This window comes from Oryzias latipes, chromosome 12 (assembly GCF_002234675.1).
Source record: "Oryzias latipes chromosome 12, ASM223467v1".
Taxonomy (NCBI): Eukaryota; Metazoa; Chordata; class Actinopteri; order Beloniformes; family Adrianichthyidae; genus Oryzias; species Oryzias latipes.
Genome location: NC_019870.2, coordinates 1,000,693 through 1,069,276, shown reverse-complemented (window position 1 = coordinate 1,069,276; position 68,584 = coordinate 1,000,693). Strand labels below are relative to the sequence as shown.

Sequence of the window (68,584 nt, the reverse complement as noted above, 5' to 3'; positions counted from 1 at the left end):
TGTCCTAGTTTCCCAGCGTGCATTGCGTTTGGGTGTACAGTCAAAGGACTAAAATGCCATCTACGGATCACGTTTGGCAGTTTAATTGTCTGTCATACTAACTACAGGCTACAGTCTTTCCCGCGCTCCTCACGGGGGGGCGCTGTTTTCGGCAGAACACCGGACCTTCTGTTTTGGCGGGCTTTCCCCCCCGCGTTATGACGTCACTGTGTGAGCTGTAAAGAGATTGGTCGTTCTCCCGAAAAGGCGGGTGGTCACGTGTTCATCCTACCTGCTGAGCGCTCATTAAGGTGATTGGGTCCAGGTGCCTCAGAGCGGGACGGAGTTCTGTGGTTCAGGTCAGTGGTTCTGTCCTTTTGGGCCAAAGGGGAAATTGTTCTGGAGCTGTTCTCCTGCTGGGAGAACCTTAGAGGTTCCTCCGAGGAGAACATGAGACACAAGCGATGGTTCGATTCCCAAAAAAGGCTTTTTCTGAGACGGAAAACATTTTTGTTTTATGTTTTCATGTCATTTTTATGTTGCGTTTTCTGAATAAATGTTTTTACAATGTAAAGCATTTTGTGTTACGTGAGTAGCAAAGTGCTTTAGTTTGATTTAGAAAATGAGGAAAAAATGTCTATTTGGCAAAAATAAAGTTGCTTAAGTTGAACCCAACTCCTCCAGACGTGGAAATGCAGCAGAGTTTCTGTCTGAAGGAGAGCGTAACTGTTCTGATCTCTTTCCCAGAATTCCTTGCTGGTAGAACAGCGACTGTCTATGAAGACAAGTGGAGGTCAGGTGCACACGGCCCAAAACAAAAAGGTAACTATTCCAACACCACGTTCAGTCAAACCACCTAAAGATGGCCGACCAGTTCTGGGTTTGAGGAAAGGTTTTTCTCCCAGAGGCCTCATGGTGGCGCCATAAGCACTTTGACCTTTAATTTTTCTTTAGTCTCAATCATCACATTTCTGTTTATTCAGACAATTCTGATTTTTTTTTTTTTTTTTTTTTTGATTTGTTTTCTCCTCAGATAGATCTTCAGCCCGTAAGTCCTCCGTTTCCGGGTTTGGCCGCCGCGCCGCTCTCTTCCTCCGTCTCTAAGCTTGCATTGAAGGTGACTTCACTTCCATTTGCATTCAGAGCAGAGGGAGTTTTTTGGTCACAATGAGGATGGAGCTTATAGTTTTGTATGTGTTGAAATGTATTTGGGAGCTGCAGGTCTTTATGTTGCTGAAACTTCTAGTTCCTCTGACCTCCTTTCATGAATAAAAATCGCGTTTCCCCGCCGTCATATAAAATAGAACCAGTTCTAGATCGTAGAACACGCCTCCAGGCTTTATTACAACAATCCGTAGGTTTGCATTTAAAAGTTCCAGAATTTTCTTCAGCGTGGACGTGGACCTGCCTCAGCGATTCACGCTCGCTTGCGCCATTTTGAATTTTCTGTGATTTTGGATTTTTCATTTTCAAGACTCTGGTTTTAATGCACACGCCCACATGTCATCACCTGGAGTCCTCTGAAGGTATGTCCATCACTCTGTCCTGCTGCTTCTCTCCTTCCAGGCCGCCGTGCCGCCGCTGTACCACCTTCTGGCGCCGTGCCGCCACTTTAGCTTTTCTTTCATGGCCGCCGTGCCCTTCTTTATTTTCTGTTTCATGGTTTTAATTTGTCATTGCGCTCGTGGCGATGATCACGAAGAGTATTTTTTTTGTAAATGATTGCTGTTTTATGATTTGTCTTTTTTTTTTTTTTTTTTTTTTTCTCTGGGTCCTGGTCCTCTAAGCTCCTCCTCATCTGTGGTGAAGTCACCTTCAATGCCGTTTCCTGTCAGGTTAAAGTCCAGGTTCAGCGTCAGGTTTTAGTTTTTGGAGTCCAGTCTGGTTGGGATCAGACTCAGGAAGGTTGTGTTCCTGCAGGTCTGTAGTTTGAACCTGCAGAGGTTGTGGTTGTTGGGCTGGAGCTGAATCGGTGAAGTTCTGGTCTGGAGGGCCGTCAGAGACTCTGTCCTTTCCTTCTTTGTCCTCTGTTGGATCAGTTGGTGCAGTGTTTTATTTTTCAGGTGGTGCTACGAAAGGTAAGACCCTTTTTTTATTTCTTCATTGCATTTGTGCGCCCGGCCTTCCCGCTGTGCTTTTTTGCTGTGCTGCTTCAGAACATCCAAAGTCTGTGATGGGGACTGATTGATGGTTCTGGTTTTTGGCGAGTGTTTAGACACTGACTTGTTCCAAATGCTGCTTTGAAGGTTTGGTTCTTGTGGTTCTGTTGGTGCGGTCGTGTCCGTGATTGTGAAAGCCCAGCCCACAACCAGGGAGCTGTAGATCAGGGAGGGCTGCATGCTCCGCCCGTCACGTCCACCTGTGTTGGTGCTGCATGGATGCAGGTCTGGGTTGTTCTGTCACAGAACCGTTAATCTGGATCGGTTCTCCTCTGGTTTGTCTTTCTGGGTCCACTTCTTCTGTTTACACCTAACCCCCTCTTTTTCTGTTTGTTCTTCCAGCTTTCATCCCTCCTTGGATGGGTCTGGTTCTTCTCTGGTGTTGGACTGGTCCAGGTGCTGTTCCTCGTTGTTCTGGGTTTTCTTTGGTTCCTCTGTTCTAAATTCTGTCCAGGAGTTCTTCTGCGTGGATCCTTTCTGTCCGTCTGGTTCCTCTGGTCTCCATGTCGTCTTTTCTCTTCTGGGTTTGTCCGTCTGGATCTTTCTAGAACCTGTTCTTGACGTTCTGCAGACATCTCTGGTTCTGGTTCACCTTTGTCCAGGTATCCAGCCTTCCTCGTTTTGGATCATTTTTCTCAGATGTTCCTCTAAATCGTTCCATCTTTTCTATTCTCTCCTTTTCTAGAATTCTCCTTTCTTTTCCTAAACCTCTTGGTCTAAAACAATAAAAGAAAAAACATAATCTTATGAATTAACTAGATGTAAATGAAGCTTGAGCTTAGTGTGGAGCTAAAACTCAAAACAGGACTTTAACAGTAAAAAATCTAAACCTGCAGAAATGATTAAGTTATAATAAAAATGTCATGCTCCAGCAGATTTCCTCTTCTCCATAAATGTTTAATTTTGACGCAGATTTATAAACTTTAGTGTTTAAAGTAACATTATGGGAAGACGCCTCCCTCTAACTTTAGTGTTTTAACGGTTGAACTTAGAGTAACTTTAGGACGATGGTCTGTAAACTAACACGTTTCCTTCCTGAGAACCTCAGATTTGTGGTCTGAAACTGAAACCAGGAAGAGCAGCTTCTGTGGTCTGCAGACTCACTGATCCTGGACGGATGAGCAGACTTTAATGGATGCTGTGAAGAGTTCTCTGGTTCCTCCAGAACGCTCAGACTTTAGAGAGAAAGAACTCAAAGCTGCTCTGAGGCAGACGGCTGGATGATGAACTGTGAGGAGACAAAAGCCAAGATTTCAGAACACTGAATGTAGAACACGCGGAACCAAACCTTCAAACAAAGAGGGAATCAATGTAAACCGAACATCTTTCAAAGCAGGAAATGTGGGCAGAAAGTCTTTGAAAGTCTTTGGAACTGAGACCCAGAAGGGAATTTGGTCACTATGTGGAACTGGATCAGTGGACTGTACCGTCAAGTCAATGGAACAGTTTGAACTAAAGCTTGAAACTTGATTAAAAGCTAACTGGTGAATAAACTGGACATCAGAGCATGAAAGTTCAACCACAGCTGCAGCAAGTGCCATTTCAAACTCCAGAGGTTTGGTCCAAGGAAAGGTTCAAATTCTGTTTCTGTTCTCAATATACTCAGTATCTAGAATTTGTGATGTTGAGCCCGTTTCTACCGGCAGAAGGATCTACACCACTAAACCGAAGCAGAACCGGGACGGTTTGGCCTAAAGCTCAACAGTGACCTTTGTGAAAGACTTCAATGGATGTCAAACTTAAAGTCTCAACGTTTCAGCAAACTGATGCACTGCACAGGTTATGACAAACGCTGGATTGAAAAATGGTAAGTACTGAACTGTAAACACTGTTTGGAGGTTGAAGAACAGTGGAGAGGGGACCACAGGTCTCTGTTCTCTATTATTATTATGGATGGGTTAAATCCAAACTGGGGAGTTTCAGAATGAACTGACACGCTTGTCTTGATGGGTCAGCACCACATGGTTTTCAGGTTCTGGGTAAATATTTTAGAACTTGTACTCGGACTACAGACCGTGCAGGTTTGATTTCAGGTGGCTTGTCCTGTCAAATCAAACAGGGCTAAACATTTTATTTTGAAATGGTTGAATGTACATGGGGTAGTAGGTGCTCATTATGGGATGTCTCTAAAATGGTACATGAAGGTCACTTAAGAGGTGGGTTTTGTTTTCAGGTTGAATGTAGTAATTCTTCAAAACAAAAGCCTTTAGATTCTGACCAAACTGCACCTTATGATGCATTCATGGTTCTCTGGACTCTATTGGATTCTGGATGGGTTAAATCCAAACTGAGGAAGTTCAGAATGAACTGACACGCTTGTCTTGATGGGTCAGCATTGCTTATTTTTTTGCCTGACTTTGTTTGATTTGTAATGAGTGATGATGTGTGTATTCTTCACTGACATAATTCCTATTGACGATTGCCTCCTGCCCTTGAAGCCGGCTGTAACCTGTGCTGTTGGTCTGAGTGTACATGAACAGCCTGCATGGTTTACACCTGGTGAATCCCTAAATCTGTTTCTTTTCAGAATATGGTACCTGTATTACTTTACCTAACATGACTTTGCAGGGAAACCCTGCGTTTGGTTGGTAACGTCCACCACCGTGTTTGCGTGTGTGCGGAGATTTCCTCATTTAACAAACTGCTCAGCCTCAATGGTTCATATGGGTCAGTTCTTTAAAACTGGACCTGGAGGGTCCAGCTGATCTGAAAGGACCGTATCCTTCTTGGACTGAAGTGGTTTGTTCACAGGAAAGCAAGGTTTTAAACTGACTTTGATGTCAAACCATTTTAGCCTAAAGCTCCACCATAATGAGATGTTCAGGTGGTGTTGGTACATCTCATTCCTGGGGTTTGATCACTTGCCTGTTTGCAAGTGTGTTCTGTCTTTACTAACCCTAACCCTCTCTATACAGTGATTGTGATAATGACACAAAACCCTTTATTTATTTTTCTTCTCCAAACTCCAGCGTGGATCTCATTTTCAGGTGGATCCTAAAGCATCTGATTGGTTCCATCAATCCCTCTGATGGTTGGTGGGTCATTGCTGTTCCTTATCCACTGGCTGTATTTTATTCAGATTGAGTGGATGGTGGGTCATGAGGATCATGTACCTGCTTCAACATGAAGGTTTCTAACAATACTCCACCCTCAAAAGCACCACTGATGTTCACACCCGTTTGCATAAGAAGGTTCCAGTGTTTGGGTTCTCCTGATGATCAGACATTTCTGCTCCTTGCTTCACAGCAAAAGGTCTCTTCTGTCTTTCTGGTGGCAGAATAAACCGCCTCTGATCTTTCTTAGGAATTCTCACCCACAACCTCGGTTTGGTCTACGTTTGGCACATTTGTCAGAACAGTTTTCAGGGGTTCCATCTAAACTGTAAAACGTCTACATCTCATCATTTGAACAGGAGGTTCTGTTTGTGTGAAGGGACATCCTGCTGTTGCAGAACCAAAACTCTGCAACGGTTGCAGCTGTTGCCTTAAAGGGTTTACTTTAACACTATATACTTTTATCATTCTTTATTGTTCTTCCAAAGTACTAAGCTTGTGTTTGGTAAGGAGCAGTCCAAAGTTAAATTCCTGCTGTCGCACACATGGTTTCTTTAAAACGACCCACTTGTCAGCAACGTGTTAAACTGTCCCATTGAGGCAGAACATCAATGTTTTGGTATTAAAGTTTTTCTTGTTTTTCTAGATTTCTCAGATGTGTTTCTATAAAATGAACATCTTGAATGAGATGAAGATGGTATCGGTGGGTTTTTATGGACTCTTCCTGGAAAAACATCTACCAGAAAGGATGTTTGAACTTTGATCTTCTTGAACTGTAGGGAAAACTTGGACATCAACATCTAAAGTGGACGTTCTTGACTGTTCAGCTCAAAGAAACTCTATTCTTCTGTCAGTGGGGACATTTGTACAAAGTCTACTGGCATGCATGGACGAACTGTTCCAACGGACAAATGGGAAAACTGAGGAAGCTGGAAAGCAAATTAGTGATGGACGGGATAGGAAGAGAAACAAATGGATGTTCCTAAATTGTCTTTCAGTTGGATTCGGGGTCAGGGCTGGAAAGTGGAACAAAGTAATGGATGAGGTGAACTTGGTCCGTTCTGCATCTGCATGAAGTTCTGACGTGTTTGCAGGAGTTTGAGCTGCAGCTTTGGAGCCATGGATTCAAAGTGAACTGGACCTGTAGGCTGCTTCTCTCCATCCGGAGAACTGAAGCTCATTTAAAAAGTACTATTGCGGCATAAAATCCTGAACGCACTTTGGAAAAATGAGGATTCTCCAGAGTTGGTCTTCTTGGAAACTCTGAGCAAAGATGGATCCTACCTGTGGCAGTGATCACAAACCACTGCTCATCCATGGAAACATTGACTGCAAATGTCTGTCGGTGCCAAACGGCATTTTCTTGTGAAGAGAAATTTTGAAGCATCACCAGGAGAACGTCTTCTCCAGAAAAACCTTAAAACAAGCAGAACTGTAGGAGGCGGTTCCCTAATGTGCTGGAAAGTAACCTACAGTTTAAAATGGCCAAAGGAATCACTGGAGTGAAGTAATTTACTAAATTTGACTACATTTATCAAACCAAGAAAATACATTTATTAAAAATAACCTAAAAGTTTACGTGTGATTAAAAATGACTCTTTAGTCTTTGACAGCAGAAAAACGTGCTTGTTAAAGAAAACGACTCCTTGAACTAAACTAGTTTTATAATTTTAATCAAAAGTCAAACGTTTAGTGTATGTAGTAATACTTCTAAATACTGCTAGAATAAAATGTAAATGTTTTAGGTGCCTTAAGCGCTAACCAACATGAGCCACTTTGCCTTAAATAGATGAATAATCAGAGACTTTAACAATGTAGGTTTGTTTAGGTAATGCAACCACAAGGGGGCGCTATTCAGTGCTTTCATGTGCCGGTCCCAAGTCCGGGCAAATGCAGAGGGTTGTCGGTTGAGTGTCCGATGTAAAACATGAACCGAATGAAACGTAGCCTTCAGAAATGGTAACTGACCGCAGCGGTCCCTGATAGCAGCTGCTGCAATGTCAGAACTTTTAACGGCATCCGAGGTTTAGAGGCTTAGAGAACACCAGCGTCTGTTTATTAAAAAAAAAAATGACTGTGTTTAAAAGCATCTTATTTTATTTCTTTATTTTGAATATGCTAATGTTGTAGTATGTTACGAGTTCTCTATATAGGGCGTTCACAGTGTTGTAGTGCTGTCCTATTCTACGATACCAAAATCATATCTAGAAATTTCCCAGAAGTCTCTGCAAAAAAAAACCCAGTGTGCATCGATGCTCACTAGATTGGCGAATATGGACCACAATGCATTGCGTTTGAACACATTTTTGGGGGGGGGGGTGTATTTAAATACATTTTTTTTTTTTAATAAAACGTTTTCATCTTCGTGAAATCGACATCATATTGAGTTAAAAAAGTAGTGAGCATGGTGACGGAATTGCTTTTCCAGGGCACTACATAGTCTTTATATAGTTCTCTTGTAGTTTGGGATTAGGGCGGGGTCTCGGCCACAGCACCACGCCCACTTTCTCCGTGGAGCTAGCGGTGATCGGATAAACGCTTTCCCTTAATATGAGCAATATGTACATTCATCTTTGCAGAAGTTCAGATGTTCGTTTTCTATGGACAAAACGCAGAGACCGGCTCTAGGATGATGTCATGAAATGGGCGGCACCCACAATGAGAAAGGCGGAGCCTCAGATCTGGTCGTCTTACTTTCTAGCAGGAAAATGAAGTGTGAAAATAACCAAATAAAAAATCCTTCTTTAGTCTTCCAACGATAATATATTATCATTTATATGGATACAGTTTAGTCTGAAAACATACAGACTTTTGAAATTGCAGTGCGTCTTTATAAGTGACCGAAGTTAAAAATAGACCTAATTTGACGCATGTCTTAAAATCCAATGCTCTCTATGATGCAGGAAATACAAAAACCATTTTTGACAGATGGACAGAAATGTAAAGACTGTGACCCTCAGGAGTTTGATTTCAACTGTCCTGTAGTGTGAATTAGTAGAAAAAGCTTTTATTTTGAACAGTAAGCGGGGTCACTTATTTTAACTTTTTTTTTTTTACTGAAGAAAATGGAAAACTCCTCAGATCTGTCATAATTCAATTCAATTCAATTTTATTTGTATAGCCCAAAATCACAACAACAGTCGTCTCGATGGGCTTCGAAGTAAAACAAGAAATCAAAAGGATCACGAATACAAAGAGTTCAATAGAAAAATACTAAAATGAACTAACAAACTGACTAAGCTATACTGGCATCCCTGCCCTTAGACCCCCCTTCGCGGTAAGGAAAAATTCCCAAAAAAACCGGATTCCGGAAAAAACGAAGAAACCTCAGGGGTGCCCACATGAAGGAGGGATCCTCCCCCAGGACGGACAGGCGATTTACCAGAAATCTTAGAGAAGAATTAACTTATCTAAATCTACAACTACATATATAAAAGTCCAGCAGACGAGCTTCATCCAGCCGTGGTTGGGGGGACAGTCAAAGGCGCGAGTCGAGCCGGAGACAGGAACCACAGCCAGGTGTAGGAGCAGGAGCAAAGGCGAGGTAAACGGTCAGGAACTGGAGCACGGATGAGCCAACTGGAGTCTGGAAGCACTCCCACTCCCCAGGAGGGGAGAGGAAAAGAGGGACAATACATGAATCACTGCACCAAACAGAGGCATGGAGAACTAAATGATAAATTATGATCAAGAATAGAGGAGAGGAAGGGTAGAAGTAAAAAAGGAAAGAGGACAGAACCCCAGTGCACCATAGTTACCCCAGCTTCAACTTCTAGCAGCTAGTCTGACAATAAGCCTGTCCAAAGAGGAATGTTTTCAGTCTAGCTTTGAATGTAGAAACTGAGTCGGCCTCTCTTACATGAGCTGGGAGTTTATTCCATAAGACAGGGGCTTGGTGGCTAAACGCTCTACCTCCAACCGTACTTTTACTAATTCTAGGAACCACAAGCAGTCCTGCATTTTGCGAGCGAAGTGTTCTGATTGGTTGGTAAGGGACTATGAGGTCCTTAATATAGGACGGGGCCATTCCATGTAAGGCCTTATAGGTTAACAGGAGGATCTTGAACTTGATTCTAGAATCAACTGGGATCCAGTGAAGTGAAACCAACACAGGAGTGATGTGATCTCTTCTGCTGGTTCCAGCTAACAATCTAGCAGCTGCGTTCTGAACAAGCTGGAGACTTCTTAAGGAACTCTTAGGACACGCTGCTAACAAGGAGTTACAGTAATCCAGCCTCGACGTAACAAATGCATGGATGAGTTTTTCAGCATCACTCTTAGAAAGTATATTTCTGATCTTAGCAATATTCCACAGGTGAAAAAAGGCAGTTCTACATGCCTGAGATATGTGAGCCTTAAATGATAAATCCTGGTCAAGTAAAACCCCAAGGTTTCTAACTGTGGAATTGGGGGCTATACTTATACCATCCAGGGAGACTATCTGAGCAGACAGAGTATCTCTGAGGTTTTTAGGACCTAGTATAATGACCTCAGTTTTTTCTGGGTTCAAGAGGAGGTAATTAATTGTCATCCAGGTCTTGATGTCACTGATGCAGGCGTTCAGTTTCTCTATCTGGTCATTCTGGTCAGGCTTCATGGATAAATACAACTGCGTATCGTCGGCATAACAATGAAAATTAATGCTGTGTTTCCTGATTATGTTTCCTAGGGGTAGCATATAAAGCGTAAACAGGATCGGTCCCAAGACTGAGCCCTGTGGGACTCCATAGTTGACTCGAGTGCACTGAGAGGAATGGCCATTTACATTAACGAACTGATACCTATCAGACAGATAGGATTTAAACCACTGGAGAGCAGATCCTCTGATCCCTATGTCCTGCTCTAATCTATGGAGTAAATTACCGTGGTCGATAGTGTCAAAGGCTGCACTGAGGTCCAACAGGACCAGAATAGAAAGTAGTCCCTTTTCTGAGGCCAATAACAAGTCATTAGAGACTCTAACTAGTGCAGTTTCCGTACTGTGGTGAGGTCTAAACCCCGACTGAAAGTCTTCAAAGTGGCTGTTGTCCTGTAGGTGGCAGTAAAGCTGCTTAACTACAACTCTTTCTAGGATTTTAGAAATAAAGGGCAGGTTTGATATCGGTCTATAGTTGGCCAAGATGCTAGGATCCAAACTGGGCTTTTTCAGAAGAGGTTTAACAACTGCATATTTAAAAGACTGTGGCACGTAACCCGTTTCCAGAGAGGCATTTATCATTGTTAATATGGGATCATTAATTAGGGGAAAAGTTTCTTTAAAAAGTCTAGTGGGAATTGGGTCTAACAGACACGTTGAGGATTTGGAGGACGTAATAATTGATGTTATATAATCCTAATCTGCTTTAAATATTTCTGGTTCTTCTTTGGAAAATAAATTCTGGATTAAAAGGTTGCTTAATATCAAAAAAAAGACTTAAAGACTAAAGAAGTTGTGGGAAAGTTCTGTGACTCTTTAGTGTTTTTTTCCATGTTAGTCTGGTGTGTGTGTGTGTGTGTGTGGGGGGGGGTGAATGAAAGCGTGACGGGTGGGAGATGCTATCAGCTCCTGCTGACCTCCAGGCACTGAAGGTTCAGCTTCCTGTGGCTCAGTGGTCCGCCATGGAAACGGGTCCCACGGTCCACTGAGAACAGATAAGACACACACTGCTTTCCACAGCCCCCCCCCCCCCCCCCCCCCCCCCAAAAAAAAAAAAAAGACGACACCGTACAGCTTTAAAGTCATGGAGGATTTCTCCAAAAACGGCCACAGACATTAAAAGAAAGCAGTTTTCAAAATAAAATGAAAACTGCTTTTACCCTGGAGACCAAACGGCTGTTATTTTAAAAAAGTCATTTTACTTTACTTTTTTTTTTTTTTACATTTTAAGTTTTAACCATTTGCTTTAAAAGCCAAGAAGAAATTTGTTCTCGAGTTGATTAAGAGGACATTAAGATTAAAAATGATGAGACAGATTAGAAGAAATAAGAAACGACGTAAAAACAGCTAACGTGTCATTTTCAGACACAGGCAGGAAGCCGCTCAGCTGAGGGTTTTTGAAAAATGGATCATGTTATTTTAATTGTAATCAACATTCAAAGACGACTTTAACACGTATTTATAACTTTCATGGTTTTCTAGAGCAGTGTTTTTCAACCAGAGATGGTCAGGTGAGCTGTGGAAAATTGCCCTCATTCACTGATCTAACATTTCCATCTCCAGCATCTCAGCTCTGTGTTCATCCAAACATGATAAAACACTGAGTAGTCAGGAATATGAAAGATTAAAATACTTTTTACTTTGTGTTTATTTGATTCTATTGAAGACATGTTGATCATAATGACGGTACCGCGATTTAGCCGTAGCGTCAGCTGTTTTCTGAAAAGTCCCGCCCCTTTAACTGTCTCCACCAATCATTCTTGGATTCTTAATCACATGTCATCAGTCTGACCAATCAGAAGTGGTTCAAGTCTTCACTTTCTTGTTCTGATTCTGCTCATAAAGTCTCTCAGTTCCAGCAGAAATACCAGCTAAAGCTCGTCTTTAGCGGTGTAGCTAACAATGAAGCTCAGAGAAGAGAGTCTGTCTGACATCACTACATCTCCCATGATGCATTGGGTTAAAGTGACAGCATCTCAGACAATGAGTCTTCCCTGTTAAACGTCTTAAACCACAACGAACACATCAATAAGTTTATAAATCTACTAACTTAACCTTTATTACATCTTTTAGAAAAACAGTGTGCCGTGCCTCAAAAAAGGTTGAAAAACAAAACAGTTCTAGAGAATATCAACAAGATTCTATTTCTTTAAAGATGAAAGTGCTGGTTTTAGTGTTAACGTGTTCTTGGGGTATTTTTTTCATGGAGGATAAATAAAATGAAGAATAAATTGCATTTCTGATTATTTCTTTATTAAAATCATTGTGAAGCAGACAATTTCCATATGCCATTTGAAAAAAGATATTTGTGACATAGAAAATACGGTGGGCGGGGCCATGAACTCCATGCTCCGCCCCTTTTTGATCATCCACCTGCAGACCAATAGATCCATGAAGGTCTTTGTTTTCCTGGTCTGAGCTGGAATCTGGATCAGAACTGGACGGATGGATGGATCTGATGCTGCTGCTGTTTGTTACACCGCTAATGTTAGGTGGGGGTGTGAGGGGCTGTAAGCTAGCAGGAGAGCATGTAAATAAAGGCATGATGGGAAATGAGTGACAGCTTACTTCCACGCCAACAGTTCTGCCCACAACTCAGAGGTGAATTTCTGATAGTTTCTGCAGAGCGGCAGGAGTTTATGTCCTAGAAGACGACACAGGTTTCTGGATTTTAGCTAAACGGCATCATCATGAAAAGACGACCGGGAACGCTTTGGAAACGGATCAAAAATGATCGGAGCGGGACTTTAAGTTGGGATGAAAACATTTGTATTTATGAAAACAAACATTTACCGTAAAGGCCAATGATGAGAGATCAACAATTTTATAAAAAGTCCAAAAAACAAACAAATTCTGAATGAAAGTTTTCAGTCAACACCTGAGCCTCAAACTTCCACCTGAACGTTTACCCAGCAGCCACTGCAGCAGTGGTCATATTTGCCTGCTTTAACTTTTTTTGTCCTAAAAATCTGTTCGTGTCCAGCGGGGGGGCAATTATTTTAAGTCGGGGCCACATTGGGTTTTAAAATTGGATAGAAGGGCCGGACCAGGAGCAGATGCATGGAGTGAGAATGATACAACATGGAGTGTAGATGAAAACATTTATATTGAAAATGATATTCCAAAACAGAATATTCTGGAGTTTTGAGTTTAAAACTTTTGTTCCCATTTGAGATCATTTTTTATTGTGAAGCCCTTTGGTTCCTTCAAGGAGTTATAAAGTGATATATGAATAAAGTTTCATTCATTCATGATCCTTTTAATGAAATAAATAACATTATTTATGAAATAAAACTATGATTATGATAACACTATGATTGACAAAAATTCAGGAAAATAAACTGATACATAAAAACCAATAAATAGTGGATCCTCTGCTGTCATAATTTTGCAGAGACTTTGAGCTCCTCACGTCTGTTTGTGCAGCTGTTCTGTGTTCTGCACGTCTGTTTCTCATCCACTGACACTGAAAAAGCTCATTTCTGTGTCTTCTGCTGCAGCTAATCATATTTCTGTTACCTTTTCACCAGAACAGAGTTCCTCGTCTATTGCAGGAGTTACGTTCTAAATATAATCAGTGAAATCCACAGAGAATGATTCCAGACGTTTATGGCAGGAAAACTCCTCACTGCATAAAAACACTTTTCTCACACAGACATGAACAGTTTCACACTTTCTGTTTAAATTCTCAAACCTTCATAGAAATTACATCCAGAATCTTAGAATGAAAACAAAGATCTGATCGATCTGTACAGGAGACACGGAGAAGATTGATTGACAGGGTCTGACAGCCAATCAGGACACAGAACAGGGAGCTGTTTAAAAAAGGCAGCATGATCGCTCAGAAATAATGATTTAAACCGGGAAAGATGAACTGCAGCGTAGAGAGGAAAGACTGTCTTCAGTTCTGTTTGACAGATTTTAGAGGCTTTCAGGTTGGAGCACAGACTGCGGGGGGGGGGGGGGGGGTGTAGTAAAATGTCGCGTTTTGATCGTGTGGCCAGATTAAAAATAAAACCATGGATCTGTGATATTGTTCAGTGGGCCGGACCAAACACTGGAGGCGGGCCGGATCCAGCCCGCGGGCCGCAGTTTGCCCACCCCTGGTGTGCAGGAATGCAGGCGCGTGCACTGCTGCCCTCAGGTGCCGCGCGGCGACCCCTCCTGACCTGACTGGTGAACGTGACTGGAATCTCAAACCGGACATTTCCGGATCCAAAAGGTGTGGACGCACGACGCTGGAGTTGGCTTCCTATTAGGGAAGCTCTGAGGAACATTCCACTGCCTTTTCCACAGTAAGACCACTTAGGACCAGGTCCTGTTCAAAAACCACAGGACCTGGTCTGATCAAACCTGGATTAAAGTAGGATTTAAACTGTAAAGTATACATCAAACACAGTTTCTGATTTGAGAAAATTACAAATAAAAGGATTTTATGTAGTTGACTCATTTAAAATGTCTTTTTTTTGTTGTGGGCTGAGCTATATTGTAGGCAGACGACACAAAGTCACAAAACAGGAGGCAACAGAATTCCAAAGACAAATATCTACTTTTAAACACAAAGCAGGAAAGCCACAAAGACTTTAAAATGATTCAACAAAAAGGAAAGAAGGTCTATCCATTCTAGTTTAAACTCTGTCCACTTTTCTCTCTGACATTTGAATTTTCATCTCTTCCTTTTTTAGTTTCACCTCTCTCTCAATCGGATCTCCTTCTCTCCCTTCCTCATTTTCAGAAATCAGATCAAGGTTTCTCCGATCAGAAACTGTTTGATGTATTCTTTACAGTTTAAATCCTACTTTAATCCAGGTTTGATCAGACCAGGTCCCGTGGTTTTTGAACAGGACCTGGTCTTAGGTGGTCTTACTGTGGAAAAGGCAGTGGAATGTTCCTCAGGAAGCGGCGTCGTGCGTGAGCGAAGGTCCACATTTGGAACATCAACTGTTGAGCTTCAGTTTAACATTTGGAGAATTAAATGAACTAAAGAGACTTTTATTTGGCTAAAACACTTGGATCCGTCCAGAACCGGAACCTCAGCTGGAGGCTTACTTTCTGTGGGTAAAATTCAAATCATGCAAAAAGCTCGGAAATTCCCGCCGGTTGACGCGTGGAAACGGCCCACGGGCCCGCGTGCGCTGATTGGTCCGTGCACAGGGGGGTTCTTATAAAAAGGGGCGTCGGGAGCTGCAGACTCCAAATCCTTGAACACCTCCCTCCTCCACCTGCTCCACCTCAGAGAGAAGATGCTGTGCGCCTCCCCCCTGCTGCTGCTCCTCGGCCTCTGCGCCGCCGCCGCCGCCTTCCAGCTGCCGCCGGAGGAGGCCGCCCCCCGCCGGGCGCGCTTCTCCGCCAACACCCCCGGTGAGTCCCTGCCTACGGGGTCCCATCAGGGTCAGTTTAAAAATGTCTTTTAAATGTGAAGAAACACAATTGGAGCCTCAAACCTGTTAATGTCTTTAGATCAGCTGCTGGTTTAGTATTTTCAGTCTTAGTTTTGTCCAGTTTTCAAATCTGTTTTTATCCTCTTTAAACTCATCCAACGATCTACAACATCCTGAGGTCTGCAGGAACCGGGACGGGACGAAAGTTCTGAATCCTGAAGAACAAACGGGTCAAATGGAACCAATACATTTGTTTTTCTCTTCTGTTTCTAGTTGTTCTCCTTTAAAGTTTATTTGTGTGTTGATCAGATTTTTTTGGTTAATTAATGCTTCCTAAAACAAAATCCAATAAAAAAATGTCAAAATAACTTTAAAAGCCCAGAAAATACGGTTTTGTGTTTCTGCAGGGTTAGAAATGACCCACATTTTCCTTCTGCAGGCTCTGATTTGCTGAACCAGAACTGGACAGAAGAAACTGAAATGAAATGGTTTCATCAGAATTCTGAGCTCAGAACTTTTATTAAACTAGTAGAATGAATAGTAATATTCCTACCACATCATGTAAACGTGTCAAACCTGCAGAAAAGCCGAGTTTTTTAACCTTCCACGGTGTCCATGAAGGCCTCACCTCCTCAGACGGGTCGCTCCACGGTGCTGGAAAGGTTTTTGTTCTGACCCGGAGACCCCCAGCAGACCTGAGGGCCTGAAGGCTCGCTGGGGGGGGGGCATCAGATAAACCAGTTTGAATGAAAGAATCTCTGATCCTGAAGCCTCAGATTTCTAAATTGTGTTTTCTCGTTCTGGTTGTCCAGCTGTAGGACATAAATATTGTTTTCAGGCAAAATGTAGGAAAAGTCTCAACATTTTTAAAGTTTCATGGAAGTACGTTTATTTAAACGCGTCTCTTGTTTTATGAGACTTTCTTCCACTTTTACCTGTAAAACTGCCAGCTTTTGCATCAGTAGTTTGTGGACCAAACCTGAGGGAAGGTGTCGGTCTGATGCAGAAACCCTCTCTCTCTCTCTCACCTGTGCAGGTGAGGTGACTCGATGCCTGAACAGCGCCGTGGCCGTGGGCTGCGGCTTCTTCTCCTGCCTGGAGAACTCCACCTGCGACACCGACGGCATGCACGAGATCTGCGAGCTCTTCCTGCAGTCCGCCGCCAGCTTCAACACGGAGGTGAGCGCTCCACCCGCCGCCGCTCCGCCTTCTGCGCCGGCCCCTCCCCCTGACCTCTGCCCCTGCCCCCCAGGGAAAGACCTTCGTGAAGAGGAGTCTGCAGTGCATCTCGCAGGGGATCTCCAACAAAGTCTTCCAGGCCATCCGGCGCTGCAACATCTTCCAGAGGATGATCGCTGAGGTTTGCTCTTTAAGCGTTCGCCCGTTTCCGTCCGGACCGTCACCATGGTTACCAGAACCTCAAAGGTTCTGCTGGAGGAAGCAGCGGTTCGGATTCATCCTGACCACCTTTGAGCGTTTTTCAGAGGCCACCTGAACGGCAGATCTAGACGGATGGATTCTGTGGGGGTCTGAGCTCTGGGGAGGGGTTGCTGAGGTTCAAATATGGGGGGGGGTCATGTTTAGCCGCACCCGACCACCAAACTCATCCAAAAATTTATATTATGATCAAAAATGTCTTCATGAGAGGAAATACGAATAAAATTGTACAACTATTATAAAAAAATCTCTTCTACTAGAATCAAAACATAAATTTAAGATTTAAAAAGTTGTAATTTTAAAGGTCATATTTTTTATTTTGGAAAACTGGAGTGGTACATTAACAAAACGATGACCCGTGTTCGATTCTTGAGGTGTGACGTCGATCCTGTTTGTTTCCTGAAAAGTTCAGGCGACTTTAAACATTTAAAGAAACTAGAAGGAGCTGAAAACATGCAGGCTTGATGCTACATTACTGATGGAAATGAAACTTAAAGGGAATAACAATAATAAAAAAGAAAGAAATGATCAAAGATGACCATGAATAAAGGGAGAACAGCACAATAACCAAAAAGATATTTTTCTGGTATCGAACCAGCGACCTCATGCACCAAGGATTCTCCATGTGTTTCAATGGAGGCAGAAATCCTGGAATATCTGGAAAAGTTCAAGGATTTGAAGGAGCAAAAGTCACAGCTGGAAAATACGGATAGAGCTGAACATTTGAAAAGTTAAACGGTTGAAATAGAAGAAACGTTGTAGGAGATAAGCGGCAAAAAAACAGGAAGATGCAAGAATAAAGACAGAGAAACAGGAAAACAATGATTGAATACTTTGGAGCATTTAACTTTTGAGGTTTTTGACTCAATTCTCCTAAGATTTCCACTTTTTATCTTGTAATATTTTCCTTCTCTTGCGGTGGCTCTGATACTCCGTCGTACTTTCAGTCAATATCCTTATTTAACATGTTTGGTGTTTAGTTATGAAGTTTTAGACACTTTACCGTTGATCATGGGTGTCCGTGGCTTTATTTAGAGGCAGCAGACTGACATTCTTAACCAGAACAGCTTCAGGATCCATTTGAAGATCCATTGATGTGCTTTTCTGTTGGTCTTTGTCTCCTGCGTTCCGGTCTGAGCCGCGGCGGCGGCGGCGTCTGCAGTGCGTTTGCTGGAGCTCTCTCTGGAACCTTCTGTTCCTCCAGTGTGAATCTAATTGTCTCTCAGGTTCAGGAGGAGTGCTACACCAGTCTGGACATCTGCACCGTGGCCCGCACCAACCCCAACGCCATTGTAGAGGTGGTGCAGGTCCCCTCTCACTTCCCCAACAGGTGAGTGCTGCACCTGCGCAGGCAGATCCCTGTCCGGCTGCAGGATGGCAGACTCTGCTGTGACTGCAGGTACTACAGCACGCTGCTGCAGACGCTGCAGGCCTGCGACGAGCAGACGGTGGAGGCGGTCCGGGCCGGGGTCATCGCCCGGGTGGGTCCCGACATGGAGACCTTCCTCCAGCTGGTCCAGAACAAGCCCTGCCCCCCCGGCTCCACGCGCCCCGCCTACAGCAACCCGTCCAGCTGGAGGAACATGCCGGTGTTCAACATCCAGCCCAGCTTCACCGACCGGGACCCCACCCACCTGTTCGCCAGGAGGTCCGTGGAGGACCAGGACAGGCAGGGGGCGGTCCATGCCGAAGACTAGACGTCTTCATCAGCACGCTGACACCCCCCACAGAAGAAAACTGTAGATTTAAGACGACGGTCTCTTAGTCCATCCACAGACTTTCTGAACACTTATTCTAATGGATATTTATTAACCTGACTTATGAGGGGGGGGGTTAGTTCAGGGGGAGGGCCGTGGGGGTCAGGAGCTCCACGCTGGACGTGAAGCTCTCTCCACTACTACGGCCCAAAAATGTGGAGAAGGAGATGAAAATGTGCCGTTTGTTTCAGAAATAAATCTTGTAATACGGTCAAAAACGTTGCTGTCAGGAATTATTGCTCATCAATAAACAGGAAAAACAGAAATTCTCTGAATTGTGAAGCTTATCTTTTTAAAAAAAAGTCTGTTTTCATGCTGGTCTGTTCCTGAAGACCATCAACAGGTTTTTACTCCACAAACATTTTTTTTGCTGCCAACAACTGTGGCGCTCATTGCAGTACCATCAGTCTCCACGCGGGGGAGCACGTTCCCCGTTACAGTCCTCCAGAATCCCGCTTCCCTCCTCCTGAGCTGCAGTCTGCAGCTTCCCTCTGAGATCAGGGAATTCATCATCAGGTTTCTGTTCTAGATCATGAGGTGGATCTGCTGCTGCCTCACGTTTGTCCTGAGTCACCTGCCTCCTACAAATGACGGAGCAAACTGGCATCAAACCATCAACCTTCTCTCATTGGTTCTAATGGAGTTAAGCAAACTGACAACCCCGGTTCCATTTTTAAAAAAACCTTTGGGACGACCATGAGAAGAGGCTGAGCTTCGATGTGAGGAGAGCATTTCCGGGCACTGCAGAAGGTGAAGCTCATGCACGGGGAGCACCTGTTACGGCAGGTGAAGCTCGTGCACGGGGAGCACCTACAGTCTGCAGTTCCTCAGAAGGCCACTAGAGGCTGGTGTGGGGAGGAGCAGCTTCTCGTTGACATTTACATTTTTGGGAAAAAAATGTTTTTTTTATTTGAAACAAAAAGCCCTCTGCTCCAAAAGTTGTTTGTAAAGTTTAATGTCATAAAAAGCGACCGAGCACACGGACATCAGGAGTCAAAAGAATCCAGCGTGACGCGGTCCCAAACGGTCAAGTCGTTTTAACATCCGTTAAATGAAACGCTCAGCTGGAAGCTGGTCGTGTTCTAAGCAGCAGAAGATGGGGGTTAATCAATGAATCAGTTAATAAGTGATGGATTATGATAAAGGATGGTTACATGTCTTTCATCTGATCCCTGTGCCGCGTGAGTTGATCTTCTGCCATATTTACAGTATTTACACACATTCACAGGAGTCCTGTCTCCCTCACTGAGGAGGTCCAGATGTTCTTCACATCCATGCGGCTCCTCCTCCAGGCTGTGGGGAACCCAGGAGGTGCAGCACGAGGAGCGAAGATCCACGGCGACTATGAAGACGTGCAGGAAGGATCCGAGGAGGCGCTGATAATCGGGGAGTACTGGACTGGAGGGTATTGGATCAGCGGGACGGACAGGTCCAGGTACTCCTGAGGAGGGGTGGGGGGCAGGAAGATGAATGTTTACAGCAGGGTCACTGACATGCAAGCCAGGTCCAGACCCGGTCCCAGACAGAACCAAACAAGCATCTCAAACGGTAACGTGCAGCCTTCAGGCTTTATGATGCTGCTTCAGACCAACTACACGCGTGTTCAGCAATCACACGACACGGCTGTGCCAATCAAACTCTACAGGCGGGAGAGACGGAGGAACGTTACGATCCACCTGCGATGAATCCCTGGAAACAAAAGCAGCTTCTGGAGAAAATTCAGGGAACAGACGAGGAAACGGAGAAAAAGACGGACGACGGAGGACGAGACGGATGAAGGACGAGAACCTTTTCAATTCTTTTGATCAAACCCTTTAGATTTTTCCTGAGGAAACTTCTTCGAATAATTCAAAGTTTTTGTAGAATCCTCCAGGTTTACTGAGGAAATGTGGGACTCCAGGTGATAAACGAAGGTCATGACCCCACACACCTTCATCCATAGAAGCTTCCCGTCAGGAACCGTCTGCTCTCTGTGTGATGATCTCACCTGGTTGGACATGAGCGAGAGCGTCCGGTCCAGATCTTCCACCAGCTGCTGGAACGTCGGCCTTCGGGACGGAACGGCGTGCCAGCAATCCCTCATCATCAGATACCTGAGCAGGCACAGCGTCACCTGAGGGCCGCACGCGTGCGCGCTGTGACGTTAAGCTGTGCACGTGTGGGGCCCGCACTCACAGCTCCTGCGTGCACGCTGAGGGCTTCTCCATGCGGTGACCCTCCTTCAGCAGCTTGAACAGCTCCTCCACCGGAACGCCGGGATACGGAGATCCGCCCAGGGTGAAGATCTCCCAGAGCAGGACGCCGAACGACCACCTGCAGAAACCAGGGGGAGGAGCTAAGAGCTGCTCTGAAGAAGGTCAAGCGCCCCAATGAAAACAGATCGTCTCATCAGAGGAGCTTTAGCGATCCAACAGAAACCCAAAACTATAATCACAGAACAGAAGAGAACAGGAGAGAAAACAACAGTTCCCCCTGAAAAAGTCTCTCCACATTGGACAGCAGCGCCCTCTACAGGCAGAGGGATGTAACAGTCTCAGAATTAAAATTAAGAAAGAAAAAATAAAGAATTTTCACGACAAATTATGAGGAAAAAATGAAACTGATCACTTAGAGAAGCGGAGAGTCGTCAGCGTAAAAATGTGAAAAGCCCATTTTCTGACACTGATGTCGCATAGAGGACTTTTAGGATCAACTCTGGACCAAGACTGGATCCCTGAGGGGCTCTATAAGGGGACGGGGCTTTTGGTTTTGGCCGCGTTCCGACCTTCATCTTCTGCTGTTGCTCCACAAACACTCCACCTTCAGAAGGAGCGGAGGACTCACACGTCGCTCTGGTGGGTGTAGATGCGGTCAAACAGAGCTTCAGGCGCCATCCACTTGACCGGCAGGCGGCCCTACGGACAGAGAGACGGTCAGCCTCTCCCCCACAGCAGCCCCACCCACCTCACTCTGCCCCCGTCTTACATTGGTGGTCTTCTTGTAGTAATCGATGTGGTGAATGTCTCTGGCCAGGCCAAAGTCGGCGATCTTCATCACGTCGTCTTCAGTGACCAGCACGTTCCTGGCTGCCAGGTCTCTGTGAATGCACTGGGGGGGGGTAAGAGAGACTAGATTTAGCAGAACTAAACAGAACCGGCCAGTGCTGGATCAGACCAGGACTAGACCTGGATCAGGTTTGGATCAGACCAGGACTAAATCTGGATCAGACCCGGGCCAAAGTGAACCGTCAAACAGTTGATGAAACATTTCCAAAGGAAAACTCCAAAAATGGCGTGAATGCTTCGTGACACGCTCACCTTCTTTGAGGCCAGGTACGACATCCCTCTCGCCACCTGGTAGGCTGCAGACACCAGCTCCCTGATCTCCACCCCCCCCAGCAGCGGCTGCCGCGCGCCGCTCCAGTACTCCCCCCCGACCGGCCGGCGCGCTCGCAGGTACTCCCTCAGATTCCCCTTGGAGGCGTACTCCACCACCACGTACAGAGGGCCTGCTCCGGGTCGGCGTGACCCGGCGGTGCAGAAACAGACGGGTTAACGAGGGCGGGGGTCTGTGGGCCGACGCTCCGCTGGAGCAGACACCCACCCTCCTGAGTGCAGGCGCCCAGCAGGTTGATGATGTTCTTGTGCTTCCCGATCATCTTCATCATCTCCATCTCAGAGATCAGGTCGGACAGGTCTTTCTCTGAGGCGTCGGCTAGCGGGAACAGCGGAGCGCAGCATTCAGACCGCCTGCAGGGGGAGCTCCACCTGAAGAGCGCGGCACTCACCTTTCAGCATCTTCACCGCCACCTTGGTGAGGCGCGCGGGCTTGCTCCTGTCCAGCCCCACAGCCTCGGCCAGCACCACCTGGCCGAAGCAGCCCTCCCCCAGAGGCTTCCCCAACGTCAACCTGAGGGAAAAGGTTTGAGTGAACGGGGGGCGGAGCCATCTGCCAAAGATTTCTGTTCCTGACGCACAAACGGCACCACCGTCAGCCTTCATCTGTCATCATTTTAGCTCACGAAGAGATTCAGAACGTTCAAACGTCTCAAGAACCAGGATCGGTTTCTGATCCACTTCGGGACGTCCTGACTGGATCCCCTGACCCAGAACTTGCAGGTGGACCGTTTGACCTCCTCAGAAATGGCGTGTCAGAGGTTAGCAGCGGGCTCACCGATCTCGTGGCAGCTCCCACGCCGGGTCGTAGGGCAGCTCGTACTCGGACACCCCCGCCAGGACGCTTGTGGCGGTGCTGGACAGACGGGACGGACGCATCGACCCTGACTGCGGGGAGGACGAGGACTCCACTGACACCTGCACAGACGGCGCCGCCTCAGGATCTTCACATCCACGGGGGGGTGCGGAGGCGGAGCCTCACCTGTTTCCGCAGAGTGATGCTCTTCTCTAACTTCTGGACCGCCAGCTGGCTGCTGAAGTCGCTCTTTTTGGGAGTGCAGTAGAGCCGGCAGATGACGGCGGCGATGGCGAGGACGATGATGACGGAAAACCCCAGGCAGTAGAAGAAAATGTCCAGGAAGGTCTGCGAGGGCACCGCGGACGGCGGCGGCTCTGGAGGCAAAAAGACGGCAAAAAGCTGAGGAAGCCTCTCCGGATGTCCCGGGTGGGCGGGGCCTCGGAAAGCGTACCGCTGAGCACGGTGAGCCACGCAGAGTGGTAGGACATCCCGATGGAGTTCTGCGCCAGGCAGGTGTAGACGCCGGCATCTTCCAGAGTGACGTTCCTCAGGGTCAAAACCTCCATCTCCTTATCGGTGGAGTTCAGACCTGCAGTCTGACAGGAAGGAGGAGGCGGGGCATCAAACCGGAGGTGGTTTCACTCCGTTCACGTCAAAATCTAACATCTGGAGAAAACCTGTGAGAGGATGACCACTCTGAAGAAACAAGCTCAGAGGAGGTTTTCCTCCCACAACCACACAAAGGTTCAGAGGTCCTTTCACAATAAGAGCCCCAGAAAGTGTCACAGACGGAAACTGAGTCGGCCTCTGATGAGACCGCAGAGGCGGCAGGAACGTCCGACCACAGCGCTGAGCTGCTTCTCGTCAGGCGTCCACCACCTGTCAGATGTGGCCTGACATGATGGAGTCCAGAGACTTTCTGCTTTCCGCCTGGTTTGGATCAGCTGGACCCAAACAGAACTGTGGACTGAGCGGAAGGCCTGCTGTGTGCCGTGCGGACCTTCAGAACCTGGACAAAGGAGTGTCCCTCCGGCCCCTCCCTGCTGCCGTTGACCACGATGTGTTTGAGCCACTGGATGTGAGGCTGTGGGTCGCTGAACACTCTGCAGACGAACTGGGCGTCGCCGCCGACCACGGCCGTCTGATTGGCCGGCAGGCCGGCCTGCAGGATGGGCCGGTGGGGAGAACGCTCTGCAGAGGAGCAGTTTGGGATGAGAGGAACGTGGTCCTCTGTCTGAGCGCGCTCAGAGAGGAGCATCTTACCCACGATGTCCAGCTGGTAGGTGTGTCTCAGGCTGCCGTGTTCGTTCTCCACCACGCAGGTGTAGTTACCTTCATCAGACGGAACCACCGACTCCATGATCAGACTCCAGGTGTGGTCTTTGATCTGAAACCCCAGAACCAGAACTTCAGACCTCCGGCTCTGCGCCGGCCCCCTCCCAGGGGTCACACGCCCACCTTGAAACCTCCGATGCGCTGATCTCGGCTGAACTCCTCCCCGTTCTTCAGCCAGTGCAGCGTGGGAACTGGGTTCCCCGTTGCCGGGCAACGAAACCGGACTGTCATGCTGGCGGGAACGGCGTGGAGCTGCTTCTCCATCTTCTCTGGCATCACCCACTGCGGCGCCATCGCTGCGGAGGAGGCGCAAAGATCAGAAAACGACAAAATGGGGCGTCGGCAAAGATGGTCTGAGAGACTGACGCTGCAGGTTCTCGCTGCTCGCCGACAGCTCATTGGACAGCTTGTTCTCCTCGGAGGAAGACTCGTCGTCTTCTTCATCCTCGGAGGATTTGACTGCATCTGGTCCAAAGGGAGGAGGAAACGCTCAGGTGGGAGGTCTGAGGGAGGGGGGACAGCAGCTGCAGAGCTGGTCTCAGGTCTTACCGGGGTCGGGGTCCTCCACCGTGGGTCTGGACTGAACCTGCAGGAGCTGAAGGAGCAGCAGGAGGAGCACGCAGCGGGGGGGGCCCATCCAGTCCAAACGCATGGACTCGCAGGGACCTGAAGAGATCGGAGGAGAACCGGTCACCCCCGCCAGAACCGAGACTGCTGCGGCGGGAGGATCCGCCTCACCTGGGCCTGGCCCCGCCCCCAAACACCCCAGCCTGGAAACGGCTCCACAGCATCCCATAACCCCCCTGAGCAGTTTCTCATCTTCCTGCTTCAGACCGTTTTCCAGGTTCCTCTAAGCTAAAGCCGTCCCGCTGCCGTCATCAGCTGTCCGGCTCGCCGCGGCCCAGACGGCTTCAGAACGGGAACTTCTTAGAAATGATCCAGAAAGAAACGTTTGTCTCCAGGATCCTGGTCTAGATCTGATCCACAACATGAAGTTCCACAGAAGCAGAATCTGCATTTCCTCCACTAAAGAGGCGATCCGGTTTCTGCGGGATCAGCATTTCTCCTCCTGTCCTCCAACGTCAGACCCAGCCAGCATGGAGGAGGAGCGCAAGGGGGAGGAGCCTCACAGAGAGGAGAGCCGGTTTGTTCAGCAGGAGGAGGTGGGAATCCGACACAGAGACGCGAGACGGACTCGTCAGGAGGGCTCGACATATTTCTGCCTCCAGGATGGCACCATCATCATCATCATCATCATGACCTCACAGCCTCCAGCGCCAGAGCTGCTGCTGGAAACCACCAGAACCGGGTTCCAGACCTGGGAACACCCACATAGTTACGGCTGAGAAAGGATTTCAAATCGAATCTGAGAGGGGAAACGTTTGGGGAAAAAAGTCAACGCTCAGAAGAAGATGAAGCTAAAGTTGGTGGAAGGTCACTTAGGTGTTCGCCGCCAGCGGGAAACGCCACCGTCTTATTATCTGGAAGAACTAAAGCCACCTTTAGGTTTCATCCGTCAGTTTGAGACTCGTGGATTTCTCAGGACTCCCTCCACGATCTCTGGGAACGCTACCATAAAAGATCTTCAGACTATCTGAGATCCAACATGACGGTCTTCAAGTCTGAGCGTAACCTGGAAACCGTCCTTTCGAAACCTCTAACCCGCTAAAATATGAGACTTCCTGGTCCGGTCACCCTGAGCTCAGAGCATAAATACATCAGAGTGTCATCTGCGTATTTGTGGTAGGATTTATGGTTGCTGCATATAAACCGGCCTAAAGAAAGCATCTAAAGATTTAACAGCAGAAGTCCCAGGATGAATCCCTGCGGGACACCAGAGCCAGGAACTATCACCGATCTCAAAAAAGTACTTCCTGTTTTGAAAATAAGACTTTGATAATTAAAGGTCCCAATAGATCAATGATGCGAGTTTTTTTAGGAGATTTCAGGACCACAAACGCAAAAGTCCCAAAGGTCCTGCAGGTTCTGCTTTTCAGACTCTACATCTTTGGGAGGACATTTAAACTGCAGACAAAACCACAAAACCCTGAAACCTGACAAGTCCAGACCGCCAAGACTCCAGTCTTCACAAACAGAAGGACTGGAGGCGGTTTGCCCCGGAGTTTAAGGGCATTTTCACACCAACGGAAAAGTCTAGACCAGAGTTCATTTGACGATCCAGAAGCTCATAAAGTCTCTAAATCTTCATTTCTGTCTGTTGTTGTTTTGTGAACAACCGATTATAAAAACTGAACCTAAAGTCAGAGTTTTTACTTGAATTCAACTCTTTGTGTCCTTAAAGATCATTTCAGAGGAACTTCTTCGATTTTACTGTGTGGCTTCAGAGCGCGCTCAGTGGGTACCTGCCTGTTATTCAGGAAGGCCCTGACACAGACATCCTTTCAGAATAAGAGCCCTGCAAAGCTTCGCTCGGACGTCCAGCCGTTTGTTTTTCCGTTTGGACTGAACCGGAGAAAAAGGCTTTTCAGTATTCAGCTCCAGACGCTCGCTGCCTCCCACGGACCCTCAAACGGGGGGGGGGGGGGGGGGGGGGGGGGGGGCTTGATGACAGAGGCCCCTGATTTGAACAGTTTGTTTGATTTAAATGTCTGTAAAAAAGGTGGTTTGGTGTTTATGGAATTGTTGACTCTATGAGCCTAAACACGTTTATAAAGATGATAATAGTGATGACATCCTCTGTGAGCCAGTGAGCCGACTCTAAAGTCAAGCTCCAAAGTTCCTCATGGATTCAGAAGCTTGAGATCCAAACACCAGAAAAACATTTCCAGCTGCAAACATGACTTCCTGTTTGAAGCTGAGAGAAAAGTAAGTTCATGGAGGAACCTGCAGGTGGCTCATGCCCCCCCACACACACACACATGATTTGATCCAATAACAACTCTGGGGGGAGGGAGGGGGGCCCTATCCGAATGTATGACATGACCACACTATATAGAACACATGTAAAGTCAGAAAGGTAGTTCTGAGCCCCCCCCCCCTTGTTTTTCTACTGGGGGGGGGGGGGTGCTGTCCCAGCAGCAAACCCAGTAAAGATGAATTCCACTCAAACACTTCAGAAAAGAACCCGGTGAGGAACCAGCAACCTGTGGAGATCCAATCTGGACCAGAACCAGAACAGAACCTTCAAGAGAGCAGCCGGACAGAACCTGCTCCTCTGTCGTCGCCCCCCCATCAGGATCTCTGTTCTTCTGCAGACTGACTGATGCTTCTCTGCAGAACAGCTCTGAATGGACCGGAACCGGACCGCAGACTTACCGACGAAACCCGAACTCCGCACGGACTCGGCTCTGCAGAGTCTGGGACTCGGAGCACAGAAGAAGCCGACGACAGCCGCTAACCTTCCCGAACCGGGCCGAACCCACTGAGCAGCGCTGACATAATCCTTCCGCAGCGACCGGCGATGGTTCGAATCCCGTCTCCGCCGCCGCTCTATCTAACGCGGGAGCCCGGCGGAAGGTTCCAGGTGGAGTGCGGCTCCGTCACGGAGCGCGTGTCCGCTCTCTAAGAAGACACGCCCACACTGAGGGAGGTGAGGGGAGGGGGGGTTAATACCAGAACCAAGGGTCTGCAGAACCGGGAGGTCCATCCAGCCGACGGGGACCCCCCCCCCTCCCCCATGCGCCGCTGATGTCACCTTTTAAGAAACACACGCAAACACACATTCTCACCTTACTTACTTCATGGGACCATCCGCACAAGTGTTGCCACGTGACTTTTGTGAAGATTTTTTTAATGCTTCCTCTGATTGGAGCAGGGATGACGGCACGTCTGATGGCTTCTGGTTCCCTCATTATCCACCAGAACATGGACCGTGACCCCCCCCCCCCCCCAGCTCATTATGAAGAACCAAAGAAACAAATTCAAACGTTCAAAGCTGCCCACACACAGAATGTGGGGTCAATTTGACCCAACCCCCCGCTTCTTCATCAAAAGCAGACACAAAGAACCCTGTAAAGGTAATCAAGGTTAAAAAAAACTATTTTTGACAAGTGAGGGAATTCACGGTTTGTGTCATAAAAACCCTCATTTAACCCTTTAACATGGGAGCTGTCGCCGGCGACGGCAAAAAACCAGGAACTCTTCAACCGCAGTTTGTCATTTCAAGAAAAAAGAAGCCGCTTTGAAGAATGGAAACACTAGAGCTGCAACTCCAGCGATAAAGATTCTAATAATCTCAAAGATAAAAGCAAAACTAAACATTCAGAAAACCTTTAAAACATTTGAAATATTCATCTTCAGGGGTCACGGTGCTGCTGGAGCCTATCCCAGCCACTTGTGGGCAAAGGCAGGGGACAACCTGGACAGGTCGCCCGTCTGTCACGGGGTCACACACCCACACACTCTCACCCTCACACTTAGGGACAGTTTAGAGTCACCAATGAACCCATGAAGCATGTTTTGGACGGTGGGAGGAAGCTGAAAACCCACGCATGCACGGGGAGAACATGCTAACTCCAATTCAATTCAATTCAATTCAATTTTATTTGTATAGCCCAAAATCACAACAACAGTCGTCTCGATGGGCTTCGAAGTAAAACATGAAATCAAAAGGATCACGAATACAAAGAGTTCAATAGAAAAATACTAAAATGAACTAACAAACTGACTAAGCTATACTGGCATCCCTGCCCTTAGACCCCCCTTCGCGGTAAGGAAAAACTCCCAAAAAAACCGGATTCCGGAAAAAACGAAGAAACCTCAGGGGTGCCCACATGAAGGAGGGATCCTCCCCCAGGACGGACAGGCGATTTACCAGAAATCTTAGAGAAGAATTAACTTATCTAAATCTACAACTACATATATAAAAGTCCAGCAGACGAGCTTCATCCAGCCGTGGTTGGGGGGACAGTCAAAGGCGCGAGTCGAGCCGGAGACAGGAACCACAGCCAGGTGTAGGAGCAGGAGCAGAGACGAGGTACTCGGTCAGGTACAGAGCAGAGACGAGCCAGAGATGAGCCAGAGGCAGGATCCACAGCCAGGTGTAGGAGCAGGAGCAAAGGCGAGGTAAACGGTCAGGAACTGGAGCACGGATGAGCCAACTGGAGTCTGGAAGCACTCCCACTCCCCAGGAGGGGAGAGGAAAAGAGGGACAATACATGAATCGCACTGCACCAAACAGAGGCATGGAGAACTAAATGATAAATTATGATCAAGAATAGAGGAGAGGAAGGGTAGAAGTAAAAAAGGAAAGAGGACAGAACCCCAGTGCACCATAGTTACCCCAGCTTCAACTTCTAGCAGCCTTTTAAAAGAAATAGTTATTATTAAGTTTAATTTAAACAAACTAACATTAAGTTAAATAATCTCTGAATACTAACTAGTCTGACAATAAGCCTGTCCAAAGAGGAATGTTTTCAGTCTAGCTTTGAATGTAGAAACTGAGTCGGCCTCTCTTATATGAGCTGGGAGTTTATTCCATAAGACAGGGGCTTGGTGGCTAAACGCTCTACCTCCAACCGTACTTTTACCAATTCTAGGAACCACAAGCAGTCCTGCATTTAGTGAGTGAAGTGTTCTGATTGGATGGTAAGGGACTATGAGGTCCTTAATATAGGACGGGGCCATTCCATGTAAGGCCTTATAGGTTAACAGGAGGATCTTGAACTTAATTCTAGAATCAACTGGGAGCCAATGGAGCGAAACTAACACAGGAGTGATGTGATCTCTTCTGCTAGTTCCAGCTAACAATCTAGCTGCTGCGTTCTGAACAAGCTGGAGACTTCTTAAGGAACTCTTAGGACACGCTGCTAACAAGGAGTTACAGTAATCCAGCCTCGACGTAACAAATGCATGGATGAGTTTTTCAGCATCACTCTTAGAAAGTATATTTCTGATCTTAGCAATATTCCGCAGGTGAAAAAAGGCAGTTCTGCACGCCTGAGATATGTGAGCCTTAAATGATAAATCCTGGTCAAATAAAACCCCAAGGTTTCTAACTGTGGAATTGGGGGCTATACTTATACCATCCAGGGAGACTATCTGAGCAGACAGAGCATCCCTGAGGTTTTTAGGACCAAGTATAATGACCTCAGTTTTTTCTGGGTTCAAGAGGAGGTAATTAATTGTCATCCAGGTCTTGATGTCACTGATGCAGGCGTTCAGTTTCTCTATCTGGTCATTCTGGTCAGGCTTCATGGATAAATACAACTGCGTATCGTCGGCATAACAATGAAAATTAATGCTGTGTTTCCTGATTATGTTTCCTAGGGGTAACATATAAAGCGTAAACAGGATCGGTCCCAAGACTGAGCCCTGTGGGACTCCATAGTTGACTCGAGTGCACTGAGAGGAATGTCCATTTACATTAACGAACTGATACCTATCAGACAGATAGGATTTAAACCACTGGAGAGCAGATCCTCTGATCCCTATGTCCTGCTCTAGTCTATGGAGTAAAATACTGTGTTCGATATTGTCAAAGGCTGCACTGAGGTCCAACAGGACCAGAATAGAAAGTAGTCCCTTTTCTGAGGCCAATAACAAGTCATTAGAGACTCTAACTAGTGCAGTTTCCGTACTGTGGTGAGGTCTAAACCCCGACTGAAAGTCTTCAAAGTGGCTGTTGTCCTGTAGGTGGCAGTAAAGCTGCTTAACTACAACTCTTTCTAGGATTTTAGAAATAAAGGGCAGGTTTGATATCGGTCTATAGTTGGCCAAGATGCTAGGATCCAAACTGGGCTTTTTCAGAAGAGGTTTAACAACTGCATATTTAAAAGACTGTGGCACGTAACCCGTTTCCAGAGAGGCATTTATCATTGTTAATATGGGATCATTAATTAGGGGAAAAGTTTCTTTAAAAAGTCTAGTGGGAATTGGGTCTAACAGACACGTTGAGGATTTGGAGGACGTAATAATTGATGTTATTCCCGCTTGATCCACAGCAGTGAAGCAGTCTAATGTTACAGAGGTTTCTATGGATGCCTCCATTTCTACCGCTTCAGCCTGTTCTGGGCTGATAGTAGGAATAACTTGATTTAACTTATGTCTAATATTTGAGATTTTACTATCGAAAAATGTAAGAAAATCATCAGAGCTGAGAGAAACAGGAACATGTGGTTCTACTGAGCTCTGACTGCGAGTTAATTTAGCTATAGTGCTAAAAAGAAATCTTGGATTGTTTCCATTCTCTGATATTAAGGTTGAATAGTACTGGCTTCTAGCTCTACGCAGAGCTTTTTTATAATTTAATAGGCTATGTTTCCAGATATCCAGAGACTGCTCTGAACCGGAGCGGCGCCATTCTCTTTCCAACTTACGGGTTTCTCGTTTAAGAGAACGAGTTTCAGCGTTAAACCACGGTGCTACTCGGTTTTGTCTGACGAACTTAGGTTTCAAGGGGGCAACAACATCGAGTGTACTCCTGAGGGCTTGTAAGGCATCATTAACAAAGTGGTCATTTATACTAGGACTGATACTATGGGAGCTGGTCTCAGAGTATTTTCTCAGAATATCACTAAGTACTGGCTGAACTGTGTGTTTAAACTCAGACACAGAACGGTCAGTTAAGATTCTTCTAAGCTGTTTCTTATTCACTGGGGCAGAAGGATGTTCCAGTGTAAGCTGGAAGGTAATCAGAAAGTGATCAGAAATGATGGGGTTAAGAGGAAGGACACTCAGCTGGCTGATCTCTATCCCATGGGTTAGAACAAGGTCCAGAGTGTGCTTATGACAGTGAGTGGGTTCATTCACACTTTGGGTGAAACCAACATCATCTAATAAAGCTGCAAAAGCCTTTCCTAGGCAGTCACTGGGGTCATCAACATGAATATTAAAATCCCCTAATATTATAGTTTGATCAGAATCTAAGACAATAGTCGATAGGAAGTCGGAAAACTCAGTTAAAAATTCTGAATATGGGCCGGGGGGGCGATAAATAATTATGAGTAAAACAGGTTTTCGAGTTTTCCTGTTTGGGTGACTTAAAGACAATATGATGCTTTCAAATGAATTATAAGCATTTTTAACTTTAGGGCTGAGAAGTAAGCTAGACTGTGATATTACTGCCAAACCACCTCCTTTCCCTGAAATCCTGGATTTCTGATAGTTAGCATAAGTGGGGGGGGGTTGCTTCATTCAATCTAACATAGTCATCCTGATGGAGCCAAGTTTCTGTTAAGGCTAAAAGACTAAGATTGTTATCAGTAATTAACTCGTTGACTAAGAGGGACTTGGAGGAAATGGATCGAATGTTTAATAAACCGCATTTAATGACATCATAATTCTGCTTGTGAGAACTGCTGTCTGTCACTGTAAGGTTTCTATGACGCGCTCCTTTCATTTGTCTTTCAGCACATAAGCTAAAGCTCGGACCTGCTTGACTTTCCCTGCATGGGTTTTGCACCGGCACTAACCCTAAGGGAGGCTCAGAGGAGCGTTTTACACTGCTGCTCTGCGCCCGGGTCTCGTCTCTGGATTGTCAGGTTAACAGACTAAGGCTAGCAGAAATGTTTCTAGAAAGAAGAGCGGCACCGTCCCGAGTGGGATGGACGCCGTCTCTCCGCATGAGACCGGGCTTCCCCCAAAACGCGCTCCAGTTATCCACAAAACCAACGCCGTTTTCTGGGCACCATCTAGAAAGCCAGCGGTTAAATGATGAAAAGCGGCTGTACATTTCATCATTGACTAAGTTCGGCAGGGGACCAGAGAAAATTACAGTGTCGGACATCGTCTTAGCCAGTTTACACACCGAAGTTACGTTTAACTTAACCACCTCTGACTGTCTCCGTCGGGCATCATTACCGCCTGCGTGAATCACGACTCGACGGAACCTGGACTTATTCTGAGCTAACATCCTAAGGTTCCCCTCGATGTCACCAACTCTGGCCCCCGGATAACACCTGACAGTAGCCGCTGGGAGCTCCACGTTTCTAACTTCAGAAGAGCCTATAACCAGAGTTGAGTGTTCAGCGGGTGTGTCGCTGAGGGGGGAGAACTTATTACTAACGTGGAGTCTCGGGTGCTCTAAGTTTTTGCGTTTAGCACTATGTTTCCTCCCAACCGGTACAAACCCCTGACTGTCTCCCGGCTGTTGGGAGGGCGCTGGGGTGCTAGCTAAGTTAGCCCTGGTAGCGCGGCCCGCGCTACGAGTAACGACCTGACTAGCCGGCTTAGCTTCCACTGTGCGGAGCCGCGCTTCTAACTGCTCCAGCCTGGCCTCCAAGTCTAACACAAGACTACACTTAACACACCTACCCCTATCTTCACTAAAGGAGGCAGGATCATCACTAAACATATGGCACATGGGGCAGGAGAGAGGAGGAGAGGCGGAAGGAGTGGTGGTGGCCATACTAGGTTCTAAGCTAAGGCTAGCGGTGTTTAAGTAAAGAGAAGTGGTTTATTTAGCAAAATGAGAAAAGTGAACAGCAAGCGGTTTAACAGTGGTGAATTCGCTAATAAAAGGTACTAGATGTGAATATTAACCCAGATAACCCTTAGAGTAAGCAATAGTAGTAAGGCTAATGCCAAACAAGAGGACAGCAGTCACACAGCTAGCACTGGGAATAGCTCACCCGGAAATGGAACACCAATGGGGAAAGGCCCCCCATTGGTGTTCTGGTTCAGGCCCCCCAGCTGGGACTTGAACTGGAGGCCTTCTTCCTTCTTAAATAAAACTGTTAGCATCTATAAAGGAAAACTGGACTCATCGGTGTCCCCTCATTTTGTCGCTGTTTTTCTCCTCTTTTTCTGCGTCCTGATTGGCTGTTGACTTATCAATCTCTTCCATGGCGAGTTTCCTACAGAATGGGAGTTTAAAGGAGAGAAAATGTTCACGTCTGTCAGAGAAAAGTGTAGAAAGTGTGTGGTAAAGACTTAAAACATCTAGAATAATACTTTGTGAATGTCACCAATCACTGGTTATTCATAGAACGTAACTCCTGCGATAAACGAGAGAACTCTGGATTACAGAAATGAATTATGAGATGAAAGTCACATTAAAATGTTGAATTAGTGTTAACATTGTGTTCTTAAATACACCTCAGGCCATCGTAAAGAAATGTTTCTGCGTACGGAGCTGCAGTTTTAGCTTAGCTAGCGTCAGGCGAGCATTAAAGCTAGAACACATTAACGACCCTCCTGTGTGAACTACAGCGCCCCCTGCTGGGTACGTGTTAATATGTTATCCCTTCAAAAAATCCAAAAGAAAGCTATAAAACTCATGATCTGTTTATCGGTTTATCTGATTAGTGCATCTGCTTCTTTTTATTTTATTTGAATAATTTTAGTTTATTGCTTCTTTTAGTTTGGTTTTGTGTGTCTATGTTTTATTTATTTTTATTACTTATTAGTCTATTTTATTATATAAAGTACATTGTTTTCATCTGCTGCTTGGATTTTGTTTTAGTTTTCTATTTGTGAAACGCTTTACTATCTTATGTTTTTGGATCTGAATGGAAAACGAGTCATTTTGAATTTTGTTAATAAAAAATCAAAACGTTAGCTTCTCCAGGGGAGCCGACCAAGATGGCGGCTTGAGCAGACGCCATTTTACAACCTGTTGCACTAAACTTTTTCTATATTGTGGAAACCTACTAATTAAATGCTACCTGCAAATGAAATAAAAAACAAAACACGTTACTGTCTTTTCACTGCATGGGGCCGTTCGATGCATCATCTTTAAATCATTTATTTTTTTAGTACATGATGTAAAAATGACCTTAAAGTTTTGGTTTGACTTGAAAAATTCTGACGTGTCTGAAATCCTGCTAGCTTCAGTCTTTGTGATCCTTTTAATGGAGCAGCGATGCGTCCAAACGGCGGCTAATCCTCAGAGGAATTCACCTCCAGCTGATGTGCGTGTGGAGAAGACGCTCCGCTTCACGCTCTGCTGCTCCCACCTGTTTCCCTCAACACTCGCCAACCCGCCACAGCACAGAAGAGGTGCATGTGTACTTGTTTATCTGTGCTTCTGAGGACCATTACATGGACAATTAAAGGTTAACATTATGTTCATTTAATAAGCTCCTCCCCTCATTCACAGACTTTGTCCACCGTCTGAAGACCATCCAGTGTTCTTCTGGTATCGGGTAACCATGGTGACCTGATGGCTCAGTAGGTAAACAGCAAGTGGATGAGACACCTAAACATGATGAACATGTGACCGTTACCCTGATATGAGAGAGAAACAGACTGTTTCCAGAAGACCTTTCAAACGTTGAAGCATGTAAGAAGAGAAATAGATTTGGACTTTACTCATCCTGGGAGAGGAACCGTATTTGTTTACAGAAATGAACAGAACAGAAAACATGGAATCAACAGGATTAAAAGAATTATAATGATATAATAGAATGAAAAAAGGAGCAATTTTTCATCTTTGCATTGGCTAAAGTGACAAATATTGCACAGAAAATGAATGTGGTCAACAGGATTCATTAACCAGACGAGCACAGGTGTGTCTTTTGGTTCCCTTGAGCTCGTAGGCCGCCTCAAGAGAAGTCATGAAAATGGAACGTACCACTGTCGAGCCGACACCCAAGAAAAGGATGGATGCTCACAGGTGGGTGTGCTGGGGGTTTCCGTCTAAAGTTAATTAGTTACAAATGGTTCATTTTAAAGACCACCTCTGATGAAACTGGTGTTTTTGGAGTTTTTAATATGTTCTTGTGGCATTGTTGTGGTGATGGGGGACATTTTGAAAGAAAATTAAGCTGAAACTGCATTTCTGAGTATTTCTTTGCTCAAGTTGACGTGAATCAGGAGCAGACCAGGGGCTGTAAGCTAGAGGGAGAGCGTATACATAAAGTGGGTTGTTCCACGCCGACAGTCCCGCCCACAACTCAGAGGTGAATTTCTGATGAACTCCTGGCGCTCTGCAGAGACTATGTCCTAGAAAACCAAACAGGGTTTTGACACTTTGGCTGAAAATGACATCATCGTGATTAAAAGACCACATTAAAAGAGAACGCTTTTAAAACCGAACAAAAGATGACTTTAGGGTCTTTAGATTCAATGTTTTTGGAGTTTCTGCTTCCAAAACCTTTTGTTCTTATGGTTACATCGTGTTCTGAAATGTTTATTATTTGTCATAGTGAAGATGTTTTAATAAATGTAGTTCATGTATCGGTACTTGACATGGGGGCGTGGCCTTTAGGTCCAATGGGTTCTGAATTGGTTCTTAGGGACGACTCGTTGGAAGGGAGGAGGGTCTTTTATTGGAGTATGCTGGCGAGCGCCTCGTGTCCGGTCTGCAGTCGGCTGGAGGTCTTTATGTGGTTTGATCCCACAAAGCAGAAAGCATTTTAGCAGACTCGACTGTTCCCATTGGCTGATCCAACCACTGAGGAATGAAGCAAAAACAGGTGGATTGACGTCCGTCTGTGTGGTAAAACTCTTCCAGCAGCACAGAAACAGACTTGGTCTTCATTTGGAAAGAATTCCAGGCTCACTAAAGGTTTTCCCCATAAATGACTTGGATCTCCATCAACAGGAGTTTCAGACTAACTGGGTTCATTAACGAGTTTTTGTTTCTAACTATAAGTTTCCATCTTGAAGCAGAAACCAGAAACAGAACAAAGTCTTGGATGGATCGTCTCCAGAATCACTTCTTCCTCGTGCGTTCACACATTTCCTGTTCTGCATCATTTGACACGACGGCGGAAATCAAGTTAATGTTTTACGACCCGTTCTGAGGGCCTTTGCTCCTTGTACCCATCAGGAGGCGGAGCCTCCGCGTGTGGGTAAACAGCTTTTTCCTCCTCGCTCGCAGGGAAACGTGCCGCAGATGGATCCCATTGTGGATTCATCAGCAGATCTGTGTGTTTGAGCGCGTCAGGCGGGAACAATGCCCGCCGCTGTGTCCTCCTGGGTGGTGGTTGGTGTTGGGCTCAGCACAAAGAAAATACTGTGGCCTTCATCCCACGACACAAACCAGAGCGAGACGTCTGCCGGCAGAAATTCACTCCGTCCAGCGCCTCCTTTCTGTCTTCTGGTGGAGGAGCAAAGACATCTTTGTGTTCCAACATCACAGCGAAGGTCCAGCAGTCCTGCTGTCCAAGATCATGTGATCCAGCAATCGCGTTTCAGTTCATCTTTAAAGTCTGTTTAGTTCAGTTTATTTAACATTTAAGTTTGATGTCAGTCTAGAAAACATTCTGTGATTTACATCCATGAAAAGTTCTGGATAGGAGAGCATCCCCTATGGCAGACCTGGTCCTAACCTCATCCAGATCTGGTCCTGATCCAATCCAAGTCTGATCTAGAGCTGGTTCTGATCTGATCCAGATCTAGTACTCCTCTGATCCAAGTCTGATCCAGATCTGGCCCTGCTCAGATTAAGTTAGGTCCTGGTCCTATCCAGGTCTGGTTCTGGTCTTGTTCCCTCTGGTGGTCCTCTTGGTTCTGCAGGTGTTGTGCAGCTCACCTGAACTGTGGCTCGGACCAAACAGGAGAAGTCTGAGTGTCTCTGCAGATGAACTGTGGTGCGATTCCGCTCAGTGTGAACACTTTCTGGAACGTTTCTGTTCTTTCATGGTCCAGTCTCCTCTCCTCAGGTTTGTTTCTCTGCTGCTTTCTTTCTTTCTTTTTGCTTCCCTTTATTTTGAAACTTTATTTCCTCCGGTGCCACCTGAAGGTCTTCAGCTCTTTCCTGGGCTCCTGACACAGATGGGCATCTCTGAGGTACAGAACCTTTCACAGCAGGTCAAACCATCAACCCAGAACTGACCCGGTCCTGCAGCTCGTCTGAGGTTCTGGATGAGAACGGGTTCCACCTTCAGAGCTGATCCTCCAAAGATCCTTCAGATGATCGACTCTAAAAGTTAAAAAAAACCTTTATGGAAAAAGAAAAGACCAGAGGAAAGACCTGAGAGGAGCAGCTGGAGGTCTGAGGTGAACCTGAGCGTCTGCAGGAGCGGCGAGGAACAGCAGAGGGCGTGGCTTCACTTCCGTCAACCTGTCCATGTGCAAGCACAGGGGGGGGGGGGGGGGTCCTCCAAAAGGCTTCATTTAAAAAATGTAATTTTTTTGTTTATGTTTTTAAAAAATTCTTTCAATGTTTTTTTTTTGTTCTCTTTCTGTCAATAATGTTACAATCAAAATCTGAAGAATTGCTGAGTCATCGTCTGTTTCTATTCACCTTTTTATGTTTTACTTTAAAACGAATTGGAAAACTGGAAGATTTAACCTTCAGTTAACACTTTGTAGAAATTCTTCTCTGGATGGTTTCTGTTTTTTCTCCACATCTTCACTTTCCTCAGGTGAGTTCTGCACCTGGCGGCGGCGGCGGCGGCCATGATGCACCCGAGCTTCGTTTTCTTCTCCTGAATCAAACTCCAGCATCTTCAGAGGGAGTGGTTCTCGCCCCCGTCTGACCCTCAAGGCGGTGACGAGGATGAAGCCATGAAATCTTCATCCCCGCTCCCCGCGGTTCGGCCGCCGTCCCTCCCCTGAGGCCTGCAGACCTGGAGGTCATTTCAGGGCGCGCTCTGAGGCAGACCTCTGCTTTCTTCATCACTTCTTTGGAGGAAAAACCCTTCAGCTGCAGTTTCCGCTCTCAGAGACAGCGGAGGATTCTGGTTCCTGTGGTCCTGGTTTTGGGAGGCTCTGATCCGGGTTGCCAGGACCCGGGTCGGGGAGGGGTCCAGGATCTGCATGAATCACTCCGGGAGGTGTGAATGCAACACGTGTGTGTGGATCTGCAGACTGAGAGCGGCGCTCAGGGTCTGACCAGTTTCTGGACCCGCCCAGACCTGGAACCTCAGCCAAACCCCAGAATCTGGACAGACCGGAGCAGAGCCAGAGGCGTCAAGGACAGCGTAAAAAAATGAAAAGCACATTCCTGGACACCAGAACGGACCTCCTTTAACCCCTGAGGCCAAAAGGCAGGCAGGCAGGAAGAGGTTTTTAGGAGGAACCTGCTGGAACCTTTGAGGAATCTGATGTCTGTCAGTCAAAGACGACCTTCTGCCCCTTTAAGGTACATCTGCAGTGGCTGCAGACTGTCAGGGGCAGTTCAGATCTGCCCCAACCAGCCATTAGACGGGCATTATGCAGACGCCTCACGTGTGGGACGCGTCCCGGCATGGAGACACGTGACGTCTGTCTTCTGTCGGCTGGAATTACTTTCATTTCAAACACAAAACCTCCGTAGATTTACTTTCTGGCCTGGTTTTGGCTGCCGGGCAGAAACAGGAAGCTGCTCCTTCAAAGTAAAGGTGAAATGACCCCACAGGTCAAACAGGACCTTCTGACCAGCCTGTACTCGGTGAGCAGCACCAGACGGTCCAGACCAGACCAGAACTGTGAGGTCATTAGAGGTCCAGCTGCCCCAAACATCCGAGTGGAAAACATGGAGGAGATGAAGGATGGCGGTTAGTCTGCAGACGTTTCTCCTGAGCCATGAGCCCCTTCCAGTAACTTAGGGTCACCAATAACAGGAACACGCCATGGATTTTCAGAATAAAACACCTGCAAAAGGTTCCATCAGTGTTCCTGCTGGAACAAAGAACCTGAGAAATCCTTTCAGTCGCCAGGCCTTCAGACATCTGGGTCCTGGACTGTGGGACCACTTTGGTCGGTTTTGATGTTCTGACAGTACTTTGGGGGGGGGGGGGGGGGGGGTTCTGGATGACCTGGGGTCTCGGGTGTCGGTTTGGGTCTTTGATGGCGCCTCTGCTGCGGCGAGCAGAAAGTGTGCAGAGCTTCATGTCGGATTTCTGTCGGGAACAGAAAGCACACGCGGCCCCTCCCTCCATAAAACGGAGACAGACGCACCGCAAACACAGGAATGTGGAGTTTACACGGGCAGCTTTATTTGGCCTGACGAAAATGTTCCCTCTCTGAGTTCACAAAGCCACATCCCACACACACACATGCACACACGCACACACACATATACACACACACACAGCCACACACACATACACATAGAGCAGAAAGACACAAACAAAGCTCCATCTGTTATTAACATTAATACTTAAGGAAAAACAACTCTAAGACTTTCAAAAGATGAAAAATAACCAGAGACTTTCAAAATAAAACTCCACTGAACTAAAAGACATTGAAGTGAAGTTTCAAAATAAGACTCATTTGCAGGAAGAAGAAAAAAACACCACAGAACATCTGGAAAAAAAGAACAGCAACAGTTTACAAGAGAAACAAGACAGACGGCAAAATGGTTATGATGACAACAGACACACTAAAGTGTTGCAAAGACTACACAACAAAAAAGAAGTGCAGCTTTGACAACATTAGGAATCAACACAAACAGAAGAATGAAAAAATGAACTTAAAGTGGAGTAAAGACACAAAAAAAGACTGAAAACAACTTTTAAAGCCCAAAGAAAGACGGAGAGCAGAGCTGATCAGAGACCATCTTCTACTGCAGAAAGTCATCTTCCAAATAACTGAGAACATGAGGTGGAGAGAACTAAAACACCTAAACCCAACCAGAACCAGAACCGTTTCTGCAGCAAAAGCTCGGTCTTCAGGAAACTCTCCAGAGGAACCTTGGTGTGAGATTCTGTCTGTGGATTCAGGACGGACGTCCAGCAGGAGGAAGTTGTTGTTGGACGTTTCCTTGGGTTGTGGTTCCGATGACAGAACCCCCCTCCCCCCACTAAAACACACTGCTCCAGTGTTCTGAGGGACCCGACCCGTCAGCAGGATCACCTCCGACCTGCATGTGGGCAAACAGCTGCACGCCTCCTCTCAGCATCCGCCCGCCGCTGCCTCAGCCAGCAGAACCGCAGCCGGGCCGTGTTTGGCACCGGACCGCCACTCAACCAACACCGGGTTCCACTGTATGGAGCAGAAAGACGTTCCTTCACACGCAAACACCAGGGTTCTGTCACCGGCTAAAGACCAGGTAAGCACCGCCTGAAGAACGCTACGACTCTCATACCACCATCCCAGCGTTAGCCACGGTGTTCCTCAGGGTTTCAGACTGGGAACCTTTGAGTTTAATCAACAAATATTTCCTCAGTCAGTTTCATCTGTAAAAGAAAACCTATGAGTCGGCCCCACCCCAAAGAAACTGGCACCCCGCCTGTCAGGTCCTGACCTGCAGAGGAACCGAGGAACGCCGACGTCCAACCGGGGTTTCAATTAACCAACAAACGAACGAACGAAGGGACGGAAGGAGTACGAAAGGAACAAATGGACCAAAGGAAGGAACAAAGAAATGAATGAATTCCAGATTCCAGTTGGCCCATTCTGTACCTGACCGTGGACCCCCCCCCCCCGGCTCGTCTGGCGCCCCCCAGCCGTCCCCCAACTCCGTCTGGATGACACTCGTCTGCTGGACTATTCAAACATGTAGTTGTAGTGTTAGATAAGCTAATTCTCTCTAGGAGTTCTGGTACATCTGTCCGTCCTGGGGGAGGACCCCTCCTTCATGTGGACCCCCCCTGAGGTTTCTGCTTTTTTCCAGAATCAGTTTTTTAAAGAGTTTTTCCTTACAGAGAAGGAGGGTCTGAGGGCAGAGATGTTAGTTTAGTTGTAATATTTATGTTCTTTATGATTCATGTTTATTACACAATTAGCGGTTTGAAGCTCATTGAGACGACTGTGGTTGTAAATATTAAACTATAGAAATAAAATAGAATGAACAGAAAACGATGGACAGAACAAACGTATGAGTCTAAAAAGACATTTCTGCAGCTCTGACTGTTTTGCTCCACGACTATGACTGATGTATGAAAACGTTACCTCCTGACCACAAACCACCAATCAGGGTCCTCCGCCCACAGCCTCATTTCCCAGCGTAAACAGGGCGCCGCAGAGCAACGCCGCGGCGGGAGAAGCTCATCATGTTCCTGTGAAGCTGCCCTTTCCTGCCCCCTATGGGGCCACGCTGGTTTGGACTGAGGCTGAAGGGATGACCGTGAACGCAGCACGGATGGGAACCGGATCGGCTGATGAAGCAGCAGGAAATGTGGACGTCAAACCACAGAAACAGAGACTTAACTGGAATCAAAACATTAGAATTCATGTGGAAACGTGCCGAAAAGAGCGACCAATGACAGATTTATGATACTTCAACCTTTCATTCTGATTGGTTCAGTGCAGACGTGTCTAAAGCTCAGCTGACGAGTTTACAAGGAAACACTTTTATTTTGAAATCCATGCAAACATCTATGCCATTGTTTATTTTTATTAAATTAAACCCCTACCAGTCTGGACCATCATCATCATCATGCAGACGAAGGTCCAGATCTTCATCAGATCCTTCAGCTGGGAGCTGAATCGTCTTCATCCTTCTGTCCTGTAACACCCGGCTGGTGTCGGACGTGCGTTCATCGGGGAGGGAAACGCGGCGGCGCCCTCCACAAACGCTCGCCGTCGGACTTTCGTCCCCATCTGGAAGACGCAGAAGCTTCCCGGCGTTCCGAGGGGAAACGAGGACTTCTGGTTTCTGCTCTGCAGTAATGATTCATGCAGACGTGATCTCTGAAAACGTTTTATTTCAAAATAAACTTCATGCAGGAAAAGGCCAGAATCACTATGGCAACCAGTGACTCAGCAGACAAGGATAAAACACCTAATAGTGTTTCTGACATTCAAAATAAAAGCATAAGTACGACAGCATTTCAAAATAAAACAACAATCCAAAACGGTTCCGTTTCAGAAAAATACGAGCTTCACGTCGAGGAATCGAAGCCGTGCATCACGGTTGGGCGTTGACCTCAAACGTCCTACGTTTCATCGCACGCTCTGTGACATGTGCAGCGGCGTCAGCATCTCCTCGAAGATGGCGCCCTTCACGTTGGAGCCTCTCAGGTTGGCTTCTTGAAGGTCGCAGCCGGACAGGTCGCAGTTCTGCAGGGAGAAATAAAACGGCCGTTTTCTACAGAACCCCAAATTCACAGGGAACGCTTTTTTCCCATCAGCCTCTGGGCCTGTGGGGGTTTGACCTTAACACAATCCTTACGACTAGACGCAAAAAGTTCCTGTTTCACTCTCTTCCTGTGCGTGTGTGTGTCTGTTTGCTTGTGTGGAAGGTTTTGTGTGTGTGTGTGTGTGTTTATCCCACAGGTGTATTCAGCAGGTGTTTCTCCACACATCCAAATGAGCTGCAGCTTTTATTTACAATTGACCTGAACTGTAACAACGGCAACGATACAGACCCACCAACAATGTGCACGTGTGCGTGCACGTGTGCACGTAGACGTTTACCTCCAGGTCGGTCCCGGCCAGCGTGGCTCCTCTCAGGTTGCAGTTCTTCAGTTTGGCGTTTTTCAGCGTGGCGACCCGCAGGTTGATTCCCGTCATCTGACTGCCCTCCATGTCCACGCCCTTCAGGTTGGCCCCTGATCACGCGCACACACACATGCACACACGCGCACGTGAGAAAAGAACCTCAGCAGCTTCTCCATGAAACCAGCTGAGAAGCGGCTCCACCTTCCAGGTTGGCTTTGACTCCTGCAGGATCCTCAAAGTTGCAGCCTCGCAGCGACGCGCCCTCTGCGTTGCTGCACAGCATCTTCACGCCCTGCAGGTTGGCTGACTGCAACGTGCACGCACACGCAGACACGCACATGCAGACACGCACACGCAGACAAACATACACGCAGACACGCAGAGTCAGAGTCCGCCACACTCAGACAGCTGGGAAAACCAGGAGGAGAACTGGGATCTCACGTCCAGGCAGGCCGCGGACAGGTCGGCCCGCTCCAGGTTGGCGCCGCTCAGGTTGGCGTGGGACAGGTTGGCTCCACTCAGGTTAGCCATCTTGAAGTTGATGTAGCGTAGATCCAGACGGGACAGATCTGCTCCGCTGAAGTTCAGCCCCTGGAACACAAAGCCGGTTGAGTGACGGCAGGATGAGTTGGAGCAGAGCTCCCCCTGCTGGACGGACGAGGCATCGCGTCTCCGTCTTGGACCTCCGTCTAGTACCTGACAGCGCAGCTCCGACTTGGTGGTCGTTGCCAACAGGAAGCGGATAAACTCCTTTCGGGTCAGGGGGGAGTGGTCGTCGGGGGGGCGGCAGGACTGGATGGGAAAGAAAGGCGGTGAGGTCAAACAGCCGGGCACACCTGAGCAAGGAGGGCAGCGTCTGACCTTTATGAGGGTCTCCAGCTGCTCAGCCAGCTGCTCGATGCCGAAGAAGCGAGCTTCTTCCAGCACGCCTGCAGAGGACAGAGGGGGTGAGAAAGTCGGCATGGGACTGAGCCCCCCCCCCCCCCCCCCCCCCCCCCCACCATCGGCTTTACCCAGAGGGTTGATGCCCTCGTTGATGATCAGCTGTCCGTGCCTCAGGTAATTCAGGATGGGCTCAAAGTACTCGGGACTGCGGTCGATCAGGTACGCCCCGTGAGAGTCCCGCTTGTTCGCCCAAACGTCTGAAGGAAAAACCAAAACCGTCACGTTTGCGCTCCACGCCGACGTGCGGCGGCTCACACGGACGTCACCTTTCCCTCCGAACATGTGCGCCAGCATGCTCTCCGGTTCCTTACTGACCAGCGTGCTCCTGAGCAAACGCAGAGAGGAGGAGGGGGGATGAGAACCAGACATGAGGAGACCCCCCCCCCCACACACACACACACACACCCCCTGCAGGCGCTTACCGGGTGGTGGTGAAGAGGCGGCCCCCCACGTTCAGCGTCAGCCAGTCGGTGTGGGTCTGACTCCGAGGGTCTGCACAGAACCAGCAGATGATGTCATCAGAGACACCCTTTCACAATAAGACTCAGTACAAAATAAGAACCCTTTCACAATAAGACTGCAAACACAGCTGGAGTTCATCAAAAATCCCAGCTGTTTGTCTCTGATTCACAGGACTAGAATCAATGATTAAGTGTTTTTAAATAAATGTTTAATATTTTAGTTTTCATGGATCAAATATTGCATTTTTGTAAAAAAAATTTCAAATGTAATCATTCAGTTTAAATCAGAATTTGGTTATGGATGGATGGATGATTGATGGATGATGTATGGATGATGGATGGATAGATGTATGGATGATGGATGGATGATGGAGGGATGATTGATGGATGATGTATGGATGATGGATGGATGATGGAGGGATGATTGATGGATGATTGATGGATGATGTATGGATGATGGATGGATGATGGAGGGATGATTGATGGATGATGTATGGATGATGGATGGATGATGGATGGATGATTGATGGATGATGGATGGATGATTGATGGATGATGTATGGATGATGGATGTATGGATGGAGGGATGATTGATGGATGATGTATGGATGATGGATGGATGATGGAGGGATGATTGATGGATGATGGATGGATGATTGATGGATGATGTATGGATGATGGATGGATGATGTATGGATGGAGGGATGATTGATGGATGATGTATGGATGGAGGGATGATTGATGGATGGATGGATGATGTATGGATGGAGGGATGATTGATGGATGGATGGATGATGTATGGATGATGGAGGGATGATTGATGGATGATGGATGGATGACGGATGGATAAGAGGCAGAATCCAAACATGGTCAAATAACTGTAGTGTTACCGGGAAACATGTTTCTTAAATACAATGAAGCCATTCAACACTAGGGCTGTAATAAGTATCTAAATACTCGGATACTTGTGAAATTCGAATACTCCAGTATGTATATATGATTCACGATATAAATATGGATGTTTGCAGTAAAAAACAAATGTAATTATTGACCTAGATTCAGAATAATGTCAGATTTTAAGATATAAACTACGGTAAATAAACCGAATGCGCCACTGTCACTGGAAGGAAATATATTTTCAAAATAAAAGTGTTTTTCGTGGATGAAAAAAAAAGACTGTTGTTCAGTTTACTGAACTGAACATTTTCCAGATTTGTTGCTAAATCATCCAAAACAACAGGGAGGTTTATGTTTTGTTTACTGCTGAAGTTAACCAGGAAGTTGTCAGAAAACCATTGTTTCAAGTGATAAATAGCATCTCTTTGGTTCTAAATCCTTATGTTTTTCTGATCTAAAACAAAAATAGTTATTAACTACATAAAAAAGAAACTTCCTGTTTGATACAGTATTTGTGAGTGCAGCAGTAAAACCCAATAATACTGTGTACACCTGTGACGTAAACAGGGAAATGATGCAAACAAACCAAAGAGTAACTAAGTAAAAGTACTGGATCATCAGCATAAATCTATTAGAGTAAAGGGAAAGTCTGATGCAGAAGAACTCTAGGAGTCCAATTTATACCAGAAATGAGGAAAATGGTTGCTTCTTAGCTCAAATCAAAGGCTCGTCTGAAGTCTCGCGGGTTTTGAAAAAGTCCCAAAGGTATAGAAACAAACACCTGAAGCAGGTAGAGGGTCTGCTTACCTTCACAGGAGTCCTCCTCTGAGATGAAGAGCACGTCATCATCTCTGCAGAAACACACAGGTTGACCTCAGCATCCATGCCCCGCCCCCCGCACGAGCCGACGCGTTTGGCTCACCTGATGAGCGACATGTCGTCGATGAGGCCCCCGTTTCCGTTGTAGACGCTGGAGGCCCGGACCCCCAGCTTGGAGCTGGCCGCGCTCAGCAGGTCCTCCATGGACCCGAACAGCGCCACCACCTGGAAGAGACCGGCCGACGCTTCCGCCTTCAGCCCTCACCGGACACGTTTCCCGCCTTAATTGTTCGTCGTCTCACCTTTCCGTTGGTGGAGGTCCCGCTGACGAAAACCGTGACTCTCCTCATGCCGACGGCCGCGCGGTGGAGCGTTCAGCCGCGAACCTGCTCTGATTCCCGGTCACAACAGCGCGTTTCCTGCCTCTCCACAGACTTCTCCGGCAGGTCTCACCGCCAGCCAATCAGCGGCTCGAACAGAAACTCTTCAGCCAATGAGGAAGCAGAGAAGGCGGGCTCTACACCCACTCATAATATAAATGGACGGTTGTTGGTCAGCTTTCAAAATTACGTTATAAAATATAAGTTGTTTATAATATATTAATAAAATGAATGAAAACAAATACTCGTTTCAAAACCTTTAAAATGTAAATGTTTATCTATAAGCATATTTATGCAAAAAATACCCTATTTAAAAATTAAATACATTTTTAATTTATGAATATAAAATGATTATAGAAAGATGACATGAGGAATTATATCTGTCTTTATTTTGTCAGCAACATCCCCTTAATTCAGCTTCCATCCAGGAGCTTCTCATTTCATAAAATTATCCTAATGTCAAATAAATTACACACTTCAATCCGCAAAACTCGTTCAATGAAAGAAAAAAATCGTCTGAGTGACGCCTCCTGATGGAGGAAGAAGAACTGAACTGTGACGTTCAGGAGGAAGCAGAGCAGCAACATAACGGCGTTTCTTAGTTCCTTAAAAAGTTAATTTACTCATTTAAGCCCTTTTCTAAGAATAGAAAACCTTTGCAAACTGATCAAAATACACACATCTGCTCGTGTTTCTACACAAGATTTCCTGAATAATCCCCCAAAATTCAGTGAAAAGACAGTAAGTCGTTTTCTTTGAATAAAAATAATCACATTTTTATGTAAAGAGTTTTTTTTTTTTTTTTCCGTTGTTTTAGAAGGTTTTCCTCCGTAGAAACCTCTATGGGACGGGGGCCCTTCGCTGATTGGCTCAGAGCGGCGCCGCAGCCTCCATCTTTGTCTGCGCTGCTTCTTCCCGCCTCTCAGGTTCATAGAAGACGCAGCATCAAGCTCAGACAGAAAACTCCCAGAAGGCACCTCTGATGGGGGGGGCAGCAAGGACGGTGCCTTAGGGGATCCAGGGGAGAAGAAGGCCTCTAAAATAAACTCCCCCCAGGTCCCCGGACTCGTTTGGCGTCACTCGTTCCCGCCGTCCTCTGTGTGGGCCCCGCCCTGAGCGGCCGGCTCGCCCGCCCGTCCGTCTGGATAGTTGAGGATTTGTCTGCTGGTCTGACCCACGTACTGCTGCTGTTTGTAATACACCTTCAACCCCCCCTTGATGAGCACGAAGGCGATGCCCCCCTGTAAAAAAAATAAAAACAAAGGACGGAAACTTTAGCAAGAAGCTGGAAAAAAAAAAAGAAAACACGAAGTCCTCACTGAGCGCGCTCAGCAGACTGCAAGTCCTCACTGAGCGCGCTCAGCAGACTCAAAGTCCTCACTGAGCGCGCTCAGCAGACTGCAAGTCCTCACTGAGCGCGCTCAGCAGACTTGCAGTCTCGGGTTTTCGTGAGCTGAACTTTGTCCCGATCGGGTCCACAGGAGTTCTCACCAGAATGGTTCTCTGCAGGTTGGAGGAAACGCGCCGGAACAGCAGCCGCCCCACCAGGCTGGCGACAGACGGGAAGATGAGCGCCCCGCACAGAATTCTGGACACAGACATGTGATCTTCTGGACCGGGTCTGTCGGCCCGAGGCGGGAGAACTCCGCAGCCTGAGGAGACCCTGGACAGTCAGACTCTACGGGCCTCAGCTTCTTCAGAACCAGGATCCAAACGGTTTCCTACCTGGATGGAGGTCCGATCTGCGGCAGAACCTCCGCCACAGCCTCACCACGCCGTCCTCCCAGCGGATCATCTTTCCCAGAACCAGCAGCACGGGGATCGTGGGCAGCCCCATGAGCAGAACCAGCGGTTCGGCTCGCTCCATCACATACAGACCCTTCTTATGTCCCACCACCTGTAGAGGGGGGGAGGGGGGCAGCAGGGGGGGTAAGGGACGAGTGACACCACAGCACAAGGCTCTCCTCCACCTCCACCGACCTGCATGACCGTCACAGCGCCGTATGTCACCGCGGACCAGTACGCCGTCCCGATGAGCACGCCCACGGCGGCGAAGGGGCTGATCCGGGACAGAGCTCTGTCCACCTGCTGCAGGAAGAAGACCAGCGGACCTGAGGGGCAGAGAAGAGGAAACACCTGAGCAGGAGCACCTGACCCCCCCCACATGAACCCCTCTTTAACTTTGACTGAAACCAAACCAGCAGCTTCACTAGAGAGGGACAGAACCGGGTTTACAAACCAGATCGGACTCTAATCTGGATTTTCTGCTGCAGATCAAATTCTGAACATCTCTAGACTGGGGGGTTAAAAGGTTAAAGGTCATCGTCTCCCTCTCAATGAAGATCAGGATTCTTCTGAACAGCTGATATTAAAGTGCTGCTGATGGCATCAGGAGAAAGTAAAGTAATCTATTACAGTAACAGAGTCTTTCTGCTGAAGGGAACAATCAAAGACTTTCAGTCTTTTCAGCCAAAATAAACAAAATTAATATAATAAAATTTTGAAATAAAACAATAAAATACAAACAAAACAATAAATGAAATTAAAATAAATGAAATTAAATAATTTAAAAAAATTAAGAAAATAAATAAAATAACAATACTCTCAGTCTTTTCAGTAAAAAAAAATTAGATAATTAAATACAAAATAAATACATTAAAATACAATTAAATTAGACTAAAGAATAAAAAGGATAGTTCAATGGAAAAATAATAAGTCTTATTCTTTAGTCTTCATTGTTTTGTTTTTTATTCCAGCCTGAAATAAATAAATGATTTACCAAAAAAGACCTTCGGCCTTTTTAGTTAAATAAATGAATGAAAAATAAATAACTATGATATAATAAAACACAACATATTATAAACTAAATAAATAAATACCCCAAACTTTCAGTAAGACTTTGCTCAGAAAATGTGCCGTCATGGCTGCATAAGATGCTTTCAGGCTCACGGGACTCGGACTCGGACTCGGGTCAAACCGCACTAGGAGCGGCTCTTCCTCACCCATCTTGGGGAAGATGATGTGGTACTGCGTGCCGCACTGCGGACAGCTGACGCCTCCTGCGGCGTTGCTCCTCTGCTTCTCGTCCAGCCAGCGCTGCAGACAGGTCTGGTGGATCCACTTGGTGCATCCTTTACACCTGCAGGGGCTCACCCACTCGGCGGTGACGTCGTCCCGCTCCGTGGCAAAACACACCCAGCAGCTTCTGCACAGAGAGAGGAAGGCTGCCATGTAAAAAACACAGCCGTCCCAGCCACACCATGACCAGCGTCCGGACAAAGGAGGTCCTCCCGCCCAAGGACACTTCAGCACACAAGAACAGGAGCCTGATCTGAGCGGACAACCGCTCTGCCTTTGGACCACGGTCTCCACCTGATCTGCAAGAGAACCTGGTTTCTTTTCACACCAGCAGAACCAGGAGGACCGTCAGAGGAAACCAGCTCTGGATCAGGCCAGGACTGAAACCTCGATCAAACTGGACCAGACCTGGATCCGACCAGGTCCAAATCTGGATCGGACGGGAGACACCAAAGGCTGTTTTCTTACTTCTCTGTGTTCTCAACAGGGGGCGCCATGCTGATCAGTCTGCTGTCAGAGACCCGGAACCATCCGACCCCAGGCGTGACCTGGAAACAGACTCAGATGAAGGTTTCTGATGCAGCCACGATGTTTATTTCTACGTTTGGAGCTAAATGCTCAAACCACAGTGAGAGAAGATGGGAATCCATCCTCAACATAATTCGGTTTGTAGAAAAACTATTATTTTTACAAATATTTTCAGTCAAACTCCTTTAAAGATCTATTTAATTCTTTTCTGATTCAGAGCCACATTAAACAAATACAAATCCTCTAGCTGTTTAAAAACACTAAGACAGAATCAGAGCAGGGAAACTCGGGTTTATGCTTTTAGTTTTGGTTTTGAAGCTGTGTCACCTGAAAACCGCTCCTAACAGAACATCCTGAGGGACGTCCCAACTGTAACCAGAAGAGAAAAGAGTCATGAAGGACAGCAGAACTCGCTGACGGAGCAGACGTTCCCCTGAACACGAGTCACAGAAAATCCCTGTTTTAAAGACAGAAGTACCTCCGTTTCCTGTGAATTTCTCTGCTCGTGTCTAAACTTGACTCTGGCTGTTTTGCCTGGAGGGTCTGAGAGGAGAAAAAAAAAGAAGTTGGGAAAGGAATCAAGACATTCTTATTTTAAAATAATGTGTTCCCAAAGAATCCTCCTCTGAGGGAAACACTAAGATCTGCTTCTGAACATCCAGACCACTAAACACAGAAACAACAACTAAATGTGAAACTTCTCCTGTTGGACATTAAAAAACAAACATTCTACACATATTCGTGTCTTTTACTGAGTTTTTATCTAGTTTGGTTAAACCTTATTAAAGTAATGGACAGCGAAACTCCCTCAGACTCCTGTCTGCCCTCAAATCTACAGCAGACATCCATGTAAACAAGCTTAGCTTAGCATCGCTAACACACACATTTAAACTCACGCGACACTTTAAAAACTAACAGTCACACTAAAACACACGCATTTAAATGTCATTTAAAATACAACAAATGGAATCAACAGATTAACTACTTACCGGCCGGTAAAACGTCCCAAAAGGTTTGTAAAACCCTTCACTCGATGATTGTTGTGTCTTCTGATCATACGGAAGTTTGGCGGAAGTACCACCTTCTTTGGTGGGTGAGTGGCTTTCCAATTGGTCGAAGGTAGTGACGTGTCATGTAGCATTCACTGTAACTGGGAAATGTGAACATTAAAATTACAGACGCACAAAAATCTGTGTAAAGTAAATGTTTTTGGGTTATTTCTATGGGAAATGTGCAAACATATATTAACTACGGAAGAGGATTAGGGCCATGGAGAAAGAAATAAAGGCAAAATTCTAACTTTAATCTCAGATTTATGAGATTATAATTCTTATAATTCTAAGAAAAAATTCAGAATTCTGATTTTAATCTTAAAATTTTGAGATAATCCTATCTGTCTGTCTGTCCATCCATAGCTGTTATTGTTTTGTCCATCCATCCATCTTCCTACGCTTATCCGAGACCGGGTCGCGGGGGCAGCAGACTGAGCAGAGATGCCCAGACTTCCCTCACCCCAGCCACTTCCTCCAGCTCCTCTGGGGGGACCCCGAGGCGTTCCCAGGCCAGCCGAGAGACGTAGTCTCTCCAGCGTGTCCTGGGTCTTCCCAGGGGCCTCCGCCCAGTGGGACGTGCCAGGGAGGCGTCCAGGGGGCATCCAAACTAGATGCCCGAGCCACCTCAGCTGGCTCCTTTCGATGTGGAGGAGAAGCGGTTCTACTCTGAGCTCCCCGCGGGTGACCGAGCTTCTCACCCTATCTCTAAGGGATTGCCCAGCCACCCTACGGAGGAAGCTCATTTCAGCCGCTTGTATTCGGGACCTCGTTCTTTCGGTCATGACCCATAGCTCATGACCATAGGTGAGTATTGGAACCAAGATCGACCGGTAAATTGAGAGCTTTGCTTTTCGGCTCAGCTCTCTCTTCACCACGACGGACTGATAGAGCGACCGCATAACTACGGACGCCGCTCCGATCCGCCTGTCAATCTCACGCTCCGATCTTCCCTCACTCGTGAACAAAACCCCAAGGTATTTAAACTCCTCCACCTGAGGCAAGGACACTCCACCCACCGAGAGATGGCAAACTACCTTACTCCGGTCAAGGACCATGGCCTCAGATTTAGCGGTGCTGACCCTCATCCCAGCCGCTTCACACTCGGCCGCAAAGCGCCCCAATGCACGCTGGAGGCTCCGGTTTGATGGAGCCAACAGGACAACATCATCTGCAAAAAGCAGAGAGGAAATCCTGTCGTCCCCAAACCAGATCCCTTCCGGCCCCTGGCTGCGCCTAGAAATTCTGTCCATAAAAACTATGAACAGAACCGGTGATAAAGGGCAGCCCTGCCGGAGTCCAACGTGGACCGGGAACAGGTCTGACTTACTGCCGGCTATGCGAACCAAGCTCCTACTCCGGTCATACAGAGACCGGACAGCCCTCAGTAAGGCTCCCCGGACCCCATACTGCCAGAGCACCCCCCACAGGATGCCACGGGGGACGCGGTCGAACGCCTTCTCAAAATCCACAAAACACATGTGGACTGGATGAGCGAACTCCCACAATCCCTCCAGCACCTTAGATAGGGTGTAGAGCTGGTCCACTGTTCCACGACCAGGACGGAAACCACACTGTTGTTCCTGAATCCGAGGTTCGACTATCGGATAGACTCTCCTCTCTAGTACCCTGGCATAGACTTTCCCAGGGAGGCTGAGGATCGTAATTCCCCTATGGTTGGAACACACCCTCCGGTCCCCCTTCTTAAAGAGGGGAACCACCACCCCTGTCTGCCAGTCCAGTGGTACGGTTCCCGACCGCCACGCGATGCTGCAGAGACGTGTCAGCCAAGACACTCCCACAGCATCCAGAGACTTGAGGTGCTCAGGGCGGACTTCATCCACCCCCGGGACCTTGCCACCGAGGAGCTCGTTGACTACCTCAGTGACTTCAGCCCGGGTAATAGACAGCCCCACCCCAAAGTCCTCACTCTCCGCTTCTTCAAAAGAAGGCGTGTCAGTGGGATTGAGGAGATCCTCGAAGTACTCCTTCCACCGCCCGACAATGTCCCCAGTCGAAGTCAACAGCTCCCCACCCGCATTGAAAACGGTGCCTGTGGAGAACTGCTTTCCCTTCCTGAGTCGCCGGATGGTTTGCCAGAATTTCTTCGAGGCCAACCAATTGTCCTTCTCCATGGCCTCACCGAACTCCTCCCAGGACCAAGTTTTCGCCTCCGCAACAGTCCGGGCCGCAGCTCGCTTAGACTGCCGGTATCTGTCAGCTGCCTCTGGAGTCCTGCAGGCCAGCCAGGCCTGGTAGGACTCCTTCTTCAGCTTGACGGCATCCCTTACTTCCGGTGTCCACCACCGGGTTCGGGGGTTACCGCCGCGACAGGCACCAGAGACCTTGCGACCACAGCTCCGAGCAGCAGCAGAGACAATGGAGGTGGAAAACATGGTCCACTCGGACTCAATGTCCCCAACCTCCCTCGGTACCTGTTTGAAGTTCTCCCGGATGTGGGAGTTAAAGACTTCCCTGACGGAGGGCTCAGCCAGACGTTCCTAGAAGACCCTCACAGTACGTTTGGGTCTTCCAAGTCTTTCCGGCCTCCTTCCCCGCCAGTGAATCCAACTCACCACCAGGTAGTGATAGGTGGACAGCTCCGCCCCTCTCTTCACCCGAGTGTCCAAAACACAGGGCCGAAGGTTGCCTGAAACAACTACAAAGTCGATCATTGACCTCCTGCCTAGGGTGTCCTGATGCCAGGTGTATTGATGGACACCCTTGTGCTCGAACATGGTGTTTGTTATGGACAAACTATGATGAGCACAGAAGTCCAATAACAAAACACCACTCGGGTTCAGATCAGGGGGGGCGTTCCTACCAATCACACCCCTCCAGGTGCCACTGTCATTGCCCACGTGGGCATTGAAGTCCCCCAGGAAGACAATGGAGTCCCCCGTTGGGGCACTTTCCAGTACCCCTTCGAGAGACACCAAGAAGGCCTGGTACTCCGAACTGCTGTTCGGCCCGTAAGCCGAAACCACAGTTAGAAACCTGTCCCCCACCCGGAGGCGGAGGGACATGACCCTCTCGTCCACCGGGGTGAACTCCAACACTTGGCGGCTGAGCTGGGGGCTCACGAGTAAGCCCACGCCAGCCCGCCGCCTCTCACTTTGGGCAACTCCAGAGTGGTAGCGAGCCAACCCCTCTCTAAGGACTGAGTTTCAGAGCCCAGGCTATGTGTGGAGGTGAGCCCGACTATATCTAGACGGTATCTCTCAACCTCTTGCACCAGTTCAGGCTCCTTCCCTCCCAGAGAGGTGACATTCCATGTCCCAAAAGCCAGATTCCATGATCGGGGTTTGGGCCGCCGAGGCACCCGCCCTCGACTGCCACCCAAACCACATTGCACCGGCCCCTTTTGAGGTCTCCAACGGGTGGTGGGCCCATGGGAGAGTGGTCCCACGTCGCTCCTTCGGGCTGTGCCCGACCGGGGCCCATGGGAAGAGCCCCGGCCACCAGGCGCTCGCCCGCGAGCCTCGACCCTGGGCCTGGCTCCAGAGCGGGGCCCCGGTGACGCCAATCCGGGCGACGTAATCGGGTCGTTGTTCTTTCTTATCATAAAGGGGTTATGAACCGCTCTTTGTCTGGCTCGTCACCCAGGACCTGTCTGCCATGGGAGACCCTACCAGGGGCTTAAGCCCCAGACAGCTTAGCTCCTGGGATCACCCGAGCTCTCAAACTCCCCCACCACGTTAAGGTGGCGGTTCATGCCACCTTACTTATTGTTTTGTGATTTTTGAAATAAAAACAATCTATTTATATATTTGTTTGTTTATTTCTTTATTTATTGAAAATTTGCAGAATACAATACAAAAATACATTTATAAAAATACTAGATATGAATGAAACATAGTTCTGAATGAGAAACAACCTTGTTTTGACTTTTTGAAAATCTTAACTATTAAGAACAAAATTATAATTAATATAATTTTTTTTAAACAAACTGGTGATCAATAATAACCAAATAAAGCAATCACAGAAGGAAATAAGTAACTAAATATAATCATGTCACTAATCCTAAAGATTTACAGATGTTAGTCGTTTTTTTAACCTTTGAATTTTTTGACGCAGAAATTACTTTTAAATATTGCTGCAGTTCAATTTTCAGTAGGAAGAATTCAGGTTTTTAATTAGCAAAAAACATATAATCGATGTATTAAAATGAAAAACAAAACCGGATCATCGCTACAACGGTTTCCTTGCCAGCGTCCGTATGACCATCAAACGACCCGATTGGCCACAATTTCTGTCAGTCCATAAATCCTGCGCTGTGATTGGTCCGTTCCATTCGACAGTCAAGCGGATGTGTGGTTGTTTTGGTTGGGGGGCGGGGCCACGCTGAGCGGCAGCGGCAGTAAGGAGCGGCGGCGTCGAGTCGGCGGACTGCACGGTGACACGGCGTTTCCCTCTTACATGATTAAAACACTAAAGCTCGAGCGACACGCGCGCGGATCTCTACAGACACAGCAGAAACGCCCAGTCCGTCATGGAGTCCTATGACATCTTGGCCAACCAGCCGGTTGTGATCGATAATGTGAGTATGATGATGTCATTCATCCACACCCAAACGCAGGCCGCTGCATGCTAGCCGCTAGCCCCTGGTAACCATTGTGTCCGCGCGCGCGCTGTAACGCGCCCACGCGCCATAGGTGTCTATGTCAGCCGAACACAGCGCACCTGAACGCTCGAACCCCCGCCCCCACGCAGAGTCTGCGGGATAACTGAAGGAGCCACGCACTCAGGCTGGACGGCAGCTCCCAGCTAGCTACCAGTGCTAACGGCTAGCCGAGGCAACTGTCTGGATGCTGTCCGTCTGCGGTGATTGGTGCAGGTGAAGCACGGCCGCGGGAGGCTCATGATGAGGATGGGGCGGAAAATGACAGCTTTGCTGCACCGAGCGCAGAAACAAACCAGACAGACGCAGACTACTCAGTCATGTGACCGAACCTGACGATGCTGCAGCGGTTATTAATCTGGATTGGGGGGGCCTCTGCACCCTAACTTTATCACTAACCCAGAGTGGATCCAAACATCAGTCCCCCCTGGACCGTCTGGGGGGTTCTGTGTTTGACTGCAGAGAACGCTACAATTCCAGAAAAATCTCTAAAAACGTCCACAAAGGTGGTCCAACTGTTGACCAGAACCACTGATGAGGAGAGCAAAGTTATCAGAACATGGGGGGGTGAGGAACCACGGTTCAGAACTTTAATCCTCCCCATCAGAACCAAGAGAACAGAGGCAGTGTCTGCTCGTGTCTTCAGGCAGGATCTCATGACCGTGTGCGTGTTTTTGTGTACTTGTGTGTGTTTTTCCAGTCAAATCAGAGATGTGAACATGTCCGTTAAACGCTGCAGGGACGGTTGTTCCTGACGTTACGGTTCTGTGGTTCTGTCCTTCTAAAGACGTTCCACAGGCGTCTGCCGCTCACGGTTCCATTATTCTCTACATGCATGACAAATGTTGTTTACAGGCATGTGTCGAAATCATTTTTACAGATGCAACATACTTTTGAGAGGGATATAACCACACACACACGTACACAAGTGTGTGTCTGCGTGTGTGTCTGCGTCAGTGTGTGTGTCTGCGTGTGTGTCTGCGTGTGTGTCTGTGCGTGTGTCTGTGCGTGTGTCTGCGTGTGTGTGTGCATGTCTGCGTGTGTCTGTGTGTGTGTGTGTTTGCGTGTGTGTGTGTCTGCGTGTGTCTGTGCGTGTGTGTCTGTGCGTGTGTGTCTGTGCGTGTGTGTCTGTGCGTGTGTGTCTGTGTGTGTCTGCGTGTGTGTGTGTGTGTGTGTGTGTGTGTGTCTGCGTGTGTGTGTCTGCGTGTGTGTGTCTGCGTGTGTCTGTGTGTGTCTGCGTGTGTGTGTCTGCGTGTGTGTGTCTGCGTGTGTCTGTGTGTCTGTGTGGGTGTGTCTGCGTGTGTGTGTCTGCGTGTGTCTGCGTGTGTCTGCGTGTGTGTGTCTGTGTGTGTCTGCGTGTGTGTGTATGTGTGTGTCTGCGTGTGTGTGTCTGCGTGTGTCTGCGTGTGTGTGTCTGCGTGTGTGTGTCTGCGTGTGTGTGTCTGTGTGTCTGTGTGGGTGTGTCTGCGTGTGTGTGTCTGCGTGTGTCTGTGTGTCTGCGTGTGTCTGCGTGTCTGTGTGTCAGTGTGTGTGTGTGTGTGTGTCTCTCACACAGTTCTCTGATCTTTGGTGTTTCTTTTCTCTTCAGGGTTCAGGAGTCATCAAGGCTGGTTTTGCTGGTGACCAGATCCCCAAATACTGTTTCCCTAACTAGTAAGTCCCGCCCCTTTCTGTGTTTTAAGTGTGGAACCATTGACTGTACACGGGAACTGGACTGAGCCCCCCCCCCCCCCCCCCCCCCCCCCCCCCGCCCACGTTCCAAACAGGAAGTACCTGTATAAACCTGTAGACTTCAATAGAGAAATGAACAGCTGTTACTCAGTCATTACTTTGGGCACGCTCACACCCACGTGCACGCACTGATGGGGCGGAAGACTTCCTCAGAAATGTGGTGTTGTTCCTAAATCTGTGGTTTGTCTGCAGTGTGGGACGTCCCAAGCATGTGCGCGTGATGGCGGGGGCCCTGGAGGGAGACCTCTTCATCGGCCCCAAGGCAGAGGTACCAGAAGTTTTTCAAAATAAGAGTTGCTGAATGTGAGGAGGTTTTGTTTTCTGCTGCTTGTTGCCTTCGTGGAGTAAAATGTTTTCTCAAAGAGCTTCCATGTTTGGTTGAGCAGACAGTTAAAGAAATGGTTTTATTCAAAAAGAGCTTTATTTAAAGGTTTTAACTTATAACAAAAGAACAAAAATGCAGAGATTTTCTTTGTTTTTGTGCGATTTCTGGCGTTAACCTCCAAGAAAACGCTGTAGATCAGCAGAAGAACGAAGAGCGGCTGCAGGAAAACTGGACAGACGCTTTTTTCAACATTGTTATCCACCTAACTATAGAAACCGTTATTAATCCATATTTAGTGTAAAACCGTTTAGTCCTAGTCTAATCAAAGCCGTGGTCTGCTCCTCTCTGCAGTTGTTCTCTTCTTGTGTTGTAATGTTGTGTGTTTTCCGTGGTGACGGCGGTACAGAGGTTTCTGAGAGACTGAATGAATGATGTCGTCTCCCTGCTGCTGGTTCTGACCCGTGGACTCCTTTCAGAACCACTGTTTCCACAGACGTCTCTGTCTCCTGCTTCTGCCCACACTCCTTCCACTAAGTTCTGATGTTTCTGTAAGCGTTTTCCGAGCCGCGGCCGTTGAAGGTGAAGCCGTGTCTGTTCTGCGCCTCAGGAGCACCGCGGCCTGCTGTCGGTCCGCTACCCCATGGAGCACGGCATCGTGAAGGACTGGAACGACATGGAGAGGATCTGGCAGTACGTCTACTCCAAGGAGCAGCTGCAGACGTTCTCCGAGGAGGTGAGCGCGGCTTCGGGACGCGCAGGCGGGACGCGGCGGGCGTGCTCAGTAACGGCCTGCGTCTTCTCCTGTGCAGCATCCTGTGCTGCTGACAGAGGCGCCGCTCAACCCCAGCAAGAACAGAGAGAAGGCCGCAGAGATCTTCTTCGAGACCTTCAACGTTCCTGCACTCTTCATCTCCATGCAGGCTGTGCTCAGCTTGTAAGAACCCCCCCCCCCCCTCCCCCCGTGTGCTGCCCTCTGCAGACAGCAGGGGGCAGCACAGCAGCACAAACGGAACTGAGATGTCAGGAAAACTTTGTTTTAAGCTGCAGAAGTCTGAACTAAGAACTTCAAATGGTAGAAACAAGAACCATAAATGAGACAGTTTTGATCTTAAAGCAGAAATGTGTTTTTCCTGGTTTTACGATGTTTTCTTCTCGTCTGGTTGAGATTTTGAAAGTTTCCGTCTCAGAAAAACACTCGTTCCATCCAATCGCTTCACGCCCCTCATGTGGATGCTCCGCCCCCTGCAGGTACGCCACAGGACGCACCACCGGCGTGGTGCTGGACTCTGGCGACGGCGTCACCCACGTGGTTCCCATCTACGAGGGCTTCGCCATCCCCCACTCCATCATGCGCGTGGACATCGCCGGCAGAGACGTGTCACGCTACCTCCGCCTGCTGCTGCGCAAAGAGGGTTACAACTTCAACACGTCCGCCGAGTTCGAGGTCGTCCGCACCGTCAAGGAGGTGAGGGGGGCGGGGCCGAGCAGCGACGAGGCTTCTGCTGCCGGAGATCTGACCTGAGCTTTCCGCAGAGGGCCTGCTACCTCTCCCTGAACCCCCAGAAGGATGAAACCTTGGAAACGGAGAAGGCCCAGTACGTCCTTCCTGACGGGAGCACCTTAAACGTCAGTGCAGACCCCTCCCCTCACCCAAGGACCTCCTGCCGGCAGAAACCCTGAAACCTGCTCCTGTTGCTCCTCAGATCGGACCCGCCAGGTTCCGAGCGCCCGAGCTGCTGTTCAGACCCGACCTGATCGGAGAGGAGAGCTCGGGGATCCACGAGGTTCTGGCCTACGCCATCCAGAAGTCCGACATGGACCTGCGGCGCACGCTCTTCTCCACCATCGTGCTGTGCGGGGGCTCCACGCTCATCAAAGGCAAGGGCTCACCCGCTGGCGCTTTATTGTGAAAGTCTGCAGGGAGGAAGCAGTTTTATCTGGACCGAGAACTCATCAGGAGGGGCCTTGGATCCGGCTGATCCTCAACAGGAGGGGGCCTGGATCCGGCTGATCCTCAGCAGGAGGGGGCCTGGATCCAGCTGGTCCTCAGAGACCTGACCCCCCCATGTCTGTCTGCAGGTTTCGGGGAGCGGTTACTAACTGAAGTAAAGAAACTGGCTCCTAAAGACGTGAAGATCAAGGTCGGTTCTCCTGCAGACGGGTTCTTGAGGCGGACTCCATCCGTCATGACCTCAGACTTCTGACTGTGACCTCTGCTTGCCCCCCCCCAGATCTCTGCCCCCCAGGAGCGTCTGTACTCCACGTGGATCGGGTAAGATGCCGCTGTGATTTTGTGATCTTAAAAGCCTTTTTTTCTGATGGAAACTGGTGGTGGGGGGGTCCATGGGGGGTTGCAGACTAAGGATGACGCTTTGTGTCCCCCCCCCTCACAGCGGCTCCATCCTTGCATCTCTGGATACCTTCAAGAAGATGTGGATATCCAAGCGGGAATATGAAGAAGACAGAGCGCGTGCCATCCACAGGAAGACCTTCTAAGCGGGGGAGGGGGGGTCCGGCGCTGTGCAGACGTCCCCCCCCCTCTCAAAACTGCCCCCAGACGCCCCCCCTCACGGTGCTGAAGAGCATTGCCTTCAGCCGCATGTTGGTGTGCTGCTTTCCATGGTAACAAACCCCCCCCCCCCTGACAGCAGCCCCCCCAACAAACACACACACCATCACATGCAGAGAGCGGTCGGGGGGGTTCTGGGGGCCGTGGACTCCCGAAGCGCGGGTCACCGTCAGAGCGTTTCCATTCCAGACCCGAGCTTCAGATCGGTTCCCCCGCCATGTTTGTCCGTAGCTCCTCCCATTTGCGGTTAGCGCTCGGAGCCGACGCCGAAGGTCGACCTCACTGTATTATCCATCATCATCCTCCTCCATGACGGCCCTCCGCCGCGCTGCCTTTCTTCTGTTCTCCGCTGATCCATCCTCTCTTTCTGTCTTCATGTTTCTGAAGGATTTTCCTCTGAAACTAAAACAAAGATACATATTTGCTGAAATAACCTCTGACATCATTTCCTGTCCCGCAGAACAAATATTTGTCAAAGAACAATCATCTACATGTTCCAGGGTTTGGCTCCGCCCCCATAGGGCTGCTGCGTTCAGGTGCAGTCGGGTGTAAATGAGGGTCACAGAAACTGCTGGTGTTCTGTCAGCAGCTGTCAGTTTGAGAAGGCACAGCCCCCCCCCCCCCATCCACCGAACAGTCGGACCCCCAGTCTTTTGATTTCCCTGCAGCAGTGAAGGGGTCGTCCACCCGCCTTACTCCGGCGCCGGGGCGTCCACGCTGTGTGCTTCTGGGTGTTTTTTAGAGAAGCCGACGGAGGAGCAGAAAGTGGGAGGAGTCAGCCTCGTGTACAGTCGGAAAACCACGTGACTAAAAATGTACAAAACTCTTTCTTCAAGTGTTTGCTTTTACTTTTCGTAAATTCAGTATAATAAATAAGTTAATGGCTGCTGCTTTCATGTCCCTTTGTGTTTTTTTACCTGAGGTTTTTTTTTTGGGGGGGGGGGGGGGGGGTAAAAGTCATGGTAAAATCTGACATGAAAGCTTCAGTAGAAAGGCTGTCCCAGACCATGACAGTCACACTGCCATGCTTCACAGTTTTAGTTTTTTTCATTTGGCCCCTCCCCTGAAGGAGGGGGGGGGGCGCACGAGCACATGACAGACAGGACTGACGTGTCACGTCTGTGGATGACGTCCACAAACTAAAGGTTTTCTGATCAGAACAGATCCAGGACGGCTTTGTGACAGGTGTGGTTAAAACGTCATCAGTGATGTCATAGCTCCTCCCTCTGCTGGTTTCTGACTTTATTTCCATTTTTAACGTTTGATTTGGATTTCTGATTTCCCAAATGTTTCATTTTTATTGTTTTATTTTTGTGTTTGTTTCTAGATGTCAGGTTGTTGTTTTGCTTTTTCATCGTCGTGGAGACCTTGACTGTGTTTTTGCCCTGCGTGGCTCCGTGGTGTGAATTGAACCTCAGGGCCACCGTAGGTGGGAGGCCTGGGGCCTTAGGCCAGACGGGCGTGAGGGTCGGTTGGTGTTCTGCTGCTGTCAGTGTTGCCAGATGGGGCGGTTTTAGGGTCGGTTTGGCGGGTTTTTCCCCTCATGAATATATACTAGTGGACTTTGTTGGGCCGTTGGAGTTCTATGTACGGCAGAGACGCTTAATGCACCGGGCTCTGTCATTAACCTGTTGTTGGGGGTGTGCAAGGCCCCGCCTCTTCAGTGTGTGAATGTGTGTGTGACTGTAAAGCGCTTTGTCCTTGTAGGAAGAAAGGCGCTATATAAGTATATAAGCCATTCTTAGAAATGCTGTTCTTTAAAGCTTGGTACCGCGGCTGCGTGTGGGCGGAGCTACCAGCTAATGTTATGGTCCGATCGCTGCATGGAGTGGTGTCTGTGTTTATCCATGCATGTTAGACACGGAGAATGTGGAGACATCAGGTTTATTATGTTAAAGACTTCTGCATGGTGATCATGTTCAGAAATGAGAACACAGGGAGGGTGAGTCAAAGCCCCTCCCCCGCCTCTCTACCTGTACACCTGTTCACATCCTCCTCAGCTGAGTTGTTTTTCCCGCCTCCTCAGTCTGTTCTACACAGAGAGCGTTAAACACGGTCATCAGAGCAGCAGGTTGACACGACACTCGGGGCGCTCTGGCTCAGATTAGATCAGCATTAATTTAACGTGGAAATCTTAGAACATATTGTAGCTAAGGCTCATGGGAAGTGGGGAGCTTTAGGGTGAAACCTTGAGTCAGAGGGTTGGGCACTGAATTGACGCTCCATGCTGTTTGTACGTGATGTAGTAAGCGGGCCTGATGCTCAACAGGTGACTTTGCCTGTCTCAGTGTTCATTCCTGCCTGAGGCTGTCCGGGGTCGTGCGGTATATCGGGCACAGACAGTCCTCCCTCGACGGCTTACGCTACGCCGCTTTAGAGACGGTCCGGCTGGATTGTTACAATATAATAGTTATTTAAGAATCCACAGACAGCCGCGGCACGAGGATGATAGAGCCGCACGCGCCGCACCCTGGTTGGAAACCCCCCCTGGTCCAGGGTGTACCCACTTCACCCCACAGGAGCCGGGACTGGCTCCAGAAACCATGAAACGGACAAAAAGGGTTAAGAAAATGAATGGAAGGCCGGTCCGAAATATTCAATACTTTACTAAATAGGTCCAGTAGGGACCAATCACACACACATATAACCCCCCCTACTCCACCCCTGTTGGGAGGTTTTTTGCTGTGTCTGGCGGTTCTTAGATGACTTTTGGGCTGGAAAACTGTGACACAATAGAATAGAATAGAATGCCTTTATTGTCACTGTGCACATGTACAACATGCATCATTCGCGTATACAATGAAATGAAAAAAAAAAGCCGCTCACTATTCAGTGCTAGCATGCATAGGAAAATAAATTCACAGAAATAATAGAAAAATAAAATTATTTCACAAAACTGAAGAATACAATATACCAAGTACCAAAAAATTTACAAAGGTGCAATAGAAAATAGAAAATTTCCACGGAGAGGTAGTTAAAATAAAAACAGTTAAGCCTATGATGGCAGAGATATAATTGCACTTACTATATTACACATTGATGGGAATATATTGCACATCATGAGATGGTGTTGACATGAGATGCGCATAGTGAAAGAGGGAGACATGGGGGTGGAGCTGTCAGTGTCACTGCATGTGGGAGTTCAGGATGGTTATGGCTTTGGGGAAAAAACTGTTTTTAAGGCGGTTTGTCCTTGATCTGATGCACCTGTAACCGTCCAGAGCCAGGGTGGGAACTGTCTTTTATGATCAGAAGTCATAAATCCTGGCAACGCTGGCTGCTGTTCAAAAGTCAAAACCAAAGCTTTAAGGTCCAAACTGTCCTGCAAAGTGAAGTTGAGGCCAGAATCCCGTTTCTAGTCTGACTTTCTTTAACACGGCTGTTAAACTGTGGACATAGACGGTTGTGGAACGGCCCCTTGATGCTCCACCCCCAAAAGTGGGAGGAGCAAAGCAGCAGTTCCAGATTTCCTCGAGCTGGAAGTTTCCCCATTGGCTGATGAGCAGAACTGGCGGGGAACCTGGCGGTCCGGGGATGAGCTGAGCCGGTTCCGGTGGTCTCACTCTGCACGGATCGGCATCAGTTCAGTCTATAAAGAGAACCCGAAACTTTGACGGACAGCTGCAGGATTTCTGACTTGTGCTCAGTTTAACCCAAAGACGGTTCAATAAGAAGAAGAGTCTGTCTCCATCTGAGAGATGCTGTTTCCATGGTTACTGTCTGCGACAGACAAATGCAGACCTGATACCAACCTTCTAAAAACAGCAAAGGGGAGGACAGAGTCAAGATTAAAACTCTGATCTGCCAATCACAGAGACACAGTCCTAAAGAAATGCAAATCTGAACTTTAATGAGATCCAATGACTGATTTAAAAATACACCCCAGTTATAAGAATATGAAATAAGGCATAAAAGATGACACAAACCAGATGATTATGTTTATTTAGCAGGAAGTTCTTCATTTTATTGACATGAGAGTCGAGGCGTCCTCCATCCTCTGCTGCTGGTCTTCCTGCTGTCCTTTAAATCCGGCTTCAGAACTTAAACTCAGCCTCCGTCCTTTCTGCTCCAAACGCTTCCAGGACCGATCGTTCCTCCTTGAAGCCGTCGAACCTTCGGTTGATTCAGTTCAGAAATTCTCTGAAGTCCCAACCTGAAACTGGGATCAACTCCCCAGTCAGCATCACTTCCATGAGGACAGACATTAGGACTCTGAGGAGACAGAAAACCAGACCAGTGCCTAACAAAATACTCAGTGAGGCGGCGTCTGACCTGAAGGAGAAGACGCCAACGGTTCAGGTTCAGGTCTACGCCTCTGCTGCTCCCATCCTGGAGATGCTTGGACAGAAGGTCAACCCGGCAGAACCCAACCCCCCCACCACATGACCTTCCCATCATGACGGTCCACTGAAGATCGAAGGTCTGCTCTGATGTTTTGTTCGATGCCACTCGGATAACAGCCTTGAATTCCATCTGATCAAAGTTCAGGCCCAGCAAACCTGTGAGCTCCACCAGCCGGTTCAGATCCAGCCAATGAGCCGCAAGTAAAGACCTCCACCCTCGTAAGGGTTTGGATCCCGATAACAGGATCTAAACCAGCGATAGGACCTTTTTAGGAATCCTTCAGAAATGATCAGTCTGTCCTGATCTTGGTAGGTCCAAGCCCCCCCCCCCCCCCCTTTCACCAGCAGAAGACATGACTGACCTTCTCTGCAGGATAAGGAACGTCTCTGGAAGAACCTCTGGGAAGCTCAGCGGTGGAGAACATCAGGACGTCTGTCGTCTTTACGTCTGCTTTCAACCATCACACACATTTTTCTGCCCTTTGAAGCCTGACATCATCAGGAAGCAGGTCTGAGCCATCGTTTCTATGGCAACCACTGTCACCAATCAGGAGTTGTTGGAAGACTCCACCCACTTTTATTGAGGCATCTGAACAGTCAGTGTATAACTTGAATACCTTGAAGATGTTAGAAAAAGGTTTCAGATCCAGATCGGACCAATAGAACGACAGTTACTCAGAACCACTTCCTGTTTGGAACGCTCAAAGGGGGCGGGGCCACTCTGTCCAGTTTCTCTATACAGTCACTGGTTTCAGCATGAACCTTTCTTTTTTCCTGTTTCTCCAGACGCTCTCTGGACCTTCAGGGATAAAATTATAAAAAAAGTTTGTTTTTAGGTTAAACAAATTCCCGTTTGATCTTTTCTGAGGTGGTTTTAGAAATACCTGCAGAGGGACACAGACGTGGGGTGGGGGGTGAAATCGAGGAAGCAAGTTTCTGTGATATAACAGCCATTTATTCTATGGGGGATCTAGTTGCCATGGCAACAGTGGAAATGCAAAGTAGCCCAGGATATGAAGGTGGGGACCAAACTTTCAGTAAAACCTTTTCCTTCCGTTCCAGATCTGCTCTGTTTTCTGTCATTTTGAAATATAAATCAATGAAATCAAACTATTAAAAGATCTGAGACCGTCTGCAGAACATGGGAACCGGTTCTTTTCCACCTTCATCCAACCCTTTAAAGGTTCTGGTTCTGGATGGTTCTGACTGTCTTTGAGTTTATGGGATTGGGTCCATCCTTTGTTCTCCAAGTTCCCCAGCAGAACTGTGGTCCACTCGTACTGTCAGAACTTCAGTATTTCTGCTCCCAGTTTAATGTATAGATTTTATTTACAAAGAGAAAAAAAAGATTTGTTCTTCTTTGATGCCAGTAGAACAGCTACATGTAAAGCCAACTTTGCTAAAGATCACCTGATAAGAATTACAGCGATGGAGTGAGATCACAGGCCGCTGATGCAATTCAATTCAATTCCATTTTATTTGTAGCCCAAATTCACAACAACAGTCGTCTCGATGGGCTTCAAAGTAAAACATGAACTCAAAAGGATCACGAATACAAAGAGTTCAATAGAAAAATACTAAAATGAACTAACAAACTGACTAAGCTATACTGGCATCCCTGCCCTTAGACCCCCCTTCTCTGTGAGGAAAAACTCCTAAAAAACCGGATTCCGGAAAAAACGAAGAAACCTCAGGGGTGCCCACATGAAGGAGGGATCCTCCCCCAGGACGGACAGGCGATTTACCAGAACTCTTAGAGAAGAATTAACTTATCTAAATCTACAACTACATATATAAAAGTCCAGCAGACGAGCTTCATCCAGCCGTGGTTGGGGGGACAGAACCCCAGTGCACCATAGTTACCCCAGCTTCAACTTCAAGCAGCCTTTTAAACAAATAGTTCTTGTTATTTAGTTTAATTTAAACACATTAACATTAAGTTAAATAATCTCTGAATACTAGCTAGTCTGATAATAATCCGGTCCAAAGAGGAATGTTTTCAGTCTGACTTTGAATGTAATGAAATGTTACATGACCACAAATGTTTGTCCAGTTGGATGTTTTAAACAGATTTTTCTATTCATCTCATATTTTAGGTAAAAATGATGACGTTTCCAGAAAGAAAGATATTTTGCTGAAGAATTCTCCACTTTTGGTAAAGAACATCCAGACCAAACTGAGACGAAGCAGCTGAAGTTTATTCAGACGTTCTTCACTGACATCAGACACGTTTACAGCATCAAGTAGAGAAAACAGCCACACTGTTGTTGGAACATGAGCAAACGAACACGGGTCATGGAGAACAGAGGAAACGAACACGGGTCATGGAGAACATGAGCAAACGAACACGGGTCATGGAGAACATGAGCAAACGAACACGGGTCATGGAGAACATGAGCAAACGAACACGGGTCATGGAGAACATGAGCAAACGAACACGGGTCATGGAGAACATGAGCAAACGAACACGGGTCATGGAGAACATGAGCAAACGAACACGGGTCATGGAGAACATGAGCAAACGAACACGGGTCATGGAGAACATGAGCAAACGAACACGGGTCATGGAGAACATGAGCAAACGAACACGGGTCATGGAGAACATGAGCAAACGAACACGGGTCATGGAGAACAGAGAAACGAACACGGGTCATGGAGAACATGAGCAAACGAACACGGGTCATGGAGAACATGAGCAAACGAACACGGGTCATGGAGAACATGAGCAAACGAACACGGGTCATGGAGAACATGAGCAAACGAACACGGGTCATGGAGAACATGAGCAAACGAACACGGGTCATGGAGAACATGAGCAAACGAACACGGGTCATGGAGAACATGAGCAAACGAACACGGGTCATGGAGAACATGAGCAAACGAACACGGGTCATGGAGAACAGAGGAAACGAACACGGGTCATGGAGAACATGAGCAAACGAACACGGGTCATGGAGAACATGAGCAAACGAACACGGGTCATGGAGAACATGAGCAAACGAACACGGGTCATGGAGAACATGAGCAAACGAACACGGGTCATGGAGAACAGAGGAAACGAACACGGGTCATGGAGAACATGAGCAAACGAACACGGGTCATGGAGAACATGAGCAAACGAACACGGGTCATGGAGAACATGAGCAAACGAACACGGGTCATGGAGAACATGAGCAAACGAACACGGGTCATGGAGAACATGAGCAAACGAACACGGGTCATGGAGAACAGAGGAAACGAACACGGGTCATGGAGAACATGAGCAAACGAACACGGGTCATGGAGAACAGAGGAAACGAACACGGGTCATGGAGAACATGAGCAAACGAACACGGGTCATGGAGAACAGAGGAAACGTCTACAGGAGATCCACACCAGATCCAGGAGGATCAAATCTTTTGGAATCAGAGCCCAAGAAGGAAAATAACTCCAGTGAAAAGTCAACCTGACAGACGTCCACAGCAGAGGGGGGGGAACTACGGCCCGGGGGCCATATGTGGCCCGTTAAACCATTGAATCTGGCCCCCCAAACTGGAATAAGTTTTCTTTTCCCTGTAACTCTGCTGTCTCTCCATAGACCTTTGTCGAGGCTCAGAGAACATTTGTTGTGTTTGTGACGTTCAAGTGTGTTTTTCAAGTCCAACAGGCATTTTTCCCATCATTCCAGCACCACATGAACGCAGCATTTCTCTGAGTTTGAGTTTGTCCCTGATGAACATGACTCCATTTGGTGTCATTGGCACTAAAACGAGAACCAAAGCCGCAGTTTTGAA

At 47.6% G+C, this 68,584-nt stretch overlaps 6 protein-coding genes across 6 annotated transcripts in view; 2 read left to right on the top strand and 4 right to left on the bottom strand.

Annotated features, from left to right (window-relative positions):
• Positions 1–15,013: 15,013 nt before the first annotated feature.
• On the top strand, positions 15,014–18,671 carry LOC101155368 (stanniocalcin-like). Its single transcript, XM_023960431.1, has 5 exons — positions 15,014–15,188; positions 16,245–16,387; positions 16,461–16,568; positions 17,872–17,975; positions 18,045–18,671. Exons 1-5 carry the CDS (start codon positions 15,071–15,073, stop codon positions 18,340–18,342), a joined length of 771 nt encoding a protein of 256 aa, XP_023816199.1. The 5' UTR covers positions 15,014–15,070; the 3' UTR covers positions 18,343–18,671.
• A 669-nt stretch (positions 18,672–19,340) lies between these two features.
• LOC101155126 (fibroblast growth factor receptor 1-A) lies at positions 19,341–27,545 on the bottom strand. The gene is made up of 17 exons (XM_023960425.1): positions 27,187–27,545; positions 24,460–24,576; positions 24,277–24,375; positions 24,034–24,206; positions 23,839–23,962; positions 23,576–23,766; positions 23,027–23,171; positions 22,759–22,949; positions 22,555–22,694; positions 22,169–22,290; positions 21,985–22,095; positions 21,699–21,889; positions 21,367–21,489; positions 21,226–21,296; positions 20,578–20,715; positions 20,390–20,495; positions 19,341–19,843 (listed from the first exon to the last, which is right to left on the bottom strand). Exons 2-17 carry the CDS (start codon positions 24,560–24,562, stop codon positions 19,745–19,747), a joined length of 2,127 nt encoding a protein of 708 aa, XP_023816193.1. The 5' UTR covers positions 24,563–24,576; positions 27,187–27,545; the 3' UTR covers positions 19,341–19,744.
• A 14,764-nt stretch (positions 27,546–42,309) lies between these two features.
• On the bottom strand, positions 42,310–46,644 carry LOC101154882 (BTB/POZ domain-containing protein KCTD9). The gene is made up of 12 exons (XM_023960427.1): positions 46,490–46,644; positions 46,291–46,412; positions 46,176–46,219; positions 44,433–44,502; positions 44,277–44,335; positions 44,079–44,207; positions 43,927–43,994; positions 43,762–43,857; positions 43,507–43,656; positions 43,267–43,372; positions 43,042–43,175; positions 42,310–42,684 (listed from the first exon to the last, which is right to left on the bottom strand). The coding sequence occupies exons 1-12, from the start codon at positions 46,535–46,537 to the stop codon at positions 42,568–42,570; spliced, it is 1,143 nt and encodes a 380-aa protein (XP_023816195.1). The 5' UTR covers positions 46,538–46,644; the 3' UTR covers positions 42,310–42,567.
• Positions 46,645–46,934: 290 nt separating this feature from the next.
• Positions 46,935–51,246, bottom strand: LOC101160425 (E3 ubiquitin-protein ligase MARCH5). Its single transcript, XM_004074443.4, has 9 exons — positions 51,163–51,246; positions 50,652–50,716; positions 50,501–50,542; positions 50,114–50,193; positions 49,570–49,772; positions 48,548–48,678; positions 48,293–48,464; positions 48,059–48,219; positions 46,935–47,808 (listed from the first exon to the last, which is right to left on the bottom strand). Exons 4-9 carry the CDS (start codon positions 50,140–50,142, stop codon positions 47,644–47,646), a joined length of 861 nt encoding a protein of 286 aa, XP_004074491.1. The 5' UTR covers positions 50,143–50,193; positions 50,501–50,542; positions 50,652–50,716; positions 51,163–51,246; the 3' UTR covers positions 46,935–47,643.
• A 4,307-nt stretch (positions 51,247–55,553) lies between these two features.
• Positions 55,554–61,359, top strand: LOC101175334 (beta-centractin). Its single transcript, XM_023960428.1, has 11 exons — positions 55,554–55,762; positions 57,432–57,496; positions 57,767–57,842; positions 58,507–58,632; positions 58,709–58,833; positions 59,148–59,364; positions 59,433–59,525; positions 59,603–59,777; positions 59,979–60,040; positions 60,131–60,171; positions 60,293–61,359. The coding sequence occupies exons 1-11, from the start codon at positions 55,715–55,717 to the stop codon at positions 60,393–60,395; spliced, it is 1,131 nt and encodes a 376-aa protein (XP_023816196.1). The 5' UTR covers positions 55,554–55,714; the 3' UTR covers positions 60,396–61,359.
• Positions 61,360–66,987: 5,628 nt separating this feature from the next.
• Positions 66,988–68,584, bottom strand: part of LOC101175094 (neuropeptide Y receptor type 1) — a 21,324-nt gene continuing 19,727 nt past the window's right edge. The window contains exon 5 of the mRNA XM_023960426.1: positions 66,988–68,584. This exon is cut by the window's right edge and continues 2,945 nt beyond it. The gene's annotated coding sequence lies outside the window, so the exon portion shown is untranslated.

Coding starts and splice junctions, on each gene's coding strand:
- LOC101160425 (XM_004074443.4), bottom strand. CDS start 50,142: ATGGCGCCCCCTGTTGAGAACACAGAGAA. Junction 48,679..49,569: donor CATCATCTTCCCCAAGATGG/GTGAGGAAGAGC, acceptor TCTGCCCCTCAG/GTCCGCTGGTCTTCTTCCTG. Junction 48,465..48,547: donor GCGCTGTGACGGTCATGCAG/GTCGGTGGAGGT, acceptor CCCCCTCTACAG/GTGGTGGGACATAAGAAGGG.
- LOC101154882 (XM_023960427.1), bottom strand. CDS start 46,537: ATGAGGAGAGTCACGGTTTTCGTCAGCGGGACCTCCACCAACGGAAAG. Junction 46,413..46,489: donor GGACCTCCACCAACGGAAAG/GTGAGACGACGA, acceptor GGTCTCTTCCAG/GTGGTGGCGCTGTTCGGGTC. Junction 43,373..43,506: donor TGTCCGCGGCCTGCCTGGAC/GTGAGATCCCAG, acceptor TGCACGTTGCAG/TCAGCCAACCTGCAGGGCGT.
- LOC101175334 (XM_023960428.1), top strand. CDS start 55,715: ATGGAGTCCTATGACATCTTGGCCAACCAGCCGGTTGTGATCGATAAT. Junction 58,633..58,708: donor TGCAGACGTTCTCCGAGGAG/GTGAGCGCGGCT, acceptor TCTCCTGTGCAG/CATCCTGTGCTGCTGACAGA. Junction 60,172..60,292: donor CTGTACTCCACGTGGATCGG/GTAAGATGCCGC, acceptor CCCCCCTCACAG/CGGCTCCATCCTTGCATCTC.
- LOC101155126 (XM_023960425.1), bottom strand. CDS start 24,562: ATGCGTTTGGACTGGATGGGCCCCCCCCGCTGCGTGCTCCTCCTGCTG. Junction 22,695..22,758: donor GCATCACTCTGCGGAAACAG/GTGAGGCTCCGC, acceptor CCGTCTGTGCAG/GTGTCAGTGGAGTCCTCGTC. Junction 21,297..21,366: donor ACTACAAGAAGACCACCAAT/GTAAGACGGGGG, acceptor CTCTGTCCGTAG/GGCCGCCTGCCGGTCAAGTG.
- LOC101155368 (XM_023960431.1), top strand. CDS start 15,071: ATGCTGTGCGCCTCCCCCCTGCTGCTGCTCCTCGGCCTCTGCGCCGCC. Junction 15,189..16,244: donor CTTCTCCGCCAACACCCCCG/GTGAGTCCCTGC, acceptor TCACCTGTGCAG/GTGAGGTGACTCGATGCCTG. Junction 17,976..18,044: donor CCCTCTCACTTCCCCAACAG/GTGAGTGCTGCA, acceptor CTGTGACTGCAG/GTACTACAGCACGCTGCTGC.